This window comes from Chenopodium album, chromosome 13 (genome assembly GCF_948465745.1).
Source record: "Chenopodium album chromosome 13, dcCheAlbu1.1, whole genome shotgun sequence".
Lineage (NCBI taxonomy): Eukaryota > Viridiplantae > Streptophyta > Magnoliopsida > Caryophyllales > Amaranthaceae > Chenopodium > Chenopodium album.
This window is the reverse complement of record NC_137846.1, coordinates 12734038-12806126: the sequence shown is the minus strand read 5'-3', so window position 1 is coordinate 12806126 and position 72089 is coordinate 12734038. Positions and strand designations below refer to the sequence as shown.

General features: G+C 36.6%; 4 protein-coding genes and 2 long non-coding RNA genes across 6 annotated transcripts; 5 read left to right on the top strand and 1 right to left on the bottom strand.

Annotated features, from left to right (window-relative positions):
• Positions 1-16586: 16586 nt before the first annotated feature.
• On the bottom strand, positions 16587-23233 carry LOC145576347 (peptide deformylase 1B, chloroplastic/mitochondrial-like). Its single transcript, XM_081634117.1, has 6 exons — positions 22972-23233; positions 22674-22812; positions 21262-21454; positions 19277-19387; positions 17872-17934; positions 16587-16980 (listed from the first exon to the last, which is right to left on the bottom strand). Exons 1-6 carry the CDS (start codon positions 23183-23185, stop codon positions 16879-16881), a joined length of 822 nt encoding a protein of 273 aa, XP_081490243.1. The 5' UTR covers positions 23186-23233; the 3' UTR covers positions 16587-16878.
• Positions 23234-25723: 2490 nt separating this feature from the next.
• LOC145574606 (glutamyl-tRNA(Gln) amidotransferase subunit A, chloroplastic/mitochondrial-like) lies at positions 25724-33336 on the top strand. Its single transcript, XM_081632435.1, has 11 exons — positions 25724-25883; positions 26513-27183; positions 28095-28406; positions 28827-29006; positions 29097-29191; positions 29439-29514; positions 29632-29709; positions 31887-31980; positions 32070-32119; positions 32467-32580; positions 32872-33336. Exons 2-11 carry the CDS (start codon positions 26614-26616, stop codon positions 32962-32964), a joined length of 1662 nt encoding a protein of 553 aa, XP_081488561.1. The 5' UTR covers positions 25724-25883; positions 26513-26613; the 3' UTR covers positions 32965-33336.
• Positions 33337-33649: 313 nt separating this feature from the next.
• On the top strand, positions 33650-37358 carry LOC145576346 (uncharacterized). The gene is made up of 3 exons (XR_014098365.1): positions 33650-33907; positions 35907-36011; positions 37061-37358. It is a non-coding gene; the product is annotated as an uncharacterized LOC145576346 (long non-coding RNA).
• A 1007-nt stretch (positions 37359-38365) lies between these two features.
• LOC145576345 (RNA exonuclease 4-like) lies at positions 38366-44432 on the top strand. The gene is made up of 7 exons (XM_081634116.1): positions 38366-38537; positions 40208-40359; positions 40446-40579; positions 40683-40903; positions 40979-41185; positions 43028-43108; positions 43767-44432. The coding sequence occupies exons 1-7, from the start codon at positions 38497-38499 to the stop codon at positions 44029-44031; spliced, it is 1101 nt and encodes a 366-aa protein (XP_081490242.1). The 5' UTR covers positions 38366-38496; the 3' UTR covers positions 44032-44432.
• A 798-nt stretch (positions 44433-45230) lies between these two features.
• LOC145576344 (uncharacterized) lies at positions 45231-47304 on the top strand. The gene is made up of 4 exons (XR_014098364.1): positions 45231-45365; positions 46539-47022; positions 47112-47175; positions 47276-47304. It is a non-coding gene; the product is annotated as an uncharacterized LOC145576344 (long non-coding RNA).
• A 6798-nt stretch (positions 47305-54102) lies between these two features.
• LOC145576343 (protein PALE CRESS, chloroplastic-like) lies at positions 54103-59570 on the top strand. Its single transcript, XM_081634115.1, has 7 exons — positions 54103-54370; positions 54472-54554; positions 55346-55540; positions 56668-56754; positions 57333-57383; positions 58147-58326; positions 59024-59570. The coding sequence occupies exons 1-7, from the start codon at positions 54247-54249 to the stop codon at positions 59255-59257; spliced, it is 954 nt and encodes a 317-aa protein (XP_081490241.1). The 5' UTR covers positions 54103-54246; the 3' UTR covers positions 59258-59570.
• Positions 59571-72089: the final 12519 nt, after the last annotated feature.

The window sequence follows — 72089 nt, the reverse complement described above, 5'->3', positions numbered from 1 at the left end:
TAAAGCTTTTAGACATGATTGCTTGATGGGAAATTGAGGTTATAACTATTTTTAATCTGTTCGAAGTACATATAAATCGGCAAATTAGGGGGCTATTTATGCACAAAACTAGTACAATTCGAATCCTAAAAGGATTCGGAGAAAATAAGCTTAGCACCGGGCGATAGGTTCAGCGCCTGGCGATAGGGCCCAGCGCATGGCGACAGAGAGGCGGTGCGACACCAGCCTCACGCGCTATGTAAACCGCGTTTTTTCGACTATGACTCGATTTTGTACAACGACTTTACGGTTTTCACCTTTGTTCCAAAGCCTTATCCACTCAAAATCTAACATTACCTCAAACACTTTCTTGATTAATTTGAGCTTAATTAATTTTGGGCTTATTTAATCAAAGTTTTTTTTTTCATTTTTTTCTTTTGGGGGAGAAATTTGGATACCCTCCATTGATGATAAATTAAAAATGACGAAAAATTTTGCGCAAAATTAGTCACAATTTTTTACACACTCACATGCACATAAAACGAAAAATAAAAGAGGCAAAGATAAAATAAGCATAATAAGTAATAGTTTGTATATACAATGTGTCTAATATAGAAGTCATATAATACAAACTAGCAAAGTCCTACAAAGTCAATAAATAAAAATACTGGTACAGCTATGGTGCTGGGGGACGTAAATGAGGAGGAACTCCCAATGAGTCAAAAAACAATACAAACCGGGGAGTATGCCCCTCACCGGCTCCAAGATCATCGACAGTTGAAATCGACAAAATAGGGCCAGCCCATCCAGGCTCACCCTGATGCTGAACCTCCAACGGCTGAGGCTGCTGCGGCTACTGCGACGACGAGCCAACCTCGTACGTCCCACCACCCATTATAGGAGCCGATGTCATGCCTCCTTGGTCTGTCGGCTTAGTAGATGCACCCTCAGATGAAGATTCCGAACCTTCCAATCTCTCGGTAGGAGCTGCCTTCATCCGACCACCCTGGCTCCCAAAAGAAGTATGATGACGTCTCGAGCTAGACCCGGATCTCTCCCTTCTGGCCTTGGGTCTCGTCCGAGTACGTGGCGGAGGAATAGGCTTTCCCTGCAAAAATTAATCAAGTCAGATACAGAAAATAAACAAAATAAAACAAGAGGTAAAGAAAGAGAGATACCTCTGCAGCAACATCATCACGAAGACAAGTGGCTCGATCTCTCAATCTCATCAGCTGATAGCAAAAGGCTTCCATACCCCTCGCCATCCCCACTACCACCTCGCGAGAAAACTGTCAAGATAAAGTCAATGACAATCAAAGATATAAATATGAGAGTAAGTAGTAAATAGATGACTCACCCAAGTCTGATGACGAGGTATCGACCGCTCTTGTAGGATCTTGAGGAATCATTTCCTCGACCGGACCATTCCTACCCTGGTAGGTGATAGATATGGATGGAGTAACGAACTCTGCAGGCGCAGCTTGACAAAACAAATTCAAGTAATCAGGGTCTACTTGGGGGCTATCCAAAAGACAAATGCAGGAGACGAAAGATATACCATGGCCTCCTCCGACAAAACTGGTAATGGAGTCAAACGTGGTAGCAAATCCTCTCCATAGCCACGCTCCGGACGGGCATGACCCCGCTAGGGTGTACCAGCGGGCGACCTACTCGCCCGAGCCCTCAATCTCATCTGGTTAAACATGTGCCGAGGATGGCGAGCAGGAACAACGAAAGCCTCCGAGGAGTGATGGATAGCCACTCTCTCACCTAAATACGCTACGGCGTCGTACGTCCCCTAAAAGTATCGACGTTGAGCAGTGTACTACGCAGCAAGCGGAGGAATGTCCAAATCGGCCCACGGCTGAAACTCTATAGCAAGATCCTACAAAATGCATGTTCATAGGATAAAATCCTACTAAAAGGTAATAAAAGACAAGTATTGAAGGAGCATACCGAGAGGATCAAATCTCGAACGCGAGCAGTAGTAGCCTAGTTGTTGAGGCGATCTCCCCAACAGGCAGCAACGGGGAGCTCGCGAGGCGAAGGTCTCGCCGGCGCAAGAGATGGAAAATACTCGTAGAACCAGACCTACGAAAATAAGGAAGTATCAGCAGATGCTAATACAAATCTAGAGCTAAACTTTAGTAAGGAAAATAAAGTAAATCTCTACGAGTCTCGAAAAGGTAGAAAGCCCAATGTCCCCCTCGAATGCGCTATGGCAATAGGAGAGTCGCAATCCAAGCAGGAAATCGGCATAGGCCAAGCTAGCCCAATCATATGATCCGACCATATGAAGGTCGCGAAGAGCAGGCAGGTAAAAGAACAATACTCGACTACCCCTGTCAGAAGAGAAAGTCCCTGACAATAAAATTAGAGCAAAGATGCGCACCCGCTGCTCTGAGGTGGTCGCACCATCCTGGAAAGCCGCCGCAAGCGTGGACCAACGGATACACCGAGAGCTGATCTGCGTCGCCTCAGCCTTGCTACGGGCCCAAATAGCAATAGGACCTAATAGCTCCAGCACCACCAGAGAATAGACGGTGATGTCACTATCAAACGGAAGCGCAGTTGAACGAAACTCCAACTCTGAGATGAGACTGAAGTCAGCAGGGGTAATATTCATCTCACCCCAGGGTAAATGAAAGGTGTTGGTGGTGTCCCAGAATAATTCCACCAAAGCTCGAACCACATAGCGGTTTGGCGCAAAAGAATAAAGAGCCTGAGTGGCTCGAAATAAGGGAGTCAAGCCAAAAGACTCCCACAATCTGCGTAAATCATCGTGGTCACGAAAGTAGGTGTTGTACAGGGAGCCAATGGTATCGTTGCCAGAACCATGGCTACGAACTCTCCCGCCACAAATCCCTTCAAGATATGGAACTCGAGCATGAAATACAGAGTGTGTCTGTCCCACTCTAGGAACTCCCCTAGAACAGTGGAAGTCCCCACACCTACGTTAACGGGCTCGTCCTCCCGGTGAGCCTCCTTAGAACGAGAGCCAAAGCCGCGTTGTCTAGCCATGCTATAATATGCAAAATAACAGTAAATTAAAGGTTCTATAGTATCTAAGGTTGGCCTAATCACAAGATACTATGTTCATAAAAAAAAAGTATGTAGTACTAAAACAGAGCATAATTTCAATTCGAGCAGAAATAACATTTTTCAGCAATCAAACAATTTTTGCAATACTATGACAAATATTGTGACAAATTGGACAAGAATAGCTAGCAAAAATACGAAAAACAAGCCACGTTGTTCTCACGAACTCAAAGGGCTCAACAATGGCAATTTGCTCATTTCTTCACCAAATTGAGTCAAACATGTCTCAAAATACTCCCAAGGCAATGTATAAGCATAATAAAGCAATTTCATGGCATAAAATTCAACAAATTAAGCAAATTAAGTTTCGAATTTCTTGAAAAATTCGTGAGCAAACATGCACAAAATTCAGCAAAACCAAAGTAAGTTTGAAGAAAACTTACATAGATCGGGAAACTCGATGAAATAAGCTTCGATTTGCAACAGGTTTGAGCGAATTTGGATAAAAAACGAGCAAGAACAAGTAAGTTGAAGTTTTCGCAAAACGCGAGCAATAAACAACAACAGCAGCAGAAATGGGGAAGGAGAGGGATTTATTCGAAAATCCCGACTCCAGCGCCAGACGACAAAATTGTCGCCTGGCTACAACGCCTGTCGTATGGCAACAGAGGAAATGTGCGACGACAAAACATAGAAGCGCACGCCGATACGGCGACAAGATGCGTGGCCCCATAAATAATTATGCGGACCTCATACAGCAATTTTGGGTTCCTTGGTACGCCAGTTAGCCCCTATAAGCAAATTGACATGATTAAGTAGTCGGCTCGATTACAATCGCAATAAGTGATCGACCTGACAAATGATCGTCTCACTTAGCTTAAAGCGCCTAAGTATTGGCTCATCGCAAGCACCAAAGTAATGGTACATAAAGCAAGCACAAGCGCCAAGGTACCAGCTCATTCACAAAGTACGCAAGGTACTGGCACATCAGCAATTTCAGCGAAGCATCTATACCGTAAATATTCAACCAAAGCATTGAGGATCAACAAGAAGTGATCTTCGATAATTATCACAAAACTGGAGATAGATACAAGTAGCAGGTCTTCAACGATGTCCTGAGGTATAGAGGAGATTGTGTATAGCGGCGAAGCACTGCAGTGGCGAGGTACTGCCACAACCCTGGAGATGACGAGGCACGATCACCTTCGACGATATTCTCGAGGTATTGAGGAGGATTGTCACAAAAAATATTAAAGATAGCGAAGTAATATTACCTTTAGATGGCGTTCACGAGGCACTGTGGAAGTCGTCACAACAAAAATGCAGAAACAAATCGGTTACCCTAGAGACGTGTACTCGACGGTGCAAGATACGCGTTTCTTAACTCTTTTATCTGTTTAACTAACGGTAGTTTACAGGTATCGGTGTTACAAGAATGATTTAGGGTCGCAGAACGCTTTGAATCATTCTCCGTCCCTATCGCTACTTTGACTTTTGTTTTCGAAACTTACGTTTCTCCAAACTCAGTTAAAGTGAGGGCTTCTGTAGACACCCAAATGTGTCTCCCCAAAACCAAACCCAATGATGAATACTTTTCACGTCGTATGATTATCGAACGAAGTGAAAGTGTGAAAAGTCTAGTGATGCGGTTATTTTCATTAAAATACCTTCTTTCTATTTTTGAAAATTTGCTTTATTTATGAAAATGTCTAGTCCAATTTAGTTTGGTCCATGATAAGGGTCCAATAATGGTGAATTTGGATTGGGCTCTAAAATATCTTTTCAATGATATTTTATAAGCCCAATTCCGATAAATAATGAGGAAGTTATGGCCAAAAAACTAAATTGAGCCTGAAATGGTTTTTATATGCGGCCCAGTGATCTAGAGGAGGGCCTATTATTAATTATCATTCCTAAAGTTATTAGGATTGACTTTAGTCTTCTAGAATCATCTAGAAGGTTCTCTTAAATCCTAATGGAATTAGGATTGATAATTAGATTTTAAAGAGTTTTATTTAAAATAAGTGTTTTATGAAAATTTGATTTTAATTGATAAACATCGAATTTGCTGCTTAATCATATCAAGGAGAGGATTCTGCATGCAAAACGCGTTTAAAACTCTTAATCAGCGCGAGACGACAAGGCTATCGCCTGGCGCTGGCTCATGTCGTTTGGCTATAGGAAGTCTTTTATTCCGAATGGAACTCGAGTTCTTTTCTAAAGGTTTCCGGATTGTTTTTCTATAAATAGGGTCCTTGACCTCCGTTTTCAATCATCAACAATCACCCAGAATTCTCTAATTTTCTATCTTAAGCATTGGCTTATTCTTTCTCTCTCTTGCTTTCTAGCTAGCCTTTTCAAAATACACCATACTGCGCTCATTAGTTCTAGACACACCTAGCCAATTTCGAAGTTGCCTTCGCCCTAGACGTGAAAGGTTGATACTTTTTGAGGGTTTGGACCCCAAATCCAGTTTCTAAACTCATTAATTCTTTAATTTAATTCTTTTATTTAATATTTTATTGAAGTTTACCAACGCGTGTATTTTGTTATTAGAAAGAGGTACGAGGCATCAAAGTGTGTAATCTTATTGCTCTATTCTTGTAGAAAGCATGCTTATATTTATTAATTCCTATTATCATGTTAGGATGTTCTTATTGCTTTCTAGTATCATGTTGAGGGTGCTTCTTATTCTTTCTAATATCATGTTAGTATCATGTAAGGGCTAAACCTTTGATCTTTATTGTTTAGTGACATGCTAGGGTTTGTTTTTAATCTTATTAGTATCATGCCTAGGATCTTGCTATTATTATTAAGCTTTAATATGATGATTGTTATAATTATTGTTGATATCATGTTGCTTGGTCTATATTATTGTTATTGCTTGATCACGCCTTTTATGCAGGTTTAAAGGGAATTTGTACTTGAAATCACGCCTAATAAGATAATTGATAATTTTTTTTAGGCTAATATGATTTTAATTCAAGTGATCGCTGATAATAGTTTTGTTTGTGCATTAATAATCAACCAACATAGATTAAACAGGTTTAGGGTTAATCTAATGGTTGCATGTTAGTCAGAAAGCGCACATGAATATGAGAAGAATAAAGTAGAGGCCTATTTTATAGGGCGGGTTCTTTCTCTTTTAGATTGAATTCGTACCCTCATCCCTGAATATCTAGTCATGGTTCCAGACCACTATGGAGTTAGCGATCTCATGGATCGTGAAGGGGTATAACCTTTACCTTGTGAACGGTTTACAAGTTCCTAAAATTTGTTGGTGATTCTTTTGCTCTTGTTTCTTTTCCTTTGGATGCCACCATGCTTAAGTGTATGATCACAGTGGGGTTCAAGTTTGGGATGCTTGAAATATTCACTATAAGTACACACCGTGAATATACCATTCATATAGTGAAAAACAAAATGCATGTTTCCAAAGTGTCATTATCACTCCAACCTAACCCATCTTGAATGTCTACTCTCACTAGTGAATGTATGTCAACTTTTCAATTTTAAGGAAAATCCGGCAGCACTTTCCCCTAGTTCTCCAAGTACACGATGTAGATAATTACTTACCCACATATGTACCTAGAGAACATGGTGAGGAAATGGAAAGCCAAGCTGTTCCCTAAAATTGAAAAGAAGACATACATTCACCACCTAGGTGAGAGTAAACATTCAAGAACAGTCCCAACCAAGGACTATTCAAGACTTTCTCCTAATGAGAAAGCCTTGAACGGATATCTAGGCATATGTTGATGCAAGCATTCTACATACATACATATACATATATATATATACATATACACATATATATACATATATTATTTATTTATATATATATATATACACACACACACACACACACACACAAGTTGTAATAGCATGAAAAAACTGTAATTAACTAGACAAAGAGAAATCAATATAACTTAGTTAGTTTTTTTAATTCATACTAAATTATCAAGTGCAATGAATGTACAATTTCTTACTTCCCACTCGAGCTAAATTTGTGGTCTTCAAGCTACACTTGTGCTTCAAATATATATGAATATATAAATATAAAATAAATAAACAAAAGTTAGTTATTAATTAGTATCAATACATACTAAATTAGTAATTTAGAAAATAGTATAAACTTTTAAAGCTTAATTCAACCAAGTTATATTTGACATACAAAAATTCAACTAAGTAACAAGGTTACTAATCTCTAATTCTTTCAAAATTACCCATTAAAACAACCTAATATATCCAAAATTGGGGTTAAATTATATTCAAACCCTAACTTTAATTTGTTCCTTTGCCCAATAATTGTTCAAAATGCAAAAGAAAATAATTGTTCAAAATGCCTAACAAATTTAACACTAACCTTAGATGGAAGAGGTGAAGTCATGCATATACCTTAATTGGAGGTGAAAAGGGAGGGCAGCTGGACGCGGCAGTCGTTTGAGGTGGCAGGGCATGTGGCGACAGTGGTGGAGGGGGTACCAGTTTGAATAGAAAATTTGATGTTACCTCTTGGATTATTGACACATGGGGCAACTCATCATGTAACTGAAGACAAATCTTGGTTGTTCGATACACAGAGTTTTGAGTGTCTTCCCAATGGTGACACGGTGTTGGCTTCTTTAATTGGTTCTGTTCGTTTGTCGGACAAGCTCATCCTAATCGGGGTTCTTTATGTTCCTAATTTGAGTTGCAATTTGCTTTCTATGTCACAAATTACCGATGAGCTTAATTGTATTGTCCAATTTAACCTTTATATGTGTGTTGTACAGGATCAAACAAAGGAGCTAATTGGAATGGGAGCTAAGAGAGACGGACTATACTATTTTAGCAATTCAGATTCGGTGAATCATGTTGGTGTTGGTGAAGCAACCTCGACCTTAGAGTTGTGGCATCGTCGAACGGGTCATCCCTCCGAAAAAGTGGTTAAGTTACTCCCTCATGTCAGTAGCAATAAACATAGTCTTTCTAAAGGGTGTGAGGTATGTATGCGTGCTAAACATCCTAGAGATAAATTTCCTTTGAGTGATGGTACAGCTTCTAGGATTTTTGAGAAAATACATTGTGATTTGTGGGGTCCGTATCGACATGTCTCGTCGTGTGGAGCTCGTTATTTTTTTACTATTATGGACGACTATTCCCAAGCTATTTGGATTTATTTGTTGGTTGATAAAACTGAACTTTTTCGAATGCTTTTAGCATTTATTGCAATGGTTGATAGGAAATTTTCTCAAACCATTAAGGTTGTGCAAAGTGATAATGGCATGGAATTTAATTGCTTGAATGATTATATTAGTGCTACTGGCAATATTTTTCAAACCTCTTATGTGAGGACTCCTCAGCAGAATGGGAGGGTCGAGAGAAAACACAAACACATTCTTGAAGTTGGGAGAGCTTTGAGGTTTCAAGCCAAATTGCCTATTAATTTTTGGGGGGAGTGTGTCCTCGCTACTGCTCACTTAATTAATCGTGCACCCACTCCCTTGTTACAAAATAAAACACCCTTTGAAATTTTGTTCAATAAACCACCCTTGTTTAATGCAATCCGTACTTTTGGATTCCTTTTGTAGACACCTACTTTTGGCCTCTGGTCCCGACAGGAAGTGCGATGATGTTACCAAAAAACCCAATCTTCATGCTAGATCAAAGTTAAAGTGTTTATGGACTATGAAATGCATTATGAAGTAAATTAAAAACCCATATTTGAGAGTAAGTTATCTTAGAGTCTTGTCCGAGTACTAATTAGGCCTAAAACGTGCTAATACATGTTTAAACTTGATTAATAATGGATCCAAATGCGTCAAATGCAATGATTTATACATTGTTGAAAACTGATCCAAACAGATAAACCAATCATCCAATTTCCGTGAAATGCCTATACAGATGGATAGCCCTTTCAAATAGCTTTCTAACGGTATATTATAAGCCCAATTCCGAGCTAAAACGAAGAAGTTATCATCAAAATACTAAACCGGGCCCTAAAACCGACACCCTTTCACTCCAACTGCCATATCTTTTGATCCATATAAGATTTTAACCTAGTTCTAAAAGAATTGGAAAGTATACAATCAGAGATTTCCAGTGATATCTCATTTTCCTTAACCCGCAATCAAAAGTTATAGAAGTTTTAAAAACGCGTTTTCGTATAAGGCACACCGCACCCAGCGCAACTCAGTGGCGCGCGCGCAAGTCATTGAGATGCGCGCGGCACCCAGCGCGACTCAGAGAGTTGCGGCGCCACCTGCAACGCAATTATACAACCCTAAACCAAGATTCCAACGCCTACAAATAGGGGTCTTCGCTTAGCCTAATGACAACTGAAAAATCAAAATGCTAAACCCTAAATTTTGAAATCCCTAATCTCTCTCAGACCCTCTTACTATCATACTACTTTTTCTCTCTCTCTTCCCAACTACTCTTCAACCCTAATCCATCCATTGAATACCTTGGAGGTACGAAGAAGAAAGAAGATCCATAAACATCTAAAACGGAGATCTAAGCATACAAAGAAGAACGGTTAGTTTCCAGAGAACTTAGATTAATCACTTTTCTTTTATTTTTTTTTAAATAACTTTAATTGATTAATTAGTGTTATTTGATCACTTTTATCAAAATTTTAATTAATTAATTCACATAATACTCTTTCGTTAACCAAGACTAGAATTTGATATTTAGTTGTTGTTTTATCACTTAAGACAATGTGAATATTGTTTATTTTGTTCTTTTCACGAATTTGAATTAAATAAGAATAACGACATTCGTTGCAATGTAATCCTTATAGGATCAATGCTTGTAAATAAAATCAATTAACATAGTTTTAGGAGTCACGTTGCGTATATTGATTGGTGATGGAATTGTGAAAAAGGAAGAGCTAGTAGAGGCCACACTAGGGCTAAAATAGCGATTTTCCCTAAAAAGAACGTTATTTTAGTACCCTCGCTCCCGAACTCATCTCTAGTACACGTATACCAATTTGGGCACTAGTAAACTTACGATTCATGCTAAATAACCCTTGAATCCTACTTGGGTGAAAGGCATGAACGAGGTTTATGAATTTTCCTAAAACTCATTGGTGACTCCTTACTAGTTTCTTACAAAAAAACATAATTATAAGATCAACTCTAATTCAAGGTCCCTCAAACAGTCAAAAATTCAAATCCTAATACACCCTAACAAGTGTAAAGTCCTAGGCTTTTAAAAGGCCATGGGCATATAAGGAGAAGGATCCCATACGATGGGCACACCCTCCTTACACCTTTGTTTTGCTCATAATCAGAAACAAATGGAGACAAATTTGCAAGTCGAAGTAGAAAATGTGATTTTGTGGGATATCCTTTTGGGAAGAAAGGATGGAAATTGTATGATCTTGAGTCAAAAAATTCTTTGTCTCTCATGATGTCAAATTTGTTAAAGAAGTGTTTCCGTTTAGTTGCCCCGATGATGTGAATATTGTGACCACGAATTTTGACACTAATGGTGATATTCATGAGGATTTCTTGGAATATGGTTTGTTGGATGTATCAGAAGAAAATTTTGGTGCCGAAAATGGTGTATATGGGTATTATAATCAGGCTACCCCCCACACAGAGCCTGCGAAAAACTAGGCAGAGAGCTTCGCGGCCACCCTGTGGCAGACTACCACAGACCGTAGGGGGGTTGCGGAGGAGCCTGTTTCACAGCACCAGGCAAGGAGCTCCGCGACCACCCCGCGGCAGACTGCAAGAAGGGCGCAGAGGGCAAACTGCAAGGGGGGCGCAGAGGGCACAACAGCAGTTGAGCAGCACAACGGTAGCTCAATGGCTGCCGAGCAGGTTCCGGGTTCCTCCGAGCAAAATCAGGATGTCGATCCCTTGGGTAGAGGTCATCGTGAAAATATTCCTTCGGTAAACCTCCGTGATAATGTGACTCATTCCGTTTTTGCTAATAGTCCGTCTTCGTCCTCTCCGTCATCCAAAACTCCTTCAGGTACACCTTATCCTTTGGCACACTATATAAATTGTGACAATTTTTCTATGAATTATCGTAAATTTCTTGCAGCTGTTGTTTTGGGAAAGGATCCAAAATCCTTTAGAGAAGCCATGAGATGAGTGGCATTTATGCCACAATTAAGGGCTCATTTTAATGGGTTTTCCCCGTACTTGTAGCTTGTTTGTATCCTTTTTCTTATCTTTAGTTCTCCTTTCTTTTGTTTGTCTTCTTTCCTAGTTTCTACCTCTTTTGTCTATTTTCTACCTTGGTTTTCTTGTTTGTGTTTTATAGGAACCGTGGTGATGAATGAAGAGGACCTTGGGCTAAAGACAGCGTTGCGCGCCCCCTTGAGAGAGCGCAAATGAGCTCAACGCGGGCGCGCAGCACTGTAAGAAGGCGCGCAGAAGCGGCTGCGCAACCCTGAAGAGGGCGCGCACCAGCGTTGCGCGGGCGCGCAGCCCTGCCAGAACCCGCGCTGCCTAAGGATGAGGAGCAGAACAAAACAGCTAGAATATTTTGCGCGCCTGCTGCGCGATCTGTGAGAGGGCGTGCAACATACCTGCGCGGGCGCGTATTTCAGGGTTTCACTTCCCCATCCCATGAAGTTGCGGGCGCACGGATTTCTGAGAAGGCGCACATCAGCTCTGTGCGGGCGCGCAATGCTAGCTTCCAGATTTTTACTTTGCCTTATTGCCTCGACTTCTTCTTTTCTAAGCACCCATATTTATAGTCCGTACTTTTTTTTTAATGCGAGGAGATTAGCTTAGCTTAATTTTCGGATTTTAACCCAAATCTAGTGAGAGAAACTTTAGTATTTTTAGAGAAAGAAAGTTGCTAATCTTCAAGTTTGATATTTGTAATCAAGATTTTGATCAAGTTTTCTTCAATCCAATGCAAGTAGTTCAAGTTTCTTCCTTCAATCAAGCTTTCAATCAAGTTGGATGTGTGGGTTCTATTTGTGGTGGTCGGTGGTTGGGTGGTGGTGTGAGAAACAAAGGCTGGTGTTTTGGCGTGAGAAATGGCGAGCTTGTTTGGCTGAATATGTATAAGAAACTTGTTACATCAAGTAAATTTTGATAATTGAAATATGCCAAATATTGATTGTTTTGGCGTGAGAAAGGAGGAAAGAGGAAAGAGGAAGAGGGAGAAAGAGGAGAAAGAAAGAAATCTTGGGTTGCTGATACTTCCTCCGTTTTTTTTAGTTGACACCATTTAACTTTTACACTATTCACAGACTATACTTTGACTCGCTTTTGTGATTTATATATACGATAAAATATAATCATGTGGGATCTTGTTTGAATCGTCTATATGTATATTTTATTAATATCCACTTTTTATAATTTTACAATGTTGATAATTGAAGTTATTAAGTGTTAAAAACATGCGTTGGCAAACGTGATAATAGAAAGGTGTCAATTAAAAAAAAAAAGAGAGGAAGTATGATTTTGTGAATGGGCTAGAAAGAAAGAGAGGAAAAGGGGGAAAGAGGAGAGAAAATGAAATTAAAATAGTTTGTACTTGTGTACTTTGTACATAAGGTAATACAAGTAGTATATAAGCCAATTGATATTTCATACCACTCAGTATTAAAGACATTAATAAAAACATATTAGCCAACAAAAGGATCTTATCAGCCAACAAAAAATACATATAAGCCAACAAAAGGAGTATATCAGCTAACAAAAGATACATATAAGCCAATAAGTGGAGTATATATATATCAGCCAACAAGAGGAGTATATCAGCTAACAAAAGTTGCGTATAAGCCAACAGATGGAACATATCAACCAACAAATAAAGCATATCAGCCAACAAATGAAGTGTATCAGCCAACAAAAGCAATAGGTAAGCCAACATATAAGCCAACAATTAAAATAAACATATCAGCCAACAAAATAAATATATCAACCAACTAAAGAAACATATAAGCCAAATTATGTCTGATATCAGCCAACAAAAGGAAAAAAAAAACATATCAACCAACAAAAGGAATATATTAGCCAACACAAAAAACCATATTAGCCAACAAATGAAATATATCAGCCAACACATGAAACATACAAGCCAACGAGTAAAACATATCAGTCAACCCTCCCGCACCAAACAGTTCGTGCGTCCGTACGCACGCAATACCTTCTCATTGAATTGAATTGTATAAAAAATTATATAATAATAGAAATTTAGAAGCTAGAAGGTTTTATATAAGAAATTAAAATATTAGCTTAGATTAATACCCATTACGAACTCATATATGAAGTACATTTATCCTTAAATGGTTGACTCACTTTGACCGGCATAATATGAAAATTTAGTTGATTTTATTTTACTTTAGAATAATTAGTATTCTGTAATCAATTTTTTAATACATTTTTAGTGAGTTGTGGGGTTTTTATTTTTAAATAATCACATAAATATTTAGAGTAATTAGATTAAATTATCCAATATATGTTATGTATACTATAACAGAATGATTTTGATCTTATAAACGTTACGTAATTTTAAGATTTATACAAACTATGCTACCAAATGATTTTTCTTTTTAAATTAAAATAAACTTTATTGTCAAATGATGAAAGTTGGAGAAAAAATTGATATTGATAATATTATAATAATCTTGGAAAATAGTATATTACAATACCTTATTTTTATTCTATATTAGTATATTTCTGTAACTAAAAGTTTCCTAGTATATACTCCCTCCGTTTTTTAGTTCTTGCTCCACTTTCGTTTTGCGGCCGTTTTTAAATACTTGCTCAATTTCCTTATTTGGAAAGCTTTTATAATATTTAATTCATTTTTCTCATCTTGTGGACCCAATTTTATTACTTTTAGATTCTCTCTCCTTCAATTTACCTTCCACCAACCCCACTATCTCCATGTTTAAATACTTTCTCCAATTTCTCCTAAAACTCCGCGCATGGAGAAATGGAGCAAGTATTTTAAATATGGAGGGAGTAAAATATATTTTAAAAAAATTTAGTATAATCGGATTAAATATGTTGTTAAAATGGAAATAATTATTGTTGTAAATTATAAAATTAGGTCATTAAAAAATGACATCAAGTGTCATTCCAGGTTTCATCGTGAGTATATAGTTATTGAATGATTGATATTATTGATCTTAGTTTCCCTAGCGATCGAGTTGAGCGAGATACTATGTAAATGCAGCAGTTGTATGACTTGTAATCTCAACTTGAGGACTATACTATAGCTTAGTATATGCATACAGTTAGGGTTGTGCACCGATCCAAAATTGGACCGGGATCGGAATAGAACGAAAACCGTAATCACCTATTTTTGAGGACTGGGGCCGAACCATAATCAACCGGTTTGGGTTTCGATTCTGGGCCTATTTATTATGGTCCAGTCCGATTTTGGAATTTATATTATTATTATTACTGTATTATTATTATTATTATTATTATTATTATTATTATTATTATTATTATTATTATTATTATTATTATTATAAAATTTCAAAAAACCTACAAAGTCAATCAATTTACAAGAAATTGGTGGGGAGCCGAGATACAATCTGGGCCCCCACCCCTCTAGCTATAGCAAACCCGATCCTGCTGAAGATGTGAGCAGCTGCACGAGCACCAATATCCTGAGTCTTAGCGAACGCCTGAACCCGCTTCAGCAACGCAATAGCATCCTTCTCCAATAGCAACGCAATATTATTATTATTATTATTATTATTATTATTATTATTATTATTATTATTATTATTATTATTATTAAATGAGAATTTTAATTTTTTAATACCTTTATTCTCGCCTATTTCTAATACGGATAATATAACAAAATTAAGGGAGTTTAACAACACAATTTAATATTATAAACACTTTATCTATGCATGTGATTATGTAAGAAAATTTGATTAATTAACATTTCATTTTTTTATTTGTATCTCTATACTTTCATATATTATCATATTTTAAAAATTTAACAAATATCATTCATGCCTATTAGGTGTAATACATAATTTTACATACTTATTTGGTTAATAAAAAGAAATTTAATTTGATACTAATTTGTCATTGAATTTTTAAAACATTCAAATGGTCTAACATGTAGTTTAAATACTCATTTGTCTAATCGACACTTTTGTTATATTTCATGTTTTATTTTATTATATACGCAAAATAAGAAGATAATAATAAAAAACACAAATTCTTTTTTACCACAAAACTTCTAAAACTTTTATTTTACCACCAAAAAAAATTCTAAAAATTATTTTTTAATTTACCTCCTACCGTCAAGAAAACCGTTAAATCTAACGATTTTTAAAAAATTATTCGATTTTCGTACGCAAACCATGTTCTTCATAGGTTTAGGGGGTATTTTGACCGTATGGTTCCAATTTGAGGTCAGCATCGACAAAAACTGATCATAAATTCCTCGTTTTGCGTGATTTACACAAATAGAGGTATTTTATAGTAGGAAAACGAGTCATTTACGATCATTTTTTTGTCAATTTTAACCTCAAATTAGACTCGTAGGGCCAAAATGCCCCCAAAACCTCTTAGTTCCCTGTATAGCATCTACTTCTTCCAACTCTATCAGCTCATTGCTCTTATCACTCCTAAGAAACTCTGATCTATCTATTATAAACAACTGTGGTTCTTTAAACTGACACTTATGGTTTCTCTCATAAGGTTGATCACAGTAGTAACAAAGACCCTTAGCAATCTTTTTTGCTCTTACATTTATTGGGTTATATTTATAGGGTCTGGAATTCTTTTGTTGAGAGGTTTTAGAAACAGATTGATTTATAGAAGCTGAATTAGACACTTTGTTTGATGCTATTACCGATTGATATGAATTCCCATGTTTTACTGACTATGCATAAGTTGTCTTCCTGTAACTAGATACAGAAGAATTCTGGCTTAAAGAATCTGATCTTCATGTAACCTTGCAAACTCAAATGCCTAAGAAATAGTTGCAGGTTTGAAAGCTTACAAATGGCCTAACATAGGGTTTAAGGCCGCTTGTAAAGCTATCAAGAACATTTATAGGTAACACATGACTACCCAACAACATAGATCGATCTTGCACTTTCAAAAATATCTTTGCAATCCTCCAATGAATCATCCTGCTGCAAAATATCAATCTGTTCAACAATGTTCCAGTTATTTTCTTTAAATCTAGCATTAAGATCAGTCACAAAATCATTCCAATCAATCACAAAAGTTCTCCTAGCAGACATGTTATTCATCATTACCCATGTTTTAGCTAAAATACTTTGAAACACTTCTTAACCCATATTGATGACTACCATCAAATTTAGGAAACTCAATTTTAGGATTCACACCTAAAAGACTGCTGGAATTGCTTATATCGGAAACTGGGGTTGGTATTGAATTCTTGCACTGGGACTTTCCCTTGACCTGAGACATTGTGCATTGTTCTTGTTTTGCAACAATTTGATCAGTTCATCAAATTTTTCATCAATTTTCCCAAATTTGACATCCATTTTCTTAGAAAGTTCTGCATTCCACTGTTCTTGAGAAAATGGAATTGATCAAGAAGATGATAAAATATAGAAGAATAGAGAAATAGAAGAAGAAGAGAGAGAAAGAGATAGAATGTGATAGAGAGAAGGAAGAGGAATTTTATTAATTTTCTGAATGAATACAATTGTTGTACAACGATGTATTATAGCTAAAAAAGTACAGCTTAACAGAAAATGCTAACTAATTCCTAACAGAATCCAGTTATTCTAACTAACTTGGCCAATTATACATTACAATGTGGCATAGTTCGTTAACCACATCAGGCGGTTCAAAAGAACAAGAAATCTGGGTCGTATGGCCGGGATGATCAACCTTTGAAGTCTGAAGGAATTTAGCCTTTCATGGGTAATGTCGTAGTAATTCTTGATTAAGATTTTCCAAAACCAACACCAGTTTTCCTTCTTTTTCGAGTTTCAATGCTCTCGGGTCTTGACAATCCAGTGCTTTTCTCATACTTTAACTCCAATGCCTGTTTTGAGTTGCACACGGAGAAAGTTAAAAAGGTAATTCTCTTTAATACAAGTATTTCTTTTTTAAAAACAAATATTGGACCTTATGCTAATTTGCACAAAATATAGGTTACGGAGTAATATGTGTATATGTGATATAACTTCTCGTGTAAGTTGCTTTATCTCCTAAAGCTAAACTCATAATTTAAATTCACAAAAGGTTCTATGCTTACCTTATTTTTCCAAAATATTGCAACAAAATTGCATCAACATATAATTTTTTTTTTTTTTGAAAGAGCATCAACATATAATTTATAACAATGATAAATGTTGGAAGTTGAATACATAAGCAAACAAAATCCCACAAAAATCTACTCTACTTAACAACATGATACTTGAGATAAATAAATGACTTTTTATCATTATATGAGCTGCACCCTGCACAACATCAGGAGAATAAACCTGAAAAACCAGTGCCACTTCTAGTAGTCCCAAAGTTTTTTTAGTCCATAATCCTTTTATTATATCATACTTGAAATGGATTTTATTACCTGTTACAGTTCATCATTCATGATACTGGCAAGCATCAATTATCAACTCTCAAATATATACTGTAACTCCTGAATGTTAAAGTTAAATAATGATGAACAAGCAAAACATGTAAATCCCTTCTTTCAGCAATCCAGTGCTAAGGCTAAACTGTAATGAGATGAAATATCTACAGAATATTCCTAGACAACTTATTGGGTTCATTTCACTACTAAACTCATCTATAAGCTAAGGCTTAATGAAAAATTTTCTTTCTTTTTTCTTTTTTCTTTTTTAAATAGAACTCTACAAGTCCACCAAAATGAAGGAAAACCAAATTACTCCAATTCAATCATTTGAAAAGCCTCTGATAACCATGTTACCTGTAACCCATCACGTATGGTGTCAAGTTCTTCATCTGTCATTCTCTCAAAGAAGAGGATGCCCTGAAAATTTGTGAGAAAGAATGTAAGATGTAAGCTATAGAGGATACACTAGCATTTCAAAACAAAATGAAAACTCATACATCCTCTTATTCTAGAAAAATTGCAAAAGTAAAGACATCTTCAATAGTCATATACCAACTTTAAGGTATACAGCCAAACAAATTTTTGATTCAAAAATGTGATAAAAGAAGCAGTAGGGATAATTTTGAGAGTTTTGTCTATATCCAATGACAAAGTTAAAAAGTTAGTAGAGAAAAAAAAAAAAAAAAAAAAAAAAGATAGTGGATCATATCAACCAAGACAAACAAAATACTCAAAAGGCATTAGAGTGAAAGCATGAATATTGATGTTGAAAATATATATCAGAGGAAAAAAAAAGGGTTATCAAGCTGCTCACAAGGTTAGCAGCACAAACAGAGAAGCCAGTGGTGGTGAGCGCTCAAGGTATGAAGTGAATGGAATGGGGTGAGATTAAGATCAGGGAATGAATTTCCAGAAAATAACATGATGGTCCATAGCTTTTATAAGCTTGTCAGGATTTGCATGGTGAAAAGCATATAAGTATATAACAGAGGATAATATGAAAAGAGTAGCTTGAATATTAATAGAAGTATTAAAAAGAAGAGGATTCAATTATGTGATGTTGTTCGAAGTATGATGAATTTAGAAACTTGGACGTCAATACAACAACAACAAAGCCTTAGTCCCTAAATTTTTTAGGGCCGGCTAACATGAATCGTCATAAGGATTTGTACGATATAGAGAGACTTGGACGTCAATATTGACAAAAAATAGATTAATATCAAAGAACAAACAATTTAAAGATTAAACAATTTCACAGATGCTTATTGCTTCAGATGAGTGACACAACTTTGAGACTCTGTGACAAGTTTTACATCAAAAATAAAAAAAAATAAATAAGCTACAAATCGGAAAATTAAAAGATTTCCATCATGATAAACAATACTCCCTCCGTCCTTTTATTAGAGACCCATTTCTCTTTATTATGTGAGTAATAAATTTTATAAATAGGCCACTAATTTAGGGACGGAGGGAGTACATGACAAATTAACAACAGGGCATGGGAGTATGGGACTCTTGTTCTACAAAATCATACTTGACATAATATGCTCATTCACTTTAATAGACGCCATGATTACTAATCCAAATTCCTAGACGAGTTTTATTTTGATTTTTAATAATATTACATAGCTTCGTAAGTTAGAAGATTTACTTTGGTCAATCCAGCAGCAACCCACCCACCCACCCTCCAACCCTCAAAAAAGAAAATAGTTAAAAAAATAAAAATAAAAAAAGAGCAGTAACAGATATCGTGGCCTACCTGCAAATGGTCAAACTCATGTTGGAATACGCGAGCAGGAAGGCTGGATAAAGTAACTGTGAATCTTGAACCACTAATATCCTGGGCATTAATCTTTACAGATTCTGGTCTCTGCAACAAAGATCATAGACATTAGCATGTGAGACCAACCTCAACAAAGTTAAACAGAAAAAACAACCGAAGTACTACAGCTGAAAGCATGTAAAGACAGATGTATTTCATTCAGTGGTCAATCTGGTTGCTTCACCAAGGAGTCTAGCATTTATGACTTTGCAGTTTGCACAACCCAACCAGAAAATAAAGAAGAATTGGATAATGTCATTACTGGAGAGGCTAAATAAATATGTGGTATATTACACTTACACTATTACTATAGGGACATACGTTAGTGTAAAAAGAACAAATAATCGTGCTAGTTTAAGCTCAGGTTAATGGTTATCCTATATTCCTATGGAGATACAAATAGTGCATCAGTAAAGTTATATCATTGTTGTGTTCAATGACAGTCAAAAGAACCTCAGTAATAGGGAATTAATCTTAGTTTACAAAATTTCTCTCTTGGTTGAAGTGAATTTAATTTCTATTGATCTGCTAAAGATGTATATAACTCGAGAAGGATAAGGGACAAAAACTGTGAACCATGTCTTAAGTGTCTCCCTCATGCAACTTGATCAATAAGAAGAGGAAACAGAAAGCATATTGGAGACAAACGAAAATATTCATTGATGGTGAAAACTAAGAAAAAACATGTTTGGCATCAGTTTTAAAATTCATCAAATGAGCAGATGGCTATAGAGTGAGAACTAGAAGATTCAAGCTATATGTTTGACAGCCCATCCCTTCCATTTACAATGCCCAACCACCACAATCTTAACCCAGCATAGAAAATGTGTTTTTGAGCAATGGATATGTAATTCCAAGACAGTTTATAATGTTAATTCTACAGAACTTGTAGATAACAGCTATCCAGCACAAAAAAGGGCTACATGCACTGCACATGAATTATGGTGCATAACAATTTGAACAAGCCAATATTCATTGCTACACTGCATATAGCTCCAGAAGTAACCATATCCAATATTATGGTGCATAACAATTTGAACAAGCCAATATTCATTGCTCCACTGCATATTGGCACATTTCCAGAGTTCAGACAGATGTTAGATTAATATTACCTCTTTAATTAGTACCCAAGCTCACTAACTATAGTTGAGATTACCTTCAGCAGAGAAACTTCACTAAAGCCTTAGTTTTTCCCATATATTCTGTTCAGTAATTGCTACCTAATTAACTCATGCCTTAGAAAATTCAGTTTCCTGCAAGATTACTAACACATGTCCTAGTTTCTAACAAGCATATCAAGCCACAGAAGTCAAGCAGCCACACTCAAACGCTCCAACCCTCTGGACCAAACATGAGTTTAGCTGCTCATATTCTCATGGTTGGAAGAGCTTTATAATTGTGGGAGCCTATGGGTAGCCCAAGACCAAAAACTCGGCATGGGATGCGCTAGGACCCACCTTTACCTAGATAGTAGAAAGAGAGAGAGATGCGGAAGAAGCGTATTAACAAGCTCAATGTTATTTAGCATAGTTTTGCACATTCATATTAGTGCCTACACTACACACCACCCATTCAGTTTATATATCATGGTAAATTATTGATGAAAAAACATAGTATGTGGTATGACAAAGAAGAAACAATATTTACTAATTACTATCGTAAAACTTTTCACACCACAATTGTTCAAGCCAGCCTAGCATTCCAGCCGCAAAAAATTAAACTCCATAAAACTTCTTTTAATTTTTCAACATATATTAAAGGAGCTTGAAAGCGATAAACAACTAGACATGACCTCACAGTCAATTGTAATCAGTTAATTGAACAACACTCGCTACATCTTTCACTGAAAATAATGTAAGTCACAAATGCATCAACTATCATGTTGCATGAGAGCTTTCATCATCTGGGTAGAATAAAAGTACCTGTACATCAGCATATAATCCAGGAAATGATAGACAGCCCTCATTAAAAAGTGTTTTCTTTAGCGAGTACTGGCTCACACTTGGATTTACAAGAACAATTTCTTCTCCCTCACCACGCTCACCAACAGGGTTAAACACCATAAGCTGGACGTTAATGCCTACTTGAGGAGCTGAGAGTCCAATCCCATCAGTTCTGCGGAAAAGGAAGCCAACAAGTATTGTTCACAAGTTCACAACCCTGTAAATAAAAGTCATAATCTAGAAAAATTATTACTCACCACCTAACAGAAATATTTTGTAAGTAATATCACAAGTCAAAATACAGAAATAGCATTTCACTATTAGCCATAAAACTATAATTCCAATATTCCATCTATAAAATATAAATAAAAAAATTTCACCACTTCCCACCTCCACCCCTCAAATGATCCTCCCTTTGCTTTAGTATTTCAGTTTAAGATAAGACATTACAAAGGTAAAAAGCCTGTAACAGCTTATACCATCACAAAATGAATCCCCATCGTTCATGTTTTGAGCTTGCAAAAACCTACAGAGGGATATGTGCCCCTAGTCATTGTGAGGCTCCCTATTGAGATTACTACACATTTTTGATTGAGTATATTTGCACAAATCAACCTCTGTAATTATAGATTATAACCAATGATCCTTGAGGTCATCATCCCACCCAACATAACCTTGGGGACTTGTGGTATAGTGGTCTACGGTCATAAGACATAAGTTGGTCATGTCATTTGTTAAGTCACTCGAAAGAGCAACAGACAACACAAATGTAAGCCATCTCTTCTTGAAACGCACCAATATCCTCAATTTAATCCCTAAATCCAAGCAGCAAAAAAATTTAAAGTCTTTCCTCCTCACCAAGGGAGCACCAAACCCCAATGCATCAGTTTTGTTTTTCTAAAACAATTCCAAATGAAGCTCCGAGACAAAAGGTATAACCTCCAAATCCTCCAATACTAGGAATACTAATACTTTATTGCACTAAAAATTAATGAAGATAGCATTTATCCATATTGAACACATTTCATATTTGAAAACCCGTTAGAAAACTTAGAGGACACCCTTCTTAAGACTATAGAACGACATTTACCTCTAGATTATAGATACACACTTCACCCTTGATTTTCACCAATCACTCTTGCAATTACAATTATCTTAATTCTAATCTTCTAAATTATACCATCTAAATAGAAATTTACTATAGACTACTTAATATTCATCAAGAGAGTAATTGATATCAAAATTAAACAGGAAGAACAATTAATACAAACAATTAAGCAAAATAATCAAATTAATATGCCAATTCATCCTGCAATCATATAGACAATATCATAATTTAAGTATTTAACTACGATATAAATACATAACAAATTGTCCCAAAAAAAACTTACTTGTACATAACATCAAACATTTCATCAACCAATTTCGTCAAATTATCATCAAACTTATCAATTGGCTTGTTCTTGGCTCTAAGCTTTGGGTCTGGATATTCAACAATTTTCAGTGGTGACTCAAACTGCAAATCAACACCTATATTCAAAAAATCAAAACCCACAAAAATTTACAAATAAATAAATTACCCAAAGAAAACCCACAAAAATTAACAAATAAATTACCCCAAAAAAAAGGAAGAAACCCACAAAAATTAAGAAATAGAAGAATGAATTGAAGTGGGAAAATGAGGCATACTTGAAGCGAAGTCGTTTTGTTTGGTGGAGAAGCTTCGTTTGGCCATGGCAAGAACTTTGGTAGTGTTAGTGCAGTGAAGTGTAAGAGGTGAGTTAGAAGGAAGAAGAAGAGTGAAGGAGGAAGTGGGGAAAGAGAGAAGAGATGAACGAGAGGAGAGATGATGTTGTGTCCATGGATGTGGATGATGCTGTGGGAGTTTGCTTGAGCAATGCATTTTTTTGTTGCTTGTTTTTAAAATTTTAAGTTCACTAGAATGAGTTGTATGACTTGGTATGGTATTTAAATGTGTGATTAGCAAACCACCTATTGACCTATAGAAGGTGGTAGCATATCTAGCAATCTCAAAAGTTGAAAGATGTATAAATCATGTTAAAATGTGTAATTGGTAATTATGGTAAATGTGAATCACGAAATACCGCCCATTAAATTGATTGAACCGTCGACAAAACTAGTAAAAGGATAACAATACCCTTAATTATTCCACTTTATTCTAAATTAGCTTTCTCTCTCCTACATCATGTAAGTGATGTAACCACACGTCCACCACCTTAGTAACCTACTAACGTAAAATGTCGTTGGTGACCACCACTACCATAGCAAGTTAGCAACCAAGAACTACAACAAAGAATGTTTTTTCTCGTGCAACTTAGCCACCATTCACCAACGACACAACCCATGATATGAAACCCATCCATGACCACAAATGAGCCTTAGCCCCAAAATGGTAGGTGTTTGCATGTCCTCCTCCATTAATTTCCTCAACTTTCATTGTTGAAGAATTCAAGCTTCGTTGTTGACGATCGACTAATGAGAGAGGTAACACCCACTTAACGCTTTTCAAGCCAATAATATGTAAATGACGATTTCATCACAAGTGGCATGTGCAAAAAGACTTTAATATCCCCCGGAGAAATAGAATTTGTTTCTCATGTTGTTTTTTCTTGAACCGCGGCTGCTTGGTTCCTCATATTGTGAAATATTTTTTTGTTTCTCCATAAACAATGATTAAACCCAAATGAGAAGTGTTTGTCATTTTTTTTTTTTTGAGTTTTCCTTCTGCATTGATTTCCTCAACCCCCATTATTGCAAAATTGAAATTTTTTTTTACTTCATCAATATCCCAATATTTTGCAGATCCCAAAATTTTGAGTTTTTCTTGAATTGGGGCTGTTTGATTCCTCATATTGAGATTTTTTTTTCTACACTGACAATAATTAACCCCAAATGATAAATGTTTGTCATTTGCTTGTGAGTTTTCCTTCTTCATTGATTTCCTTGACCCCCATTATTGCAAAATTGAGAGCTTCATCAATATCCCAATACTGTAGCTGATAGAGTCAATATAATTTACCATCTTATACTGAATTAATGAAATTAAATGACATGAATAACTCATCTTTTTTACATGAAAAACAAGCTTGCCCCTTTGATATGCTTCCAATGTTTCCCATGTTGAAAAATTTGTATTTTCTTGTTTTTTTTTTAAAAAAAAGGTGTAGAGACCAAAACCTAATACTTTCTCCATTTTTTTAGTTAATACCGTTTGACTTTTACACTATTCACACAACACGCTTTGAGTCGCTTTTGTGGTTTATAGATACGATAAAACATATTCATGTGGGATTTTGTTTGAATCGTCTCAATGTATATTTAGAGATATTAATCGTTATAAATATACGTTGGCAAGCGTGATAATATAAAGGTGTCAACTAAAAAAAACAGAGGAAGTAAATATCTTCATTTGATGTAATTTTTTTTTTTCACTATCTCCAACATAACCGTGGATCTATATCATTCCTTGATCCATCTCAGGTAAGCTTTTTATTTTTTTGTGTTTAGAGAGCGACAAGGGCAGGGGTGAGAATCGATCACAGGATTTCCTAGAACCGAGAGGGAAGCTCTAACCACTTGAGATATCCCTCACTCTCCTTCTCAGGTAAGCTGATTATATTACACTCATTTGTGTTGCTTCCTTGCCATCAATCTCTTCTTGGGTCTTATAGAGTTATAGTATGTCATGAACACATGAAGTGTCCAACTGTAAAGTGAACGAGGTAAGTGTATCTAGATGTGTCAAAAACCTACTCAATTGACCCAACCTGAATAAAAAAAATAAATTCAGTTTTAGACATGTTTGGACACAATAATTTAGTATGAATTAGATATAAAAATAGACCGACTCGAACCGACTTCACCAAGCTTGACCCGAACACCAGAATTGACATATTTTTGTGTCTATACCATTATCCTTGTCCGATTACCAGCAAGAGTATGTTAAAATGGTAATTAACTTGATGTCACTTAAAGGAGGCATTGAGTTTAAGCCTAACTGAATGTAGAAATTCTTGTTGAAAGATTCACCCACCATAAGCCATGTGTATGACTCTGGTCGAATTCGAATATTGTCGAAGTTAAATTTCAGTGAATTGGGTGGGCATATTAAAAAAATATATATATATCGATATATGATTGTAAGACATAACTATGACATCAACATGACCTTTCTTCTCAATTCAATCAATCAAAGCCTTAATCCCATAAATAGGGTCGGTTACATGAATCAAATTTGATTATTCCGTGTAATTGTCGAAAAACTTTCAACTGTTTTTTTTTTTTTTTTTGGAAACGAGGGACAAGCCCCAAACTGTAATTTCCTTACCACGGTAACTTATATGGGGTAATGGGTTTACCATTATCACCTTACAAAATTACCTAAATGCCCCTGAAATATGGAGTAATGGGTTTAGTGGTTTACCATTATCACCTTACAAAGAAAAAAAAAAACGGATGAATGTAGCCCCCTACCTTCTCCTCCTGCTACTCTCTCTCTCAGTTCTCCATTGAATTGCACTCAACGTTCTCCATTGAAGCGCCTTCTGATACTTTTATCTCCCATTGAAGCAGCTTCTTAGGTAATTTCTTGTTTCTTTCCTCCCTTAAATTATTTATGAACCATATTTGATTATTGAATCAAATTTAGTTTCTACTGGATTGCAGAACCCTTTAATGTTAGAATTTAGCTATGAAATCAGACCCCTTCTCCCTGGAATCAGGGACGGGACTGATTATTAGTGAAAATTTGTAATGCTTTACTGATTTTTCATGGTATATATACTAATTTCATTATATACTGATTTTTCTGGGTAATTATATGCTGAATGTTGATTGATTGTTGCTGCGAATTGGTAATTTTTGTGTATAAATTATGCCCTAACATAAATTGATAAATTGGTAATTATATGCAAATTGATTGTTGTTGCAAATTGTGTAATAGAACTTGATACTTGTTAATTTAGTGTTTAAATTATTCAATTGTTGCTTGACATTTATTATTTGGGTTCTTGATATGTAAAACTAAGTCCTTTTATTTGTGTGTGCGACGATGCTCATAACACTTTGTTAGTTTGTTTAGATGTTTTACACAAAATGGTTCTTTTTGATGTCAATTATATAGTGGTACATTGAATGAGTTGTAGAATTCTCTTTCTTTTTGATACATTATATGCTTTGTAATTTGTTGTACCCGTGTCCCCTATTTTAGGATTGCCATTTTGTCGTGTCCGTTTTGTACCCGTGTCCGTGCCTATATCCGAACTGGTGCATCCTATCATAACACCCATTCTACACCACCCCCGTGCAAAAATGCTAACCACTGTGCACCACCACCAACGAGTCCTCCTCCTCCACCGCTCTCCTCACTTCATTCTCTCTCCTAAACCTCTCCACTCCTTCACTCTCAAATGCCTCTCTTCTTCCTCAACCGCCTCTCAACCCGTCACTCAACCACCCACTACAAACTTACCCACTTCCCAAATCCTCTCAATCCGCCATTCTCTCCTTACCCGCCAACTAACCGCTGTCGAAATCGCTGAGTCTTACTTGACTCGCCTCCGAATCACTGAACCCAAACTCAGGAGCTTCTTGCATATTGCTGATGAAGAGAGTATTTTGAGGCAGGCTGAAGAGGTTGACAGGAAGATTGAGAGGAATGAAGAAGTGGGGTTGTTGGGTGGTGTTTTGGTGGGTGTTAAGGATAATATTTGTACTTCTGATATGCCTTCTACTGCCGGTTCGAAGATTCTAGATGGGTATCGGCCACCTTATGATGCGACGGCCGTGAAGAAGGTGAAAGAGTTGGGTGGAATTGTTGTCGGGAAGACTAATTTGGATGAGTTTGGGATGGGTAGTACCACTGAAGGTTCTGCTTTTCAGGTTTGTATCATATTAATTTTTTATGCTTTGTCAAATTTGCATATAAAATTTTACTTTCATCTATATGTTTATTGTATGTTGTATGTAATAAGTTTGACAATGTGCCAACTAGCTCAATTGATTGAAGTCTTGGGGTGGTACATAATACCTTGGATTGGGATTGAATCTCGTGTACATCATTGGAGAATAGTGATATGGATTTTAATCCGCATTAGCAAGGGTTTAAGCTCAAACCTTTGTGAGTAGTTTTGGGGATCTAAAGTGATGAATTTAATGGAAATTGTGACTAATTGTTAATGATGTGTGCCATTGGTTGATGAAATAATTAAGGAACTGAGGCAATGAATTACGAGGCTGTTTTTATGGTTTGTTTTTTGACATTATCTTTAGCTTTTTGTGAAGTATTGTTGAGGTAAAATGATTGGCGAAAAAGCCATAGTTAGGTTTTAGTAAAGGTAAATTATTCAGTTGTTTATAATATAATGTCAGGCCCTTGAGGGTGTGAGCTTGAGGAATTTGGGTAAAATTTATGACCTTGAACTTTAGAATTGAGTGAATTGCAAAATTTGTGGAAAATACCACATTTTACTAACTGTACCGGTGATTGTCTTACAAAAAGTCAAAACAGGAAAATTTTCAGTTTCAGAGGGAGTATAATTCAATAATGTTTTCTAAAGTGCTTCTAATACTTTTTGGTGGAAATGCTTAGTCCTAGTGGACCACATTATGAAGTGATACATTAGTAATTAAGTATGCCGTTTATGATCTAAGGACTTTAGAAATTTTGATTAGATAGATGTTGCATCTAAAATGAATGTTTTGAGCACTAAATATTGTGAAAAAAAAACTTTTCAGTCTTAAAATTTCTCTATGATAATTGGTTGGTTTACTCGGGTCATGCATCTGTTTAGGTGACCACAAATCCTTGGGATGAGTCATGTGTACCAGGTGGATCATCTGGTGGCTCAGCTGCAGCCGTTTCTGCAAGGCAATGTGTGGTGTCTCTGGGAAGTGACACAGGTGGTAGTGTGAGACAGCCCGCATCTTTTTGTGGGGTTGTTGGATTGAAGCCAACATATGGGCGTGTCTCAAGATATGGACTTGTGGCTTATGCATCATCATTGGATGCTATAGGCTGCTTTGGTACATCGGTTGCTGATGCAGGGATTCTTCTTCAAGCAATTTCTGGGCATGATAGATTTGATTCTACAAGTAGCATGCGAGTAAGCATTCATAAATCATTTTTTACTTCGTAAGCAAAGGATCACAGTTCCTCCACCTACATATTGCTATACAGAAAGTGTGTAGCAAATATGTGGGTTGGATACTCAAATTTGGCTTTTCATGCTCATTAGTTATTGAGATGAAATAATTAAACTCATGTACTTGTGTAAATGACTGATTGTAGTTTTTACTTGTGCACTGATCTTGCCTGTTCCAATAATATTGTCAATTTGAAACATATTCTAAACAGATCAAATGCCCTGTTTGGTGAACTTTTCAATCTCTCTGTTTTCTGCAGTTGGAATCCAAAAACAGGTTACACTTGTTGCTGTGATTGAGCATAATTTTTAGAAACATGTGTGCTCGATTCATGCTGTAGATTTGTTGCATTCTCAGCTTTGGCATATTGTGCTTTCCAGGAAGTTCCGGAATTCATATCAAAATTCACTTCTTCAAATATCCTGGAGTCCAGGCCACTCCAAGGACTCAGAGTTGGTATTATTCGCGAGACTCTTGAAGACGGTGTTGATGCAAATGTGGTGTCTTCAATTCGTGCAGCTGCTTCACATCTGGAAGACCTTGGCTGTTCTGTGACAGAAGTAGTTTCCATTCTTTGATACGCCTACTGATTTGTTGATTTGGGCTGACTGGCTAAATTGACATAACCTTGTGTTTGTTCTTTTTTGCAGGTGTCACTGCCTTCTTTTTCACTCGGGCTTCCAGCTTACTATGTACTTGCCTCCTCCGAGTCTTCATCCAACTTATCACGTTATGATGGTGTTAGGTGAGCTTGCTATGCGTAATAATATTCACTGTAGGGTGAGGAAAGGGGTTTCTTGATAAAGTTGGTTTGTGATTATCAGATTATTTTAACCAAAGCCATGTGGGTATTTGATGCTTTTACTGCTTTGTTGTGAATGAGTGGCACTGTGCTAATGGATTGTACCCTTGTAGTGTTTGAAGATTATTCATCCAGAAAAGGTAGTGATACCATTGAATTGCTAGTAAATGGATTTTATCCTCATCTGTAGGTATGGGAATCAGGTAACTGCTGATGAGCTAACTAATTTATATGGAGAATCCCGAGCTAGAGGGTTCGGTCCTGAGGTGTGTTTATTTAGTGGTGTTTTAGGTTTTAACTGTTTAGGCTAATGCTCATCTGCTTGTCAAATTGTTTTTGTACAATGTCGGTTACATTTTACGATAACCCCCACATCTTTGTAGGTAAAAAGGAGAATATTAATGGGAACATATGCCCTTTCGGCGGGTTACTATGATGCATATTATAAGCGTGCACAACAGGTATCATTGTTTATTTTTATTTTTTTTTATTTATTTTTTATTATGTATGTGTTGCCTGTGACATTATTATGTAGTATAAAAACTGTAAATGTGTTTTTATGTTTGTTTTGTATGTTCTTTTTCCTTTATTTACTTCTGTTAATTTCTTCAAATTTTTTTTTCTATCCTTTGCCATGTGTAGGCTTTATGTTGGGCCAAATTTCATGATATCTCTTATTTATGGATTGGGATTTTGTGAACTTAGGCTGGAAGTTGCCTACTTAAGAGCCCACATTTTAAACAAACTCACATTGAAAATTAGAAGCACTTTTTTTTCTTCTTATAAATAAATAAATAATTTCTTTGTTTCATATTAATCAACATATTCTGACCTTGGGCATTATTCACATAAATTACTTTGAATTCCTTTGTTATTTATACTCCAGCAACAAAAAAAAAAAAAAAAACAGTTGCCATGCGTTATGTTGTTAGATTTGCTCCAATGTATGTATTCCAAATATAAGCGTTATAAGTTTCTTGTTTGAATTTAAAGACATTAATGTTTGAAATTATGCATTTGCGAGTATGCCTAAAGGAAATGTATGATGAAGTATGTAATAAATTTTTATAAATGTCGTATCCCCATACCTATGTCCAAAATCAGGACACAGGTATTTAATGCCATGTCCATAATTTCAAAATTATCCATATATTTCAAATTTCGTGTTGAACACTCGGATTTGGACCTGGATCTAATATTCATACCCTTGTTCAGGTAACATAGCCTATACGTATTGATCTTTACCTCTTTATAATCTTATTGGGAAAGGTAGGTATGATTCCAAAAGGTCTGCTAGCTAAATTGAGCTTTAGCTAGAATTTTCTCAAAAAGAAGCTTGCTTTAGGAATAGTTGTATTTTCTTGGCAGAAGAGGGTTGCCAAGATATCTGATGGGATATCGCCTTGTAGAATATGAAGAAAACATTCTTCTCTTTCATTTCTTGTATTTCCTTCATATTACATATTAATTTATGTAGAATTGCCTCCAAATCTGAGGCTTTACAGAAATTAAGAAAAAACATGAAAAGTCTCGTCAACCCTTGAGACTGGCAAAAGATAATCAAAAAACACAAATGTGTAATGCTGATCCTTTCAGTTCAGATAATTTTAAATAATTATAAGTTTAGATAAGGTGAGACAAAATCAATTGAACCAAACAAAGCCTCAGCTCTTTGTTATGGTAAACAAGGAAGAACATTAGTCAGCTCCAAATAAGGTGAAGATATGTCATTTGGCCCATGATTCATGATCAAAAGACTTTGAAGTTTGGACTCTCACTATGTTACACATATATGGTAGGGCGGGAGAAGGTCATAAGACTCTAATCATCTCTACTACTCTTGCTGTTTCTCTTGAGGGTAGTTCATATTAAGTGTGTAAGCTATGTCTTTGGGGATATTAGAAATCCATGTATAGGCGAGTAAGTGACAATTCCCCATTTGAAATTGTTGCCATTATGCCATAATATCTAAGGGAAGAAGGATGGAAAAAAAAAAAACAAAAACAAAAAAAGAAAGAACCTGAGTTTAGCACGTTTCAAGATCTAGGCTGAAACTATACCAGAATACTAGATAAATGGGTGTGGGATGTTTGAAGTGATCATATACAAAATGCAATATTTGGATTTAAATATCAAGTTCTTTACCACTGCAAGTCTATTTATCTGATGTCACACGCTGTGGATGATCTAGTCCCATGAAAATCACTTCTGCCTCTCTTTCAGCTGGACGTTCCTTCTTCCTTTTTTAAAGAAGTCAACTGTGGAAACCTTATTAACAACTTGCCTCATCTGTGTTCTTGCACGCTTTGCAAACTACTCTGCACTAAACAAAATTATCTTGGGACCCACCTGTCGTCCCACAATTAAATAACAAATATGTGTGTCTTTCTTCAGCATCCTTGCTGAAGACGCATTATTTTGCTTCTTGTAAAGACATGTTTGATAATTGTTTAATTTAACACATCAAAATATGTGGGTGTGCTATACCTGTTGGCATCTTACAGTTTTACCACAACAGAGTAATAAGAACTTGTTATCTGTAAGCACTTGCAGCTTTAGCAGTGGAAGCATTTGTGATTTGTAAGATCAAGTTCTTTATAGAGTCAAGAAGAAATTATTGATTCTGGTAACCTTTCAGGTGAGAACTGTGGTTCGAAAAAGCTTCAAAGCTGCACTGGATGAAAATGACATTCTTATTTCACCTGCTGCACCCTCTGCTGCATATAAAATTGGTATGTCTGACGTTATTCTAAATAGACTTTTGTTTGGTTGGCCTTCCTTTTGATCAAAGTGTTGCTTGTTTCTTTGCCAACATCCATAGGTGAAAAGAAAAATGATCCATTGGCAATGTATGCTGGTGACATAATGACGGTAAGGGTTCTGGCTTAGTCATTTTTCTAACACTGATACTATCGTTTTCTGTTCTTGTCTTCTCTGTATTATGTGGGTATTGGGAATCAGTTGCAAGGGTTCAACAATTGCTAATCTGAGTAGGAACAAACTTTTAAGATTTTTTACCAGTATTGTATCATACATGATTACCTCATTGTTATAATAAAAATTATACTCCACATTACAGAGCTTCTGAACTTGTAAAATATTTACTAGTAACTTCAAGTCCAATTTTGATTATTCATTTACTTGTATCACCGAGCGTGCATTTTCAAGTTTTAATGAAATGCAATGTGTTTATTTATTTTACTTGTCATTTGTCTCAGGTCAATGTGAACTTGGCTGGTTTGCCAGCATTAGTCTTGCCTTGTGGTTTTTCTGAAGGTGGGCCTGCCAGTCTTCCTGTTGGACTACAGATGATAGGTGCTGCATTTGATGAGGTATTGACCTAAGTTTTTTTAGCTGAAATATGTGATGAGTTAGCCTCGGTCTGGTGAATTTGGTCCAGCCCAATTACCTTTTCCCCTCTTATGAAATTTAAATGGAAGACATTTTGTGGAAAGCATTTCATTCTCTCTCTCTCTCTCTCCAAGTTATAATGGATCAATAATTATTATTTCAGTGAAAGTAAAACTTTATTATTAAGTCAATCTTGTTGATACAATATACCTGATCCAAGGAATTGCTGTCTCAGCTGTAAATTCTCATTTGTTTGAAAATGTTTGCTGCAGGAGAAACTTCTCAGGATTGGACATGTCTTTGAGCAAACACTCAAAGGTCACAGCTTTGTCCCTCCAATTGTACCAGCCGGTTTTGCTTCATAACTTGTAAACTTGCATCTCAACTTCTCAAGAGAGGCGTGATCATTCATGACAGTTTGTCTGCATTTCAAGAAGGTTTTGCAGACAATTCGACTTTGGGAACTCTCAAGACCAAGAGCCTAATTTTTAATAGGATAGAATATAGTAGAAGTGATGAGGAGTTTTGATGCCTTGACGGAGCATTTACATGCAAGCCTAAATTTGCTTGTCCCTGGTGCATATGTTGCTTCTCGTATTGTTGGTGCCTACATAACCCATGTAATTCTTGATCAAATATGAGCCATTGTTAGATAATCTTCATTTTATGCCTGCCTATTATTTGTAATTTGATAATAATGTTGATTGCTCAATTAAAATTTTATTTCTGGTGATTCACTGATTAGTGCCTAATGTATAACTGAGATATAAGTAATGTCACTAATATGGTAAATTGTAAAAAATGAGATGAGGTTGGGCTTTTAGATATGCCATAGCTGATATCTTTATCTTCCCCAAATCATTTGCCCTAAACTCACGAAGGGAAGAGGAGCTTGGATACGTTTTCAATTTCGCAGTTATATTCATACTCCGAATCTCATAACTTTTCTCTGTCACTGTTTTCATCACATATTACTCAGGTAACAGTTTATACCCTTTTTATTAATTTGGTTTTAGTTGCTATTTTTCATTGTTTTGATTTAAGGTTTTTTGATGATCTTTTTCAATTAAAATTGTTAATCGTTTGTAATTTTGATGTGGTGCTTGTGGAATTTTTGGGTTGTAGTTAATTTGTATTCCCTCAATGTTAAAAAAAAAAATGACAGCCCTAATTTGAGCAAAAGCAAAAAGTACCAGCCAAAAGTTCGAGCCAACATAAGGGGTTTTTGTGCAATGATTCAAGAATCTGATAGGCGTCTCCTACTGCAACAAATTCGAGTCAATTTCAAACCAAAAATCAGAATTCGAGGTTAGTTTTAGCCTTTTAGGGGTATTTGGATTTGCTTATTTTTTTGTCCTTTTTAATTGTTTAATTTGTTTACGTTTTAGGGTCTTAATTTTTAAGATTTTAAATTGCAATTTTATTCTAATTATTTTGTGGAAATGCAATTTTTTTTAATACAAATGTATAAAGTGACTTTTTTTTCTGGTGCTAAATTAATTACTGAGGCTGTGTCAATTGTCATGAAAGGCTAGTGCCAAGTAGCTGTGGTACCTGTTTGTTTAAAGCTTTGCTCCTTTTTTATCATTTTGTTTGTTAGACTCTGATTTTCTTCTTTTAAGCCATATTCATTAAAAGAGTTGGTGAGGAGTGCTGATATAGCTTTATTGGGGACTAATATGTTGAATTCACTTGGACTAGTATAACTAAGAGACCTATGACACAAGATATGTCAGTGGAATAATAAGAAGAAAGTTTAGGGACTAAAATGAAAGAAAGAGAAGATAAAGAAATCAGAAGATACACATTAATGGACTGTCACTGTATGCTCCGCATTCTGTAAGACATCACAAGTTTCATTAGGTTCCAGAATTTTGATTGAACAGAAGCTCATGAAAATTGTCATAAAAATGCCTAAGAATAGTTATAAATTTTATCTTCTATTTAGTTGTCTTTGTTCTGTTTCTTGTCATTCTAGTAAACACAGTTTTTATGTTATGTGAATATGTCTCCATCTTCACCTTTTTACCCCCCTCTAGCGTCTTGGACTCTTGGTTGTTTTCTTGTTAGTAGACTCTGCTCCATGTTCCTGTCGACATCAAAATCTAAAATTTTCCATTATAACAAGCTGACATTTGTACACGAACCATGCATATTAGGTGATACAAGAACTACTAGTAATTAGAGTGTGCATGAACTGTATGCTAAGATAACTCAACAATGATCAATAGCATTTGTAACTTGTGTTTGGTGACTGGTTGACAGAATGAAGCACATTGTTATAACCTTATTAAAACAATTATCATCATCATGGCACATGCCAATAAAATGTTAAGCAGAAGGGGTTAAATGCACAACAGAAGCCATCCAAATCTTGACAAAATACACGTCAAATTGCATACTAGTATTATAAGTTGTACATATAATAGCTGTTCATAAAAAAGATTCTTTGTATTTGATAAGAATAAGATGAGACATAATGCTCCATCAAGAAAATATTTTCGTTTTTGATGCCTGAAACCCAATCATGCAGATTGAAATCCATAAGATAATAATACACCTGTGCTGAGGATTGAGAACTTAAGCACATTATCTATCATGGAGGAAGAATGATCATCTGCTTTCCTTGCCAAATCTTGTAAATTCAATCTGTTCAATTTATACAAGTTAACTCAAAAATTATCAGAGAAAAGCAATTCCTAAGAATATAACCTTAGTACTACGTATTTCAGACACCACTACATATCTAGCAATATATAAAAGGTCCACTCTTCATGTTTAGGTTTGTGTTTGATTTTCAGATTTTGGTTTTTTTAAGTTCTTGGTAAAGCTTTGAATTTAGGGAATTTTCTTGATTTTTATAAATATATATATGCATTATGAAAAAAAATATTAGCCCAATTTAGATTAGTTGATTCATGATTGTGTTTCTATATAATCCATATGTTTATACGAAGTATTAATAATGAATGTGATAATTATCTAATTAAAAACCTGAAACGAGTTGGGTTTTCCATTGTTATACAACAATTTTTTGTTTTTATTAGTTTTTGTTTGGTAGTATATATTGAGCTATATAATCTCATCACTGTTGCCTACTCCTGTTATTTAATTGGGTTATAAAGCTAAGACTTCTTTGCTGGCTTTTTTTGAGCTCGACAAATGAGCTTGACCCCTCTAGGGCTCTAGGCACCTTCACCTTCCTATTTTCAGAATTCCTCATCTTCTTAGCTTATGTTTATTCTTCTAAATTTTGCTGATTTACTAATTACTTTTTGTTTGTTGCTGTTATTTTGGTACTTGGTAGGAAAAACTATGGATGATACAAGTGCTTGGGAGGAAAATCATCCACAAAGAATCAATTGATATTGAGGAGAAAAAGATTTTAAAAAAAAGGGTGCTTTGAATGAAGGTACTACTACTGAAACTACAACTACTTTAGTGACAAACTGACAATGTTTCAGAATTTAAAGTCTGTTATTTTTATGAATTTAAAACCATCCACAAGTGGGTTTTTTTTGTATGTATTATTCATGTCTTCTATAATGAACACTAGATGTCTGTTATTCTATGTTTTGTCCTTGAGATGAATATTGCTTCCAAAAACCAAATTTGAAGGTGTCCAAAGGAAGTGGGGGCTCAACCCTACTGCCTCACCATTTCCAATGATTTAGAAACCACTACACCGCCTCCCATTCTCTTAGGCACACAAACAAACAGCTAAGCTCCCTTTCTTCAATAGATTCATGTGTCTTGGCTTTTGGTCTGACACACCCTTAAGTAAGGTCTTCCCAATCTTAATTAAAGCAGACCATTTGGATAGTTGTGCTTACTTAGTTTAAATTTACCCATAATGCGTTGACAACTCTCAAAAAAGGGACATCTTTTCTTAGTGTGTCTGTGTGTGTGCATGTGTATATGTCTGTGAATGAGAAGGGGTTATAATTTTAAAGTTTGCCTGTAGCCCTAGTATTGCCAGGGTTTCAAAAGGATGATCGTTTTTTGTAAGATTGCATATTAGTGTGATTTCATTGGTATAAGATCATTGTAAGTAGGCTGCTCAGGAAATTTTAGGCTGTAAGAAAACTTTAAAAAGGGTGTTTTCCGGCAATTGCTTTGGTGCTTGCTCTCCCTAGGGTAGAATAGATCAATTACTCATCAACTAGAGTGTTCAATTTCACTTAAAATCTGTTTTTTATTTTTTTATTTTACAGTTTTACACCAAGTGTAAGAGGAAACAATCAAACAAATCAACCCTAAATATTATTATCGAAAAAAATCTTGGGCTGTCATTTGTTTATCATGGATACTATTATGAGCATTATCTGATTGAAATGGTATGCGTGTATAATATTTTCTTATGAAACATACACTAAAATGTATAATATTTTCTTATGAAACATCACTATTTTACGCAATATGTAACTGCTGCTGTCACTGCTAATAAAGCCGCTGCTGCAGGGTGTTACAGAGATTGACATGAGCAGGGATGACAATATGATTTTTCAAAATTCTATCTTTAAAGAAGCTAAATTCTTTACTTGGGTGGTTTGCAAGTCCACTGTTCTTAGGCTTCAAGGTTTGGAATCTAAGAAAATAGGATTGATCATACTTGTTTATTACTTGTAGTTTATTACCCTCTTCTCCTAGCATACTGTGCTCTTGCATGGGTGAAGCTCTTTCCTCTGCTGCTAAGACTGCTGAAGCTCATAATATTGCTGAAGTCTGCTGTTGTGTTGTCAATTGTAAATTTTTTGGATGAAATTGTATTACAAGAATTATGGCTTCTATTTATTTTTGTGTTGAACAGTGCTTGTATCGATAGAAGTAAAAACAATTACGTAGTATTTAAAGTTGTCATTTTGGAAAAAAAAAAATCGTTTTTATTATATATTACAAAATTATGGTTAAAAATATACTACATACTAAAAAATAGTCTATGTTATTGTTATTAAGAAAAAATAATCTAAATTACATCCCCTTTTAACTCTAGAAATTATGGCTGCATTACATATCTTACATGTGAAATGAAAAGGATCAAGTTTGGTAACATGCATCCAATATGTTCATACAATCGATTGTATGTACCGTGGCAGGTTGGGCAAGGGTGAGAAAAACCAGATTTATGACATTTATCACCTAAACATTTGCTAACAGTAAATTGGTCATTTTTCATAAAAGGTGAAGGTTAATTTTGTCATTCTCCCTTCTTCCTCCTTCCTTCAATCTCTACATCACCATTCATCTTCTTTATCTCCTTCACTTTCATCTTCTTTCACCCCCTCCAACCTTCAACTTCTTCTAACGTCACCATTTCCAACATCGATATCAACACCTTCATTTTGTTCATTTCCATCGACACTGATCTCAATTTCTAATAGCTTCGCCGAGCTGCAGAATTAAATGAACTCTAAGAAAAAACGGAGAAATAAAGGGCATGATAATTTACCTCAAAGGGTAAGCGAGTTTGATAGCAAGCTAAAATGTTACGACTAACGAGTATGAAGCAACTTTAATTGTAAGGTACACTTGTACGATTGTACCCAAAAATAAAAATGTAAGAGTACGAAGCATCTTTAATTGTAACTCGTACACTCGTACTTAAAAGTTGTACAAATTCATGTGATTATTGAATTAGGGTAATTCAATTTAACACAACTTAAGCCTTAATTTTGATTTTTGATATTCAATTTAAAGCTTAAGTGATGGAACAATAATCAACATCCACTACCAAGTGTCCAAGTACCCACAAACTTACCCTACCACCGCCCACAACATATGAACACTGCTTACTCTTATAAACTCCGGATATTGCGATCAGGTCTTTCTGGCTCTTTCCTTTCTTCTTTCCCGCCATTGTTGCTGCTTCTCTTTTCAATCAGAAACTCTCATTTTTCATGGATTCTGAGACTACTCCTCCTAAGTCTGTCAAAACCAGGTTTCTCCTTTCTTTTTCTCTCTTTCTTCCCCCACTTACTTTGTATTTACTCAGATTTTTGTAGGAATTATCAATGTTGCCCATGTAAAATTTTGAGTAATTTATTTAATTTTTGACATTTTTGTGGTAATTTGTGAAATGGGTTTTTTTGTTTCAGTTATAAAGATTCCATCTTTAGGACTGTGTAATAATTTGCAAAGACTTATTGAAGTGGGTGTACTTTTCTGGGTGTGTTGAAAAAGTGAAAATGTTTTGTGGTAAATATTTGTAAATATTAATGAGGAATTATACATGCTGCATTTTTGCTTGGTTGAAAATTTGTCTCTCATTGTGAAATTGCATGTGTTTTTTATTATCAAATTTGCGAATTTTTGGTACCTATATTTAGTGTACAGTAATACATTAAAAATCCCTGAAAAAGGGGTGCATGTTATTAGTTATTTTCATTTAAATGCTGTACTTTGTGCGTGCATTTTATGTAACATAATTTGTATGCCATATCTTTCAAAGGGTCTTTATGTGTTTGATTTTTCCTAATTTTGGTTGTGATTAAGGACTTGTATTAGCCTATTAGGGACATTGGTAAAAGGGAATTTCTGTAACCTATATGTAATTGGTTTGTGGATGAATAATTTGACTTAATTCCTGAGGAATAGGCTTCTAAGTTTTAAGCTTCAACATTTTGATGATAAATGTTTATTGAGGAATTTTAGATTATGAGTTTATATGATTTTCAGTTGATGAAGCTAGATGGAGGAGTTGTAATAGTGTTGTCTTTAAGCTAGCTCAAGGGAAGACCGGCGCAATTGGATGAAATGAGGTTTTTTTTGGGTGAGGTGATAGAGTTACTCTGGTCTATAGTTGAGGTGGAAGAAGCGGATTTAGGGTTGTATTCTACTTGTTTGTTAATCTTAGTGGAAGACAATTTCATGTGATGGTTTGGGGCTAGGAAGGGCTTGATTGAAGGTGACATCTTTGGATCTCATTTTCTTTTCACTATGTTTATTGGTTTCTTTAGTAGTTTACTTTGTAGGCGTGGTGTGGTGCTGAGGTGCAGTGATCCGAAATGCCTCTTTAATGTCTTAATATTCCATTTTCACGCAACTTAACCAACTCCAAGTTAGGACATTCTAAACATGGAAAAATTCCATTAAAGGCCGTAACTATCCAACACGCTCAGTTGCAACTTGAATTTCATCCCAAAAGTAGTGGGAGCCTGGGAGGAGATTGGTTTCTTGTACTGTTTCCTCAAATGTAGGTCGCATAGTAGCATAATTAGCTTGGCACAGTTTCAATTTACAGAGTCATATTGGCAGGTGGCTATGTGCATTGTAAAGAGTGAAAAATGCTAGTATCTTAAGGGAGGAAAAGGGAGATGATCAATGATGATTTGTTAAAATGCAGTTTCGCTCTGTTGTGATCGCCCCTTAGATTATATTTTACGGGTCAGGCCTTGGTCAACTTGACTATCTGGAATTCAGGTGCTTAGTTTGGCTTGCTAAGAGTTGGGGAAGATTAAAGGTGGTTGATTTTGTGCTGAATTAAAACTTTTTATTTTTCCAAAAGAAAATTCTCGTCCTTCCTTCAGAATGTGCTTTGTTGATCTGCTAAATCTCCTGACCTTGTTTTGGCTAATATGTGTGATCTGTTGCTCTTTTCTCTAAATACAGGCATAAATGCTCAGCTTGCTATAAGCAATATAATAAGAAAGAGCATCTTGTGGAGCACATGAAGGTCTCATACCACTCGGTGCACCAACCTAAGTGTGGAGTATGTAAGAAACACTGCAGATCATTTGAATCTCTCAGGGAGCATTCAAAAGGTGAGTGAGTGACAGGAAATCTTAAAATTAGTTTCCCTTAATTCTGTTAAGTTGGTTTTTTAGCATTTCTTTGACCAACCCTTCAGGTTTGTTGGCAAAAGACAATTGCAGTAGAATCTTTCACGAACTGGGATGTGGTCTTTGCATGAAAATATTTGACAGCTGCATTTTGTTAAGTGAGCATAAATGGACTTGTCAGCTACCTCCACCTACTCGCCTTGTAAGTTTAATCTTTGATTACATGTTCTTTTTTTAGCAATTTCCATTGTATACGTTTTGTTTAATGCATTTCTGTAATATACAAGTTTGGTCAATGACTTCAGGGTACAATATCATTGCCTTCTATGGAACTGAAAAACTCGATTTCTGACAGAAGCAATGGTGTCCCGAAGATTCATGAAGCAATTGCGATGGACTGTGAAATGGTTGGAGGTGGTAGTGATGGAACTCTTAATTTATGTGGTAGGGTTTGCCTTATTGATGAGAACGAGGATATAATATTTCATGCTTATGTAAAACCTCAAATGCCTGTTACTGATTACAGGTAGACTCTTACCTCAGGTCTGATCATGTATGTACATAATTTTTTGACCGGACTATTCCTTGCAAAATGCTGCAGATCTGATTTGTCTGGCTTAAGTGAAGAACATCTAAGAGATGCAATGCCTTTGAAAGAAGTGCAGGAAAAGATTCTGGAAATCCTATATAATGGCGAGTCCATAGGAATAGTGAGAGTTGATGGTGGAAAGGCCAAGCTTCTTGTGGGTCACTCTCTGGAGCATGATTTGGATTGTTTGAATATGACTTATCCAGACCACCTGATCAGGTAGCTCTGTTTTCTCTGAAATGTTAACTTTTGTGCTGGTGATCACTTTATAGAACATTGTACTTGCTTAATGATGCTGTGACTTCTGGAGTTCTTTAACTATTATTGACTAATACCTGCGAGGCTGCGATGGTGGCCTTAGCCTCTTAGGAATTATGTTTTTCTATTTATATCTACAATAACATGGAAATGTAAGTTTTTTTGTCAGTCTTGCATCCTATATAACAACTCATGATGTACCTTCGCATTATAAAAATTGCCCCAAGTGCACCTTACAAGGCTCTGATTATTATGAATGGAGTTCTGTTGGGGTCGGATGTATGAATTAATACCCCCTCAATTTTAATGAGATTGATTTCTTGTATATTCATGATGTAGTGCAAAAAATTGCATATTTCAATGCTAGAAGCCCATGATGGCTCTTTGCCAAATAAGGGAAGTATGATTATTATGTTTGCGCCATTGTCTTGCTGCTTTTCAACTTAAGTGGTTCATTTACCTGTGTAATTGTGTAAATGGAAGAACCCTAGAAACTCGATTGCAAGCTTTTTCTCCAACTTGGAAGTTGAAAGTTAGACTCTGATTGTTATATGCCATAATCAGCTGTGAAGTATTGCTGTTTTGGCCTTTAGCCTTTTCCATATCTCTGTCCTTAATGCATGCAATTATTGGTTGATAATTATTGGGATATTAAGACTTTAATATTGTGAGGAAATACATTTTCTTTGATTTGGGGAATTGGAACACCTTTTAAGGCCCTAGACCTTAATTCTTTACTAAAAAGCATGATAGTCAAAATTCCGGCAAGTTGACCTTTTCCTTTTCCTTTTTTTTTTTTTTTTTTTTTTTTTTTTTTTTTTGGGGGGGGGGGGGGGGGGGGGGGGGCTAATCTCCTTCCCTAACCTTAGTTCTTCATAAACGTATTATATTTTCCATATCTCCTCTGCCCAATGGCTGGAGAAAATAGTGCAACCTTTCCAATTTCCATGGTTTCAATCTCAAATTATCCTGTAGTTACCAGTAATCTTCATAAAAGTTTATTTTCATATATTGATGGAAGTTTGACTGAAATGTGCACATCTGATACGGAGTTCGGTGATTTTAGCATCATCTTTCCTTTTGGTAGTTTAGATGTGGTCCGACTTCATATGTGGGTGCTTGCTGAATTCTCTTTGAAAGGTCTTATTTTTTCCATCTACCTTAAAAACCAGGTCTTCATGTGGGCTTAAGTCTATTTGAGGTCCTATTCTGAAAATTTCCGCAATATTCATAGTTCACATACTTCACAACAAATTTTATGTCCTACAATTTATCTATAGCTTCCTTCATTTCCTTATAGTTAATGACAGCTACAGAAATGAGAGGAATTTCGCTGTTCCATGCATTTAGGTCTTTTGTCATCAGAAAAACATGTTCTCAATCTCCGGTATCAGCTCGTGCTTCAAGGCCCAAGATGAGGCTGATATATATACAATTCCATGTGTCATGCCTGTCATAAATAAATTTGTAGATTGATGGTACAGGGTTGTGAAATGTGATACGTCTGAAAATCAAGTAAAATAATAGAGCAATGAAAACGTAATATTTCATGAGTGTCGTCATTGCTTTTTCTAGATCTTGCATTTGATTCTTATTGTGGTGTACTGCTATGGTGTGAGGCTCTGTTATAAAGATCCCATCTTTTTTCTTCCTGATTTTTTATTGAATAGGCATCCCACAGCACAGTGTGCTTCAATAGATACAGACTCGGAATTTCAGTTTATGATCTTATTTCATCTGGTTATTATTATAAACTCTTCATGCCTAGTTTAGAAATGCTTTCTGATTTCTATAATTTTGCAGGGATACTGCCAAATATCATCCACTGATGAAAACAAATTTGGTCAGCCACTCACTCAAATATCTGACGAAAATGTACCTTGGGTATGTCTACCTCTTTACACTTTGTGTGCTCCTCGTAACTATCACTGCACATATATGCAGTGTTGATTGCATGGTTTTATTTATCTTTTATTCTTTAGGTTTTTCTGTTTGAGGTTGGTGGTGTGGCCACATTATTTTTCCGCATTTTTATCCCCTGATTTGCTATTTGTTGCAATCCTCCAATAAGAACATAAAAATGTAATGCATCGGGTTTAAGAGAAGCGCACAGTAGGAATTGTGATTGTATATCATTTAGAGGTTGCTGGAGTGACAAGGAGAAATCAGTTAGAGTTAGAGGTAATCAGTTGGACTATGATTTGAAAGGATTAAGAAATAGAAATCGTGGATAAATATGATTGTGTTTCATCTAAGTTTAGTTGTAATTGAGAATGACACAGGCCTTTCAAAAGCTTGAATATCATCTACATTTTCTGTAATTTCTCATTTCATCACTCAAATTCACCTTCTTCTTCAACCTTTTAATTCTGCTGTCAAATTTCCTGTTCATTACAACTCAATGGTTTCTCAGATGTGTTACTGTCAAGTGTAGGGCGTGTGTGTGTCAGAGAGGGTCGAGTAAACCTTTAAAAAAGAATTGGCAGACATTAACCTTTCTTTGAATTACTTCTGAATTTGATTCTTCACTGTGTAAATGCAGTTATGATATTCAGACGGGAATACACGATCCTTACGAGGACTGTGTCTCTGTAATGAGGCTGTACAAGAGAATGCGTGACCAAGATCATCTCAAAGATTTTGTGGGATCATGCTTACCCAGTCAGGTTACTGAATTTATTACCAATGAGTTTGATTGTTGCAAAATGAAAGATCTTGAGAAGCTGACACCTGATGAACTATACGAGATGTCAAGGTCAAAGTATCGTTGTTGGTGTTTGGACACAGTCCCGAATGTACGGCTATAAATAAGTCCTTAGTTGATGCCACTCAACTTGAGAGCACAGCAAAGAGTCTGAAGAGTTGAAAAGTTGTGAATAGTGAATACTAGTGAAAGGTTTTGTTACGGTGGTCTATTCATAGTATCGGTTGAAACTTGAAATCATAGGGTTCGGCTTATCCATTATCAAATTAGAGGAATTCACCCCTTTTGGAATTAAGTCTTTGGTACAGTTAGAAATAGAATCATCTGAATTCTAGGGTATGTAATATTGGGAGCACAAACTCTGTATTTTCGCTCCTAAAACTCGAACAATGTGGATCAGTGGATGTAGTTAAAACTCCAGGGAACTTATTTTGACTTGGGTTTTCTGGCCATCTGGTTACCGTAACTCTACTACCCCTATATGAGAGAATGAGCTTTAAACAGAAATATTGGAACTTATTAGATTTGATTGAACTTATTGGAGCTTATTAGAACTAATTTGGCCTTATTTAACTTATTGAACCTCATTAGACCAAATTAAACTTATTAGAGCTTATTGAAACTTGTACAAACTTATTAAACTTGAAACTTTTTTTTTTTTAAGGTGAAGAGAACACGCCTAATATTTATTTTCATATATAGTATTGGCAAAAAAATTGCACCAAAAAAAAAAATAGTATTGGCAAAAAAAAGTTTGTCAAAGTGATATGCATGAATATATAAAAAAAAAAAATAAATAAATAAAAGGGTCAAAATGAGTAATTTGGAACGGGTAAAGTATAAAAATTACTCCGTAATATATTTAAGGCTATCTATAAATTTATTAATATAGGTAATTTGGAACGTGTGAAGTTGTTATATATTACGGAGTAGTTTGATACTAAGTAAAGAGGTTTTAAATTATTATAAACCCTGACCGAGTTTATTAAGTATCCATAATTAAGCCAATCATATAAAAACCCTAACCTGCCCCATTATTTATATCTGGGACAGGTTAGGGCTTTTATTAATGGGATTCCAACCCATTGAATTACTCTGAAAATAATGGAAAAAGAAAACGTATGAACATAGCCCTCCCTCCTCCGTCCTCCTTTCGCTCCATTGAAGCGCACTCAACATCGCAAGAACATGAAACTAAAGAAAATTCATGGGTATATTCTGTTTTTGCCAATTATGAACGCATATATTCTAGTGTAAGATAGACCTTTCTGATTTTGTTGTGGTGTGATTGGTAGAATTAACAGAAAACTTGAAACCATTGATTATTATGGTGATGATGTCATGGCTTTGGAGGGCGCTACTCGTAACAGTAGGCGTGCCTTTACTCTTTCTAGCAAACTCTCCCAGATCGTTCGTGCCAAGGGAAACAGGCTCAAGGTACATCGTTAACTTTTTTTTTTTTTATCATAACTTAAATTTATTGAATGCCAAAATGTCTCATGCCTTGGAAAGCATGATTTGGCAGTTTTGGTGAGAATAGTGGAGCATGACATCAAATTCTATTAAATTATTACACTTTAATAGTGTAATGCTAAAATATTTAATTATCAAGTATATTTAATTAATAAATCAAATTCTAAATCTAAAATTTTAGGATTTAGAATGATGGATAAAGTTTAAATTTTGTACGGTTTTAGTGTATAAATATAAAGTAATGGGGGTGTTTGATTCATATAATACCTTATGGTTGTCTTATGATTTTAAGAGTTTTAAACCCATACGTCAAACAGTCAAATCCCTAAGATATGGGGTTTAAAAACGTAGGGCCGTAGGGGGAGTTGGGTTTGGCTTATTCCCATTCTTTTAAGTATTAAATAAAAGAAATGTTTGGTATTAAAAGTTCCAAACCCGTACAACTATGATTTCATTCGTGATTTCAACCCTATATGTGCATTTGTTAGATGATGAGGGTATTTAGTGCTTTTTTTTTTTACAAACCTCATGGTACATAGTACACGGAACAATTTCTCTAAAATTTTTTTTTTGTCCTGATGTTAATTGAAGTTATAAAGCAACATGCCTTATCTGCTGAGAGCAGTGATGGATGGAAATTTTGATTAGTTGAGAAGAGGTCCTGGTTGTTGATCATGATTTTCTAATCCATTGCCACCTTCCAGCTATAGCTTGTTTTTCTACTTTTTTAAAGAGAGCATCAACAATCTAGCTACAGCTTGTGAAGGACGGTTCACTGTGAAAACATACTCCCTTTGTCCAGAAATAATAGCGTCACATATGAAGTAAGAGTACTATTTATGCAATACTGTGTGATTTGGTTTTACCATGTATCCTTGCCTATATTGACTATTGAGTGATGTAGAGAGTTAGAGACCAGGAGATTATGGGAATGGTCAAACTACAAGTCTGTAATAATGGGTCTTTGAGTAAAATTCTTTTATATGCTGAATTCGAGGTGGTGGGAGTCTTTGAATTTGTTGTTTTACATGCTTTCATGGTTACTTATCCGTATAATCAGACTGCTCATGTACTGTCAATGAAAAACATTATCTGGCAACTTGGTATTAACTGTTAATTTCTCCCAACTTTTGAAAGGAAAGAGATGAGCTAGGAGAAAGGAGATGGAAACATCAACTTCGGGTTCTGGCTAGAGCCGGAATCAAGTCAAAAGATAATGATGTTGCTGAACTCAATGTATAAAAAAGCTCAAGACGCACTGAGGCGAGAGGGGTTTTGCTGCGCCTAGGTGCGCCTCTTTGAAGTGAGACGCAGTATATGGGCTGTTAAAAATTTTTGGCTGAAATTTGCCTCATGTGCGCCTCAAGTGCGCTTAGGTGCGCCTAACCCAAAACACCTCGCCCAGACCTAATTAAGCGCTCACCCTTGATCGCCTTGCGCCTCAGCGCCTAGACGCGCTTTTTCAAACACTGGCTGAACTTGATAATGAGCCAGAGAGTTTGGGTGGCAAAACTGGCAGTGGAGCTGATGCTGGAGATAGTGATGAATCAGAAGACTTCTACAATTTAGTTAAAAAACTAAAAGAAGCCAAGAATAAATTGAAGGCAGAGAAGTATTCAAGGTGAGTTACTAAACTACTTTCACACCATGTACTTTTCTTATCGGCATCAATGCATCATGGCATGTTTCTCACAATAATTTGTCTTTCAGAATCCCACAAGATCAATATGAACTAGAGATCACTGCTGATGGAAAACGTCGCATTTCCACACAGGTAAACTACAAAGCTCACTCTCTCCTGTAAAAAGTATGGCGAATTGCATAAGTTCCTATCGGTTGTCTTGATACTTATTCTTTATATATATATTTGTTAGATGGAGAAAAATAGAGGGCTTACTCGTGATCAAAAGAAGCAGAAAAAAAATCCACGGAATAAGTACAAGGTACTTGATTAGAACTATTGTTTTGTTTATCATGTTAACTATTTTAAGTGAATCTGTGATTGCTTGGTTTCCTTTCTCTGATGTGCTCTTTTTAAATGTATGCAGCGGCAGCATGAAAAAGCAGTTAATAGCCGCAAGGGGCAGGTGCGTGAAGTTAAGCGACCGAAGCTTAGTTATGAAGGGGAACTTACTGGCATCAATCCTAGCATTAGTCGAAGCAGGAGGCTGGGATGAAGTTTTGTTTTTCGTCTGGGTGATGGATGAAGTCAAAATTTTGATTATTTGTGTAGCAGCTTCTCTGATTGAAACAAATAATTAACTGTATGAAACAATCCATTTTTGTGTAAAAAGAATAAATATTATTTATATATTTTTGATCACTTTGAAGATGTCCTATATGATTTCAAAAATTGTATTAAAATCTCTGCTTATTATTGAGGGGCTTAGGTGAAGGGTTGGCAATGGTTCGAATATTAACGTTTGGAACGATAAGTGGCTGCCAAGAAATGCAATCCCATTGCCTCATCCTAATGCCGTTTATAACCCAGATCTTACTGTTGCAGAGCTCATTGAGCTGAACAGTGGAGTGTGGAATGTGAGTGTTATCAGAGAATGCTTTCTACCTGCTATATGCCAGACTATCTTACAACTGCCGTTGTCTTTGAGCTTACCTTCTGATGAGATGTTTTGGTGGCCGACAAAGAATGGGATATATACTGTAAAATCAGGTTATTGGCTAGGAGTGTTGGGGCAACACCGGGTAGAAAGCGTTGAGAATGCTGATCTGTGGATTGGAGGTGGAGTCTATTAATCATGTCCTATTCGAATGTGATGCTGCTAGAGTGGTGTGGGGCAATAGCTAGTATGGTGACACAATAGCTGCATCCCCTTCTGGTTCTTTCACCCCAAAAATCCTTTGGTTCACAAGCAAATTGGATGTAAAGTTAGTAGCATTATGTGTTTGGCTTGGGCTATTTGGTTCTGCCGCGACAAATGTGTCTTTGAGCAAGCTGTACTTGATCCTGTTTTCACAGCCATGGGATTCAAGAAGATGGTGGATGACTACTGCCTCTATAAGATTAATGTTGATGCTCACATAATGGAAGGGAGATATGCTAGTCTTGGTGTGGCTGTTCGTGATGTGAATGGTACTTTGGTGATTGCTGCTGTGAAAAGAGTGAACTTTCCCTGGGATGCGCTCACTGCCGAAGCTGCGGCAACCAGGTTTGGTATACAAAGAGCTCGCAGATTTGGATACAGCAAGACCTGGATTGAGGTAGATGCTATTAATGTTACGAAGGCTGCTGATTCACTTCAGGAGCGTCGAGCTCTATCTTTCTGATATATGATGATTTAAGTCGTTTATTTGAGAATCAATGAGAAGAGATTTGATGTTTTTTATTTGTTCTCATGTTAAACGGGATGGGAATACAATAGCTCACCTAATTGATAAGTGCGTGGGATACAAGAGGAAATGATGAATTAGGGCATGTTCTGATTTATTTTTTTTGACGAAAAGAAAAAGGATTTCATTAATGAAAGATAGTCAAACGGCACTTACAAACAATTCCTAGGAAATCTAAAATTCCAACATGAGTACAAATCACCTTAGAACTAGTTACATTGCAGATTCGATCAACGATTACCTTAATAAAAAACTTCATCCAAAGCAATACAATCTGTGAGTTAGCACTAATTCGGCTTGAGATCCACGGATGAGTAGTTGTTTGGGTGAAAAAACTCATATGGCCTTCTAGATACTTTTAGAGATGGTGAAACCCTAAATCTTCAAACTTTAGCACAGGAACAAACAAAGAAAATAACCCTAATTGAATAAACCTCATCATAACGATGAGATCCATTTATTGAAAGCAATTAAAAAGTTTTTTGGGGCTTGCCACCGGTAAAAATATCGGTGGAAACCCCTACAAAAATTTACAATTGAGATTAGAAGAAAAGAGATGAAAAAGAAAGAGAGAGAAGAAAAATAGTGAAAGAAAACCTTCAAAAAAGCAGAAAAAATCTAGCAATGGAGGCTAGAAAAACCCTCCCAAGGGAAAACCCTAGAGGGAACCAAAAAACCCTCCCAAGGAGAAAACCTAGAGGGGATTTAAAATGAGATCGAATAAATACTCATTATTAGGGCACGTTCTGATTGACTGAAATGAAATGAACTGAATATTTTATGAAAGAAGGAAATTAAGAACTGAACTGAAAATAATCTGAAAAGAACAGACCCTTAGTTTGTACGGATTCGTTCCTCCAAAGTGTCTTAATTTTGGTGGATTATGAATTTATGATTTGCAATAATAAGCCCTTCTCATTTGTTTTTTTAAAAAAATGTGTGCATTAAAATTATGTAAAAAATAAAACAAGACAATTATAGAGATGGGCATGGGCCGGGCCGATCCGCGGGCGGCACAGGTCCGGCACGAAAATGGCACGGCACGAGCACGTAATTATATACTCCTAAACTCTAGTGTACCTATCTATTCCTACATGCTCTTCCTAAAGGACACCTAAACAACCCCAATAACCCCACTTTCTACAATTGTGTAGTAACCGCACAGTAACCACACTTTTTACCTCCTTATAAATTATAAAATATAAAAAACATTTCATTTTATTTTCTCTCTCCTTACCCATTTTTCTCCATTTTCTCTCTTTACACCTATCTCCTGCATTTTCTCTCTCCAAACCCATTGATCTACTTTTTCTAATAAAAAATATCTATAAATTAGTGACAAATTATCAATAAAAATTGTTCAATCATTACAGAATTCAACAAAACAAGGTCGAAATTCAAAAGAATAAGTGATTTTGTGCATATTTGGTTAAAAAACGAGTATGAACCCTAGGTTTTACTAATTTTTTTGTTGTTATTGTATTTCAGAGCAATAATCGAAACATCAACAATGGAAAATCCATCAACGTAAGTATTTACTTTAGTTTTAGTAATTTTTGTTCAAAAACTTTGATTCTTCTTTTTTATTTTTTATTTTTTTTTTGTACAGCGAAGAAAACAGTTCTAGAGAAGGAAAACAAATATTCTAGAAAAATTTAAGTATTAATAAAATTAATTCGTAGTGATTTTTTTCTTTTGATGAATGTTCATTTCAATTTTGATAAATGCTCATTTATACATTAGTATACTATTATTTACATGTTTTTGTACTTTTTTTTAAAAAAAACTATCATTTACAATATAAATGCTCATTTATTTAATAATTCATAGGCATTCGTGTAATAACGTTCATTTTTTTCATAGTCTGAAGTGGAAAATTATTTTGACGAATGTTCATTTTTATTTTGGTAAATGTTCATATTTTATTATGGTAAATGTTCAATCACATAATAGTACATGGTCATTCACAATTTCACATGTTAACATACGATTATTAGAATTTTGATAAATGTTCATATTCTTTTGTTATCTACTTCAAATGTTTCTTGTACATTTCAATTTTAAATTGTTTCAATATATGCTTTTTCTCAGCAATCACATATTGATAGCTTCAAGATTCATTCACATATATATTTCATGTTCATCAATTGTTATCTTTCATGCATGATCATTTTCAAACTAATATATGCTCATTTATAAAGAAATAGTTGTTCATTTTCATATTGAATTACGTAAATATGTTCATTTATGTGTTTATAGTTGTTCATTTTTATATCGATAAATGGTCATTTCCATACCTATATATATATATATGTTCATTTAAATATTGATAGATTTTCATTTCCATATCGATCATGTCAATTGTTGTATTCACTCATTTTCATATTCATACAAATATTGGTTCAATTTAACACTAATTTTGATATTACTCAAATCTAATACAGTAATTTTTATGTTTTTTTTCTATTAGTTAAACAAAGAATCATGGATATATATAGTGAGTTAGATCACACAATAACAAGGGAAAAAGGAAGAAATAAAAAATAAGGAGATCATAAAGGCATAGATTCATCAAGCAACATGAACCAATAACATGAACTTGGATTTTTCGAATTCGGATCGAAAAGTTTATTGTATTCGATAATATGTGTGGAGTTGTATTGTATATTTTAATATTTATTTTCATATTAATATATATCCATTTTCATTCTGATTGTTTCATTTTAATAGATTGATGTACATTGCAATATTAATGACATAAGATGTTCATTTATTTAAATACTTGTTCACGCTCAAATTAAAAGATGTTTGTTTAAGTTTTAATATATTTTATTATATATTGAAAAATGTACAATTGATTTTGAATATTTATTTATTGTCATACATAAAGTTGTTCATTTTGTAAGACATATATGTTCACTTTTAAATAATTATATGTTCATATTTATAAACATCTATTTTCATTTTGATAGATATTTATTACAAAGTACAATATTAATACACATGGTTATTCACATATTAATGTATATATGTTCATTTTCAATTTAATACAAGTGTTTTTTTATTTTTATAAAGAAGACTAAAAGACACTCAATTAAACTACTCAGCAATACCAATAAAATAGTGTCCCTCATATCATATACATGCATCATATGCATGTAATTATAAAGCTACTAGCTGTTCAAACAAAAATTTATTATATAAAAAATGTTCATTATTATATTGATAAATGCACATTTTCATTATGATTCATTATCATTTTATTTTTAACAAGTAAATGCATTTATTTTAAATAAAAATATACATATACTTAAATGTTCATTTTGATACTAAAACACCTATTATGTCATGAACTTGTTAATTTTTTTTTTTTTATAAAATTTATTCTAGCATGTAATAGTAAACATTTACGCATATATAAATGAACATTAAAATAGTACATATTCATGCTTATATATGTTCGTTTTCATATTAATGAATAGTCTATAACAAATCTTATTACCTGTATGTTATTAATTTTTAGATACAGAGTTACTTGATCAATAATAACTTTTTAAGGTTGTTTGTTTTTATTGATCACTAATAAATTTGCAAATGATACGTTAACCATAATAGGTGAATTTTAATGCTCCATAATTAGATGTTCAATTATAAATAATTAAATGTTTATTTACAATCATTAAAAAATATTGTTCATTTATAAAATAGTACATGTTCAATCACGGTGTATAAAAGTTTTCCAATAATTTTTCCTATTCAATTTTCGTAAATCACGAATACATGACTGTTGCAAAAATCAATAATATTCAATTATTATCAAATTGGACCTAATAACAATCATTTAAAATACAAAAACAACAAATAATGCAAAATTAACATCCTACATTGCCAATAAGAACAGCGATAACAAATATAATTGAATAGGAAAAATATAACTAAATTCAAATCAATAAAAGCGAAAAAATTGCAATCAAATTAAAAATCACAAATACATAAATCAATTGGATAGAAGAAATTGCAATCAAACTGTAGATTAAAACTAGATAAATATCAAAATAAAAATACAGAGTAGAGTAATAAGAAAATGGAGTAAATAAATTTATAAAACTCACTCCATGGAATTGAGCTAGAAATCTCCATGGAAGAAGAGAGAGAAAATTTAAAAAAAAAATGGAGAGAGAAGATGAAATCAGTGAAAACAAGGAGAGAGAAAATGAAATTTGTGAAAAAGAGGAGAAAGAAAATGAAGCAATTTGGGTTTGTAAAAATATTTACATACTTGCTTGATTGGAAAGTAATGAAAGAAAGGAAAAAAAGGGAAAACAAAACTCATGCAAAAGGTGTCACTAGATGATGAAATTGACGTTCCTAAAAAAAAAAAAGATGATGAAATTGACGTAGTATAGAAGGGGGGGTGTAGGGGAAGCTGCATACACTAGAGTGTAGGGAAAATTTTGTTCACGAGCACGCCAGCGGCATGGCACGACACAATGACCGAGGAGTGGGCCCTGGGCCGTGTTGTGAACACGATTTCGAAAATTTGGCACGGGCACGACACGAACCCGTGGGCGGCATGGTACTTGGACCGCGAGCAAGGCCCGTCAGCACGACACATGGCACGACCAAGCACGGCATGTGGCACGTCGGGCACGGCACGTCCCGTGCAAAACGACTACTCATTCTCTGCTTCAAATAAATTAATAATAAAAATAACATAAATAATAAAGAACTATAATAATAAAAAGAACAATAATAACATTATAACAATAAAATAACATACACATAAATTAATAAAATTATTTAAATAATGTATCCATTTTAAAAGTTGTTCAAAAAAATATATCGATATTAAATAAAAATAAACATGGAAGGCATCGGCATGGCACGCCAGACACGTAGGCCGTGATGTGCCATGGGCTAGGGTGTGCAAAATGGTGGCCCAGCACGGCACGGACCGTCAAAATGCAGGCACGACACGACACGAGCCACCACTAGGCACGATGCCCAATTCTAAAGACAAACAAGAATAATAACAATATTTTTATTTATTTTTTCGACAGGATAGTAACAATATTTTAATCAATCTTACCTGGCTGATAAATTTACCCGACCTTACGTAGCAAAATAACTAGCGTGTGCACTTTAGTTTTTACTCAAACTGAGTAACTTGGATTTTTGGCAAACCGCACCAAACTGTTATAATGCGGTTTAGTTTAGTCCGATTTGACACGTAATACATATTGATTTGATTTGGTAAAATATCAAACTGTATTTTTACAATTTGGTTTTGGATTAAGAACCAAACCGACCCGTAAACACCCCTACTAGTCCTCTCTCGCTGCCAAATTAATCAAACTTTCAATTCTGGTTCAAAAATTTTCCAATAAAAAACATAAAAACATAATGATAATTACTCAATTCTTGAAAATACAGAATTTGGGCATTTCACAGTTACACTGAAAAAAGACCTCCATTTGAGGTTCTGAACCCAGCAACCATGGAAGCAAGAGGGCGTCAACTAACACACCTATTTTTCTCACCCCATCAAATTACACGCTTTGCTACTCCACCCACTTTCATTAATCTGTCTCCTCTTTTTAACCAACAATTTTCTGCTTCTGGTCAGTAATTTACTCCTGCTAATTCTTCTTCTTCTTTTGTTTTTTATTTTTATTTCCCAATTTCTATTGATAATTGTTCTTCATTTTCCCAATTTAAACAGGAATTTTGAGGTGGACTAAGAGCAAAGAGGACCAAGATTTGCAAGAATTACCCCCAGGTTTATCTCCAGAATTTTATGATGATGTATGTTCTTTTAAAATTTATTTTTTCATTGGTTTTTTTTTTATTACTTATAATTATCTTTATTTGCTTCTGGGTTTTAATTACTTTATTTATCTGGGTGTTAATTATTTTGTTTCATTTTGTTTGTGCTGCCAAAATTGTATTCATTTTGCTGAAGATTAGTTTGAATTAGCAAACAATATTTTTTAAGTGGCCAGGATAATCTAACTCAGGAAGTGTTTTTTTTGGGCATAGAATGGTACATAAGTTCTGTGGTTGCTCAATAATATTTTAGACAGTTGTGGATAATCGGATAGATGAGAATTGACATATTTGTGTCATGTAAACTATCGTAATGTAGTTGTAAGTTTGTAACGCGAGTGTGATTGAGAAATTAAAGATGGCAATACAGAAAAAGTTGTCTTCAGAATTCAGAAACCTGTACTTTTGTGCTCTTAAGTTGCATAAGAACAACTGCAAATGTCTAAAGTCTATTTCAATATTTTATACGGTGAAAGTCAGCATCGAAATTGTAACAAGAATGTGAAATGTTATGGTTGTAGTACAATTGTTCTTCTGTGATGTCGTAGCTCTTGAGAGTTGAGACGGACATTTATTTCAAATTTTCAGCACTGCTGCACTTGTTTGTTTTGAAAATGTTGTAAACTGATGTATTTTAGATATGCAAGTTTTTCCTTATAACTACTTATCTAATATGGAAATAAAAGGCTAGTTGTGAACAAAGACTGGCTAAGATTGTAGTTACTTAATATTTTTTTTTTTCTGAATAAGCTGACATTGTCTTATAACAGGATTGGCAGGCAGAACAGCGTGAAAAGACCAGAGAACTTAATCGGAAACGCCTAGAAGAGGACCTAGAGGAGGAAAAGAAGGTCCAAGAGTACCGTGAAATTGGTGCACGTCTGAAAGGTTTTCCAGATGAAGATGTTAGGAAAGCAAGAAAATTGGTATCGAGCTTTATTAGGGCTGAAGAAGAAGTAGAACAGGTAACACATCAATTTGATTTCAGAAGCTCTATGTTTCCATGCAGAATTCATCATGAGCGTATCTCTTAGCTTGAACAGAACCAACCTATAGAATCGATATGTCAAAGCTGTTTGCTACCTGCATGTTATTATGAAGAATCAGAAAGTTACCTTTTAAAGAAGGAAGCCTAAACTGAGAGTGGTCGTCCTTATAGGCTATCTTCTTCCTTCACAAAATCTAATAGAGTGCATCCTTTTCGAAAGGTACCCATGATCTTAACAACTCAGTCCAGTATCTTGAGTACATCTTTCATATAGAGAAATAAGATTGTTGAACCACTTATTCTATTACCCAAATCTCAGAAAGCTTTATATAATATCATAGGCAGTCATAGCTAAATTTTCTAAATACCTTTTTGCTCCATTTTCCCACATCGTCTCAACTCTTTATCGAATAGTAGAGAAGTTTTATCTTTATACACCTTATATATTGCTGGATTCTTAGAATTTAAAAATCAATATGTCTAATGCGCTCCATTAATTAAAGTGGGAAGTTAGTGCTGGAAATTTGAGTTGTGTATCTTAAGCATTGGTTCTAGCTTCTTCATGCCTCCCTACCATCCCTGGTACAATACTGCTCTGTGCTAAAAAAAAAAAAAAAAAAAAAAAAAAAAGCTGAAAACCACTTGTTCTAAGGTCATGTCAACTTTATTTTATTGCTCACAGTTTTATAACCTACCAAACTGATGAATTAATAGCTTGGCAGGCTGCTTCAAAAGTAAAATAGTATCTTCAAGTTTTGAGAAACCTTACTAACTCGTGAACTTTTGTATGCCTTTATTTAGGTGGTCTGTTTTGAAAGTATTGTATTGAATTTGAGGTGTGCTAATTGTCACCCTAAACCTTCTCCTACATGATATGCTAATTTAAAGATTACTTGTATCCAATAAATAAACTTCTCTGAGAACTTGTTGGGATAATGGGTGAGCTAAAACTGTTTGTTTCCACATACCAATTTTTCTGGAGCTGCTTCCGGGAGTAAAACATGTCTTGAACCTGCAAAATTGAATCACCCTACAGCTGTACTGATCTTCAAGGATCAAAATCTATAAGTTTTGGAGCATTTTTGATGTGTTTCTGTTTTGTAGAAAATTGAAGAAGCTGCAGAGAGAGGGGAGCTTGACGAACTTGTTCTAATGGTCATCTGGAATCGACTTGATCTTGCTAGAAGAGATGTATGTTTTTTATATGCCTTCTTTCATATTAGAATAGAACAGGTGTTCGTCTGCATTTAAGTTGTTGGTTGCTTATGTTGGTTATATTAGCGTTCTGTAGTTAAGTCTACTTTATAGAGCAACTTGCTTCTGTCCTCTGGTTTCTGTGTTCATGTTATGTTCTCTCCAATCACATATTTGACATATATTTTGTGTAATTTTAAGGAAGATGATGTATGTTCATCACAGAAAGGAGAATTTAATGGTATAATGACATTGTTCGTTTCAAAATCACTGCAAGACAGTCGATTCCCACAACACTGCAATCTTGGAAAGGATAAATATTAACTTATTAAGTGTTAATAATTGAACAAACTAAAAATCTAATGAAACAATTACTCAAAAGAAAAAAAAAAAAAAAAAGATAAATAACTCAGGAAATTTATTCAACCATTAATTTTAGCTGCACCTCAAAGAAATCAATCACATGGAGAATCAAATTTCCTGCTGAGATTTTGTTGTCAATCTTGCTTATGTCTTGGCCTCTGTATCTCCTCTGGTTTTTTATCTTGCTGAGATCTATTCACATCTTTGTACAGGATGAGAAAGATGCAATCAGAAGTTTGGATCTCCTGTACAGAAGGGTTGAGGTATGTATGCTTTGTCCTTGTTATATTTGTAAGGAACCCTTGTGATTGATCTAAGACATATAGCAGTCATTTTTGTAATATCCAGATGCAGTTTACAAACACATGGAACTATGGAAGTATTGCAACCTGGTGAAAAAGTGCACAAAATTTTATCATCTAATTGCAGCTAAACCCATTTCATGAGTTAGTCAAGGGACTCCGGAGAACAGCTTCTGACTTTGTTGTCAATTTCCTTGTTTGCTTTTAAAGTGAACGTCAACATAGAACAAAACAATATAAAGAAAGCAGACATCTTTTAGAATATAGAATTAAGTGTGATAGAAGCTCATTACCGTACCCATTTCAGTCCATATTTGCTGTTGTTGCCCAAAACGCTCTTAAAATTTAGAAAAATTTAAGCAGAAATGTAGAGCTCACACTGGGGAAGGGACATCAATATAACATTGACAAGTTGAAACTTAAAGAGTCCTTAGGGGCCTTCAAATGAGTAACTAATCTAGAAGGGCTGAAAAATTGCAACATAATTTTACTAAAATAAATTAGTATTTGTAATATTTATGTTCTTCCCACCCTATCTTCCTTATTCCACACCTTTTAGTATACACAACCTTTACTATGTAAATAGGGGCAACCTATCTCACACCTTTTAGTATACACAACCTTTATTTTTGAAAAAGGGAGTATTTCTCATGTGTATTAAATGAGACCCTTTGTTATCCATGCCAAGATTATTTAATTATTGCATGTCTTAATCAAAATTTAGACTGAGATATTGAAACGAGAGGCTTCGGCTGCCATGAGACTGCTCAACGACCTTTTGAATATGCATGATGGGTTTGATGATGAAGGCTGGCTAAAGGAATGCAAGAAGCTTATGATTGAGACATTCCCGCGGGAGGATCCTTTCAGCATCATTGTTCCTGCAGGATTCAACTTAGATAAGGTACAATTACCATTTTGTGTGATTACAATGCCCAATTTTTTTTTTTAGTTGTTGGGGAGTGGGGGAAGAGAGAGAGAGAGAGAGGGAGGGAGGGGGGGGGGGGGGGGGGGAGGGGTTCAAAGCTAGTGAGCATTGGCTGCTCAAGTCAACTGTAGTCGTATTTTGCATGCATTCTGATTTCTGGCTGATAGCTTGACCTTTTTTTCTTCCAATTTAGACTATGATGTTTATCTTCTAGCTGCTTTCCATTTAGTGGCTATACCATTAATCATTCAATTGTTCAATCTTGGCGCACTTAAATTTCCCTTTGAAATTTACTTCTGATATACCTAGTAATCAAATTTACTAGTCTTAAATTTGTTGTTTGACATCAAAGGACCAGCATGAGTTTTACACTTGTACCGCATCAACCTATGAATGTAGTGCTTAAAATCTATTGTTTCCATTGATTAAGGTGAAAAAAAAGTTGCAAATTCCATCATTGTTATCAAAGTGAAATTTAGGTCAGATTTACAGTCATGTATTACTGATTGTTCATCTCATTAATAAATAAAGAAAGCTGAATTGGTTGGTGATAGTGAACTATCGACTTTAAATTGGGAAATTGCTGCTAGAAAATGGACCTTTTTTTTTAATATCTGTTGTGGTAATTGTTAATATATGCAGCCGATTCTGATAAACTAATTGGCTAATCCAGCATCAAGGTCCATTATATCCTCCATTGGAGACCGACGAGGTTCTTCTAAGGGTTGATTTCGTGAGAGAAGTTGATGCATTACTGCAAGAGGTGAGAGCTGGACAGCAGGAACTACAGACAACGCAAGGCCTTGACCCAGACTCTGTTGCAGCTCGGTTAAAACACCAAGAGAAACAACGAGCTATTCGCCAAGTTGAATTGCTACTAGATCTTGCTATCAACTTGCAATGGTAATGGCCTTTCTGAAGGGCAGAAAGCGTAGTACAGTTACATGACATGGCTTGAAACGACAAAAAATGTAGTGTAGTACTGTGCTTGACAGTTTCCACAGTATGTTGCGCGCCATACTCTTGGTAGAACTGGCTGAAATCCTTATGGGGAAGAAAGAAAAATCATTCTTACACGACTATAGTGAGATGTAGCTACCACTGTGCAACTGATTCTTCTGTCTGCTAAGTTATGCAAGAATTTGTAAATCAGACGATATCTAGCTAGAATATTTTGAGGAAATTTGCCCCACGTAATATTGCAATGAAATTTTTTCTCAGTGTAAGCTACTTTGAAAAATTAGAGCATTTATTTTAAAACTGATGGAGTAAGAGTTAATTGAGTTTAGATAAGTTCGATCTACTAAGGGTCAATTAAGATATACTAAGCCATTAAAGTACATAAGTATATTTGTTACAGAGTAATAGCTAATAATACCCTCTGATGTCTAATAAGTTTAAATTGGTTTAAATACGTTCAGACACGTTGAGCTTTTTTCAAGTCGGAGTTGTAGCCCCATATCCAAACACACATACATGATACATTCAACAAAAACTCCAGCTAGCTTAAAGTTGACCAAAACACAATAATAATTGTAGCCAAATTGTCTTAATTTACATATCACAGCATGTGTGGTGTAGTATGTTGTCATTTTGTATATCTACCTTATTAATTAACCCAACCCAGAACTAAACTTTAACAACATCGACTCCTTCAATCTCATCTAACTATATTGAATATAATTTCCACATATCCTATTGTTTTTCCTTTTGAATATACATGCTACTACGTAAATCTAAAGAGGGACAATGTCGTAATGACGAAACTGAGTACGACAATTAGGACAAGAGATATTGTTGGCCGTTATCAACCAAGAAAGAAAACCATCCATGTGAAATTTGTGACTGTATGGGATAATACCGACAACCTAGCTATTTGGCCGATAACCGACTTAATGTTACTAATTAGTCAGCAATTAGCAAAACCAGCTTAGCATCCACAATGGCCGGTTTCTCGGCCACGTGGAGAGCAGCTTAAAACCACGCAGGCACCTGCCACCTTTAAGGTCGGTGCGCCACCTATAAGGACTTATGGCACCTGCTTGGTTATTCCCCAATATATACCCAGCCACATTTTCATAATTGAGGTACAATCTCTCTCTCTCTCTACACCTTTTCTCTCTCTTCAAACCTTCCTCCTCAGATTACTAACTTTAGCATCGGAGCGGTTATTCTTGGATAACCCCCGGGCTAGATTATCTGTGCTGACTGTGCAGGCATCAAATTGGACGGTAAACCTTTACCAACCCCAAGACATCTCGGTATCGGAGCTCACCCGGAACAATTGGCGCTAGAAGGAGGGGTGAGTAATAACTTCTATCGTCCAAAAAAGACCTCCCGCAGTCATGGAAGGAAATACCGAAACTGCACCCATCCCAGAATCAGAAAACCGGAATTTTGATAGCGGCATCTTAGCCACTGACGGCAACAAGGCCGTAAACACCATACCAGAAATAACGGTGGAGGACGAAACCCACCTTCTTCATAAGGACACTGTAAACGTACCGCTAACACCGGAAAGAACTCAGGCACCATTCCCGGATCCTTTGGGAGAGTTCACTCCAGAAGAGTTAGAGATAACGGCCAAAGTCATGCAAGCAATGTCCCGTAAAAGGAAAGAGGCCGAGGCTGCGGCCACGAAGGAACCACAGAGAAGGCCGGCAGTGCCCGTAATCATCAACCTCGAAGATCAGTTCAATCAGGCCGAGCAGCAGCCTCAGCCACGACCACCACCACCACCGCGTGAAACGGTGATGCCCTCTGAGCGACAGGTCACGAGAACTATGCAAAGGGGGGAATCAGAATCATACCGGCACGAGGCCAGCAGCGGGCCGCCAAGGCATCTAGCCAGGGCTATCATCCGACCAAGGACATCTCCCTTTACGCAAGAGGTCCTTGATCAGCAAATGGAAAAAATAAAAATGCTGGCATGCACCTATGACGGCAAAGGTGATCCAAAGAGGTATATAGCGGCCTTTGAAAGCCATATGCTGTTATATACCGACACCGATGCTGTGTGGTGCAAAGTTTTTCCTACAACATTGGTGGGGGCTGCCTCAGATTGGTTCACTAATCTCCCGCCCAGATCCATCGACTATTTTGAGACCCTTGTCGAGATGTTCACAAGCCAATATGTGAGCAACAGTGCAAGACAGAGAACCTTAGGGGAACTCATGTCTATCAGGCAAAGAAGGGACGAATCACTGAGAGATTTCGTTCGGCGTTTCAATAATGAAACTAATACCATTCCAAAATTACAGCAAGAGATAGCCGTCATGGCCTTGATGAGTGGCTTGGTCGACAGTGATTTTAAGAGATACATGGCACAGAAATCTTTCCCCAACCCGGGGATAGCATTTAGCAAAGCTCATGAATACATCAAGAGCGAAGAACTTCTGAAAGCAGGCAACCAGGCGACCCCGGCAGAACCATCTCGGCGACAAAACACATATGTATCAGCAGAAACCCCGGTGGAAGGGATTAGAAGGCAGAACCCGCAGAAAGCAAATAGACCTGCCAGAGGCCTGGGACGATACAATAATTATACCCAACTGAACACACCAAGGGCCGCTATTTATTCAATAAATTAGCACAAGGAAGATTGGACTCGGCCAGCACCAATGATAACGAAGGGCCGAGACATAAAGAAATACTGCATGTTCCACAAGGATGTCGGCCATTACACTGAGGAGTGTATCCAGTTGAAAGAAAACATTGAAGACCTTATTAGAAAGGGACACCTTTCCCAATACCGGTCTCAGGGAGGAACAAGCCGACAGCCCGCACCATTGGCCCGACAAACAGAATATCGGAAGCAAGGAGACCCATCAATACAAGATGATACCTACCGTTCAGGTCACGCTGATTCTTACCGGCAAGGTACTACGATTCTTGGACGTAAAATAACCATAGAGGTAATTACCGGAGGGCCCGTGCATGGGGGTTCCGTTAGCGGTGCAAAGAAAAGTTTGTCGGAGTTCAAACACGTGGTGAATGCTTTAGGAGTGGACGAACGACCTCGGCCCGCGACGATGCCATGTGTATCATTCTCTGAGGATGATGCAAAGGGTATAGTTTTTCCTCATGACAACCCGTTAGTGTTGATATTAGCAATTAATGGGTGCGACGTTAAGCGCGCGTTGGTAGACGGGGGCAGCTCAGCAAACATTTTATTCGCAAGAGTGTTTGATGCAATGATGATAGGCCGAAAGTACTTGACGCCGGTGTCATACCCGGTTATCGGTTTTAACGGGTCAACGGTCAGACCCGAAGGAAGCATAATATTACAAGTCAGAATCGGGGAAGGGTCGATGGCACGGGACGTGATGACGGAATTCCTGATTGTAGACGTACCGTCAACATACAACGTTATTGTTGGTAGACCATTAATTCATGATGTGCAAGCAGTGGTATCGACATATCACCTCACGATGGTTTATGTGTCTAATATCGGCAAAACAGAGCGCATCCGAGGCAGCCAGACGATGGCAAGAGAATGCTATGTGTCGGCATTAAAGCAACCTTGCCGACAAAGTTCAACGAACTTGCACAATCAGAAAAGGGAACGATCCCCTTCTACCCAAGATTTAGCAATGTCGAATTTTGACACAAGGCCCATAACCGTCCCAAGACCGCTGCCGGGAGGAGAAACTATTGATATTGAATTGCAGCCCGGGGTTGCGAATCGTACAGTGAAGATTGGATCCGATATGGATAGCGATATGCAATGCCACTTGATTGAACTCCTGAGGGAGAATGCTGATGTTTTCGCATTCTCGGCCGATGAAATGCCAGGTATTCACCCTGATATAATGGTGCATAGGTTGAATGTTGATAGGCGAGCCAGACCGGTACGACAGAAGAAAAGAAACTTCTCAACAGAAAAAATCGAAGCGATACAAGCAGAAGTGAACAAGTTGTTAGCGGCAGGTTTCATAGAGCCATGCACATATCCAGAATGGTTAGCCAATGTCGTAATGGTTAGAAAGCCGTCAGGAAAGTGGAGAATGTGCGTTGATTTTACGAATTTGAACAAGGCTTGCCCAAAAGACTGCTATCCACTTTCGAGAATAGATCGACTGGTTGACTCCACGTTAGGCCATGCACTTTTAAGTTTTATGGATGCCTTTTCCGGATACCACCAAGTCAGCCTCTATCAGCTAGATCGAAACAAAGCGGCATTCATCACAGATGCTGGAGTTTATTGCTATAAGGCCATGCCTTTTGGGCTAAGGAATGCGGGAGCAACATACCAAAAACTGGTAGATAAGGTCTTTGCAGACCAAAAAGGAAGAAATGTCGAAGTTTATGTAGATGACTCCATCGTAAAAAGTCGTTTAGCTGCAGATCATATTAAAGACTTAAAGGAGACATTTGACACTCTTCGACGGTATCGAATGAAACTAAATCCCGAGAAGTGTGTGTTCGGAGTAAAATCGGGAAAATTCTTAGGCTTCATGGTTAGCGAAAGAGGAATAGACGCTAATCCCGATAAAATTGAAGCTATCCTCAGCCTTCCGCAACCGAGATCGATTAAAGACATACAAAAGTTAACGGGCTGAATGGCGGCGTTAACAAGATTCATCAGCAAATCAGCCGACAAGGCCCTGCCGTTCTTCGTAGTTCTACGTCAAAACAAGACTTTTGTTTGGGGACCAGAGCAGGTCAAAGCATTAGAAGCAGTTAAGAATCATCTACGATCATTACCAACAATAGCAAGGCCAGAAACGGGGGAAACACTACAACTTTACATCTCGGCGTCCCCAAAAACAGTAGCGGCAGTGCTATTAGTGGAACGCAAGAAAACACAGATGCCTATATATTTTGTAAGCCATGTGTTAAATGCTGCAGAACGACGATACCCCCTGGTAGAAAAAACCGCATATGCAGTCGTAATAGCGGTAAGAAAACTGCGACCATACTTTGACGCACATGCCATTGAGATCTTAACAAATCAACCGTTAGAGAAATCCCTTCAAAAGATGGAAACCTCTGGCCATCTGCTGAAATGGGCGATTGAGTTGTCGGAGTATATGCTGATTTATAAGCCACGGGTGTCGATCAAGGCCCAGGCCTTATCCGATTTCATAGTCGAAACCTCTTACACTGAAGAGGACGATGAGGTCGGCATATGGAAAGTATCAGTTGACGGCTCTTCGGCCGCAACAGGATCCGGGGCTGGTATTATCCTGACTTCTCCACAAGGAGATGTATTCGAGTATGCAATAATATTCATGTTTAAGGCATCTAATAACGAAGCCGAGTACGAAGCGGCACTGGCCGGGGTCCAGTTATGCATAGCGGCAGAAGCAAGGAAAGTAGAGCTCTCCACAGATTCACAGTTAATAGCAAGCCACTTTGATGGAACGTACGAAGCACGTGAGCCGACAATGATGGCCTATCTAGAAAAACTCCGAAATGCAGCAACAACACTTGATCAATTTGTAATCAACCTAATACCTCGTGGACAAAACACTCAAGCAGACGCATTAGCAAAGCTGGCAAGTTCTAGCTTTAATAACTTAGAACGTACAGTGATGGTTGAGGTTCTGGAACAAAAGAGTATAGATGAAAAAGTACAGAAAGAAGTAAATTGCGTAACGCAAAGACGAGAATGGTATGACGATATTCTGGCATATAAGTTACAGGGTGTGCTTCCGACAAATAAAGGTGACGCACAGAAGATCAAGAAGGATAGCGTCTGGTTCATTATGTTTCGGGGCATGCTATACAAGAGAGGCTTCTCGCTGCCATTGTGTAGATGTTTAACGTCATATGAGTCAGCGAGATTAATAGAAGAAATACACGAGGGTGACTGCGGTAATCACTCAGGCGGCAGATCAATGTCCTTAGAAGCAATGAAAAGAGGCTATTATTGGCCGATAATGAGTTCGGATACTCTATCCTACGCCAAGAAGTGTGATAAGTGTCAGAAATTTGGTCCAGCAATAAATCAACCACCTAACGACCTAATACCTATCCTCAACCCTATCCCATTCGCCCAATGGGGAATGGTTATTGTCGGACCCTTTACTTCGGTAACAGGAGGCCGTAAATTTCTGATAGTAGGAATAGACTACTTCACGAAATGGATAGAGGCGGAGCCAGTTGCGAAAATAACTGCTAATGAAGTAAAGAAGTTTATCTGGAAAAACATTTTCACCAGATTTGGGTTGCCGATAGCGATGGTATTTGATCACGGTTCCCAATTTGACTGTAAACCGGTCAAAGATTTCCTCAGTATATATAAGGTGAAGTTCGCATATGCCGCAGTTTGCCACCCTCAATCCAATGGTCAAGCTGAAGCCGCTAACAAGCAGATACTAACCGCGCTAAAAAAAAGATTGAAGACGCCAAAGGACTTTGGGCAGACTTGGTGCCGGAAATATTATGGGCTAACAGGACGACAACTAAAGAGGCGACAGGAGAATCACCTTTCAATCTGGCGTTCGGATCGGAGGCCGTCATCCCTGCAGAAGTAGGGTTACCGACATTTCGAATTCAACTCTTCTGCGAGGATCAAAATGACTTGCTACTACGGCAGCAGTTAGACTTCTTACCAGAAGTAAGGCTAATGGCTTACATTAAGTCTGCAAGTTACAAGAACAGAATGAGTCAAGCCTACAACAAATGCGTCAGCCATAGGCCGTTATAAGATGGAGACCTAGTATTGCGTAGAACAGCCGCAACGGGAAAAGGAAATGCCGATGGTAAATTCACGGCAAACTGGGAAGGCCCATATCAAATATACGAAACAATACGCCAAGGTTCCTATCGTCTTATGACACTAGAGGGAGCCCAGTTAAAGAATGTTTGGAATGCAGCTGTCCTAATAAAGTACTATGTTTAGTTCTATATAATTTGTACTAGTAGTGGTTAAATTTGAAGTTCTTAGATGTCGGCATAAATATTTGATATGTATTTTGTACTTTGTACGCAAGTTTTATTTTGGCGGAAAGCCGTTAATGAGAATGCAAAACACTCAGCAACAAAAACGAGAACCATCTGCCCACTTTCGATATGGACATGCAAACGGCCTAGCTAGCCGTAGCAGCCATTCAAGTGCCGAGATGGTTGGATAACTATGCACCTAAAGGTGAGTTGAATAGATGGTCCGATCCACTGTCGTTGCTCAGCCTGCTAAAGGTCGCAATGAAAAAACGAGGTTTTGTTCAAGGGTAATAACAGAATTTTCCAAACCCATTACGGCAGTATATTGTTCAAGGACAATAATAAGTTTCACGAATAAATGTTAAGACATTTACTCGTCAAACTGCGGGGCAAGCATAATACGGATAAGCAGAGTTGATAACTAACAAAAGCACAAACACAAACATAAATTTACAGCTGATATCTCAGCGAAAAACATAATTACAGTAAAAAAACAGAGCATAATTTACAGGTGATAATAATCATCTTGTTAGATAAACGAAAAGAAAGACTAAGAAAAGTTAAGTCCCTTCTCGGACATGGAACATACAGACATAAGTTTTAAAAAACCAACAAAAAACAACATAAAGAGTTTTATCGTTAAAACATAATACAGATAGGGCAAGAGCTGCCTGAGGACCTTGGAGATGACGGCCAAAAACTTTAATCTTTCTTGAGCCCAGACTCCTTCCCCGAACCACCGTCATGGGTAGGAGTAGCAAGAATGGCGTCATCAAACTCCTCTTCAGGAAGGCCGCGAGGGTCAAGATTCTTCATGGTTGCAAGGCTAGGAGGATCATCAAAATAATCCTTTTCATAACTAGTGGGAGAAAGATGTCGGTCAGAACCGTAGGCATCCTCCACTACTTGCCATTTCTCTTCATCCCACTCCTCGGCCTTGCAAACGCATCGATGTGCAGCTACCCAACCGCCGATATAGCGATCAACCAACTTGTCACGATACAAGTCTGACTGTAAAAATCGGTTGACAGCTCTACGCTTTATGGCAGGCATCTCTGAACGCATAAGCTCAAGGCTATCCTCGGCCCTCTTCCTGCTGCTCTTCTCGGCTTCCAATTTCTGCTCAAGATCAGCAATTTGAGCCTTTAGCTGAGTCTGATCCTCAAGCTTCTTGAACAGCTCATCACGGTCAGCAGCTTTGCCCTCCATCACTTTCAGCTTGCCCTTATAACCTTCAATCTCAGCATTGTGGGCCTTGCGTTCATCATCAGCTTTTTTCATAACAAGCTCTGCCTTGTCCGCCTGCCTCTGATAATGCCTATACATATGAACGACCTCAACAGCGGAGTTGACGGTCTTTTTTTTAAAAAAAAAACAAAAAAAAGAAGAAGACAAAATGTATAAGATAAAAGTGAATCAATAAGATAAAAGAGAAAGGAAATAAGATAAAAGAATCTAAGTAACATACCTTCAGCAGATTGTTCATCATCTCACCACAAGGAGCCACAACACGGCCAGTAGGCCTGTCGGCAGGAGTGGGTAGATCTTTCAGCATTCGTCAGCCAAGGCTGCCCCCAGATGACGGATCGTCAGAATAAACAGACTCACCTCTGTTCACCATCAGTGTTGGACGCCAAGGCTCACTGGCGTTTCCAGCAGGAGAGGCCGATAGCTCATCTGCTACCTCTTGAGGGATTATCACATGTGGTACCTCGATGAACTCCGATACAGAGGCAGGAACAAACGCGTTCTGGACGCTAAGTCCAGACAAGCCGATGTTAGCCTGAGTGGTCACCTTGCTAACAGTAATGACCTTCTCGGCTTCAGAACGAGGCGGCCGCAAGGACGACAGGTCGATACCACCGACATCATCCTCGTCCAAATTCACAACACTGAGCTCGGCAGCAGAATCTTTTGGCTGATTTGTTTGTTGGTCAGAAGCGGGAGTTGTCTTTTGTTTCTTGGACTGATCACGGCTGTTGGTTGAAGTGGTCCTTTTTGACTTACCGGCACCGCCACCCCTCCTAAGGGGAAGAATAGTAGATCCCGCCGGCTTCGATTGAGAAACAGTAGTCATGTCTCTCCTATCTCTTCGCCTACCCCTTTGAGCTCTGGTAGCAAACTTGGGAAGGTTGTCGAGCTTTTTTGGGGGTTGGGGGGACACTGATGCTTGACGCTGCCGTCAGGATAAAGTCCGAGTCGGGCGTTATCTAGCTTATCGACACCTGTTTAAAATGATGACGGACGAATGATTAAACCAAACGGCGATAAGCATAACGGAAATATCAGATAAAACAGAAAGTCATGATAATAAAATGACACGTCAGGACAAAATTTTGGAAAAAAATACTCAAGGTTAATCACGGCCCGAGAGATAAATGAAGGGAAAGAATTACAGCATAGTTACAAGACACAAAAAATGTGTACATACAAATAATAATAGTAAATAATAACAACAATGATGACTTTAAATCATACCCATTGCATCAGTATGGCAGAGACCGACATGAGATAGGGGAGCGTTGCCCAGGATATAATTACAGTTGGGCAGCCACTCCCTTGGAACGGCCTTAACTTGTTTACCTTCATTAACATAAATACACTCAAAAAACCGAAAGGCTTTTCGTTCAAGCTTGCCTAAACTCCTATCCCTAAGTGTGTCAAACCAGGTATGAGGAGGATAGAAGGTCCTTCGCAAAGCAAAGTTATCAGGAACCTTCACAAAGTAAAATTGATTCTGCCATTTCTTACAACTGGTCAGCTTTGGCCACACTGTAATTTTACCGGTAGCAGTATAAAGAGACCACCAACCAGGTGATTGGCTGTCTTTCTTAAGACGGTGAATCTTGCGCACAAGATTCAAAGTTAGCGGAAAATCCATATATATCATCGTCCATACTAAGGACACAATATTGCGAACGGCTGGAGGTGTCAACTGGGCAATACAAATATTCCAAGCCTTAAACATTTTTTCGATAAAGGGATGAAGCGGAAAGCGGAGTCCAAACTCTAGATGTTTAGCATACACGGCAATATGCCCAGCTGGGCAGTCAAATACAGTACTACCAGAAGGCGGTAAAGTAAGAGCATAGTCATCAGGAAGGTTGAAAAATCTCTTCCCAACACCACAATAATCCTTCTCGGTAGCAGTTACCAACCATTTGTCATCAATCATGACGGTCTTTACCTTCAAGTTGTCGGCCACCTCTAGAGGACGTTGGTGTTCCTCATCATCATCTTCTGAGTTATAACCCTCATCTAATGCTTCCTCATTATCGGATCCAGACTGTTGTTGACTGCCGCCAGCTTCTTCTTCCTCCCCCTGATCTTCACTCTCTCCACCTTCCTCATCTGAGATCTCGTCCCTACCTGACGCTGCGCTGCGTTCGGTAGATTCCACGTCATCTTCATTAATACCAGACGCTTCGGCTTCAGGGTCAACAAGGGGCTCTTTGCCAGGACGCCTATCAGCGCTCTCGGCTTGATTAGGATCGACGCTAGGACGTTTAGTTCTCGGCATTTTCTGGACGCCGATTTTACCAAGATTAGACCAGTACTCGTCGAGGAAGATATACGATTCAACGTCCTCAATAACACTGATAGACTCAAGTTCAACAAGATCAATGTCTTCTAATATACCAATGTTAACAAACTGAGAAGGCTTTTCAGCTTCCTTTTCTAACGCTAAGGACAAGTGCACAAACGGGTCAGCCTCACAGGCCTCACCCGCAATAGAATTTTTTTTATAGATTCACGCATAACCAACTCAACAAATACAGAAACATCAAAACCCACTACATACAAGTCACAAACATCGAGCAAATAAATTAAAAAGAGAAATTCAAAGTTTTTTTTTTACCTCTTCACGGAGCGAACAACTTCGACGAATCGCAAAAACAGGACGGAGCAACCAAGTCTTGAAGTAACTGAAATCCGTCGACCAAAGTATGAACCCAAAGTACCTTCGCACTAGAAATCACTCGGAGTAGCAAAAAAACTCTATGTTTGGGAATTTTTTGGGAATTTTTTGAGAAATTTTTTCGCGAAATTGAGATGAAATGACGAAATTGTTCGTATTCCTTATTTATACCCCCAGTGAATAGTAATTTGATTTGACATTTGGTGCATGAAATCCAACGGCTGGGATAAAAGCACCTCTTCATCAAGAAACGCTCGACGTCTGACACGTGCCCCTATACTTTTTACTTATTTTCAATTTTTCCCGCCCATAACAATGTCCAAATAAAAGCATACCTAAGACAAAGTAAACTATCGGAGATTTTTAATCTCCCACACTTATTTTCATATTGAGCAAAGCACTATCGGTACTTTGCTCACTTTGGGGGCAAATCGGAGATTTTTAATCTCCTACATTTATTTTTATATTGAGCAAAGCACTATCGATACTTTGCTCACTTTGGGGGCAAATCGGAGATTTTTTAATCTCCTACATTTATTTTCATATTGAGCAAAGCATTATCGGTACTTTGCTCACTTTGGGGGCAAATCGGAGATTTTTAATCTCCTACATTTTATTTTTTGCCAGACTATACAACTCGATCAATGTCATAAAGTGCGAACGATGACTTTTTGTCAACGTCCCCACTTGGGGGGCTAGTTGTATGGGATAATACCGACAACCTAGCTATTTGGCCGATAACCGACTTAATGTTACTAATTAGCCAGCAATTAGCAAAACCAGCTTAGCATCCACAATGGCCGGTTTCTCGGCCACGTGGAGAGCAGCTTAAAACCACGCAGGCACCTGCCACCTTTAAGGTCGGTGCGCCACCTGTAAGGTCGGTGCGCCACCTATAAGGACTTGTGGCACCTGCTTGGTTATTCCCCTATATATACCCAGCCACATTTTCATAATTGAGGTACAATCTCTCTCTCTCTCTCTCTCTCTACACCTTTTCTCTCTCTTCAAATCTTCCTCCTCAGATTAATAACTTTAGCATCAGAGCGGTTATTCCTGGATAACCTCTGGGCTAGATTATATGTGCTGACTATGCAAGCATCAAATTGGATGGTAAACCTTTACCAACCCCAAGACATCTCGGTATAGGAGCTCACCTGGAACAGTGACCACATGTCTTTAAAGCCAGGCAAGTTTGCTCTTTATTATCCCATCCATCCAAGCAAAACGTGCATTGTGTGCAATCCTTACATACTTTCGTGGCTCGCTCATAAATATTCATATTCTCGCTAGTCTTACAATTAGGATTGGGTTCTGGGATGACATTGGCCGTGATGTTGATCCACCCCGCCGCGTGCTGCAGGCCTAGGCCGTCCTTGGTCAGACGATATAACTCTAGATTACGGAAGAAGCCACGTTTGTCGAGAGGGATATCGTTTATGTCCATTATTGTGCTGCCAATATGCCAATCTTTAGTCATTAACCCCAATGCAGCACCGTATATATGTATTGTTATGTAGTAATCTTGTGCTCTTTTTTCATACAACAAATCTTTGTTCAAACAATACAAAAACTCACAGTTCCAATTAGGTTTCGAGCCACCACGCTTGTCGATATGAGTAGTGTTAGTAGGCGCATGAGCCGGAACAAACGACACTCTAGCGTAGGTGCGTATTCGCCGAGCAAGGCACTTTGCCCGGATCCAAGCCGGGTATTTAAGGCCATGTGCCGACTCTATGGTCAAACCTAAACACCATCCTTCTTTCTTCATAGTGTTTTGTTGAGCGTTGTAAAATTCAGCTACTTATTATTTGAAATTGACTCTCTCGTTCTTGTTCTATATATATATATATATATATATATATATATATATATATATATATATATATATATATATATATATATATATATATATATATATATATATATA

Excerpts from the sequence above, each read along its gene's own strand:
- LOC145576347 (XM_081634117.1), bottom strand. The coding sequence starts at position 23,185 with ATGCATTGCTCAAGCAAACTCCCACAGCATCATCCACATCCATGGACA. Across the intron at positions 22,813-22,971 it reads ACAAAACGACTTCGCTTCAA|GTGTTGATTTGCAGTTTGAG; the intron begins GTATGCCTCATT and ends TTTTGAATATAG. Across the intron at positions 16,981-17,871 it reads CCATACGTGATGGGTTACAG|GCATTGGAGTTAAAGTATGA; the intron begins GTAACATGGTTA and ends AACTCAAAACAG.
- LOC145574606 (XM_081632435.1), top strand. The coding sequence starts at position 26,614 with ATGCTAACCACTGTGCACCACCACCAACGAGTCCTCCTCCTCCACCGC. Across the intron at positions 29,515-29,631 it reads CTAGAGGGTTCGGTCCTGAG|GTAAAAAGGAGAATATTAAT; the intron begins GTGTGTTTATTT and ends ACATCTTTGTAG. Across the intron at positions 32,120-32,466 it reads ATGCTGGTGACATAATGACG|GTCAATGTGAACTTGGCTGG; the intron begins GTAAGGGTTCTG and ends CATTTGTCTCAG.
- LOC145576345 (XM_081634116.1), top strand. The coding sequence starts at position 38,497 with ATGGATTCTGAGACTACTCCTCCTAAGTCTGTCAAAACCAG. Across the intron at positions 40,580-40,682 it reads TACCTCCACCTACTCGCCTT|GGTACAATATCATTGCCTTC; the intron begins GTAAGTTTAATC and ends CAATGACTTCAG. Across the intron at positions 40,904-40,978 it reads ATGCCTGTTACTGATTACAG|ATCTGATTTGTCTGGCTTAA; the intron begins GTAGACTCTTAC and ends AAAATGCTGCAG.
- LOC145576343 (XM_081634115.1), top strand. The coding sequence starts at position 54,247 with ATGGAAGCAAGAGGGCGTCAACTAACACACCTATTTTTCTCACCCCAT. Across the intron at positions 54,371-54,471 it reads CCAACAATTTTCTGCTTCTG|GAATTTTGAGGTGGACTAAG; the intron begins GTCAGTAATTTA and ends CAATTTAAACAG. Across the intron at positions 55,541-56,667 it reads CTGAAGAAGAAGTAGAACAG|AAAATTGAAGAAGCTGCAGA; the intron begins GTAACACATCAA and ends TCTGTTTTGTAG.